Below are 68,954 nucleotides of genomic sequence, written 5' to 3'. Positions count from 1 at the left end.
CCCCAGCACCCACGTCCCGTTACACGAGTGGTCAGCATCTGGAGTCCTCAACGGGAAGAATATGAGGCTCATGTTGATGGCTTCTTCTTCCTCACTTTAGGATCCACGTGGGGTCATTTTTAGATGTTCGCTAACTTTTTTACACCTTCCGTTTCCTCCACTGGTCAGCAGCTCCATGTTAAATCTGAATTTACTACATACCATGCCATTTACGTATGTTAGATACTATTTCTTTGCTCTCCTTGTTACCCCTAAACCCAGTTTTGTTTAGCTCTAGCTCTTCATGTACTTCACTGACCATCGGTGAGTTGTTTATAGCCGTGGGGTCTCCACTGCTAACCCTGGACCCCAGGTCTCACCATCCCATGTCTGTGCTCCTCCACGCTGCATCCCGCATCTCCACTTTTCACATCTCTATGTTCATACCAGGCCTATATTTCTCTACCCCACATCATTATATTAGTCAAAAAAAATCGCATTCTGTGTGGAATAACTGCTTGCTACTGTTATCTGTATAAAACTAGGGCTGTACCACACAAACAGAAGTAAAATAAATTAGCCATAGCTACCTGCTCAATCAGAAAAACCACTGTTACAGCTAAACCAGGTAAAACAAAGCTGTGGGAGGTCAAGAAAAGTTCAGACAGAGCAGGTCCACCAAGCCTCAGTCCTGAGGCCTTGCAAACTCAGCGTAAGGCTTGTGGCCTCGTGCAATGGCAGCACCATATTACAGGGCTGCAGGTACGAGGGGTTGCATTGGGGAGCCCCATCTTCCCACCTCCAAACACCCTGAGGGAACAGCACTGGCACCCTGGGGAGGGGACAGATGTGTCCCTCTGACAGCTCACTGGAGAAGTTGAGGTCAGGATGGAGGATTCTTGTTTTCCCCCCCAGCCTGGGGGATAAATGCCTGGTGTCTCAGGCAAGGGACCACAGCCCCGCTCGGGATCTCCGATGCTTTCACTGCTGCATCCAAGCTGCTGCCGAGGACTGGGGATGGAGGACAGGCTGCCGGCTCGCTCTTCCCCGTCTGCTTCGTTATGTCCAAAATTACACACACAATAAATGCCCGATTGGACACTTGCTGACAGAAAGGCATCTGGAGCAGGGGTCAGCACGGCTCTATGAGGAATATTCCCCACATCCCAGGGGCTGCGCTTCCAGGTGAATTCATGTTAAGTCACACATGAATTCCCGTAATTAATCACTGCCGTTCCCGGCTGCGCACATGCTGGTGCGAGCGATAGCAGGCAGGGTGGAGACGCAGGGGAGGCAGAGAGCTGAGCCCACATCCAGACACCATCCAGGTGAGGATGAGGCCAAGCTGGGTACCACATGTGCTGGAGCAGCAGCAGTGGGGATGCTGGAGATGTTGGGGATACTCCCCAACAGCCCCCGGCTGCAGCGCGAGTGAGCCACCTCAGGGTTTTGCCAACCAAATTAGCTTATTTTGACCAGAAACAACACAACCTGTCTGGTTAAGTCCCCATTGAGGCGTGCGGTAAATTCACCTAGCCCCAAAACGTGATCTGATCCCAGGATGGACGGAGCTTGGCTCCTGTACAGCTTCTCTGGTGGCTTGTAAGGACCGAGCGGCATCAGCACAGGCACGCAAGCCCCCGTCATCCCTCCCTCCTCCACCAGCCCCATCTCCGTATCACCCATGGGAATCTGATTATCAGCCAGATCTCTGCCGCCGTCAGATGTGATCAAAACCACAATTCAATTAAATTTGATTGGATTGAAAACCGAGGTTTTCGAGGAGACAGGCACGTACGCCCAGAGCTGGATGCCTTTCCCTGGAAAAGCGGGCTGAGATCTGCAGGACGGTCACCCCTAGGTGAAGGAAAAGCTGGGATGTGGCTCCAGCCCCAGGATGAATTCCATCCCTTGCGGCCAGGAGCCTTTGCCAGTTCACACATCCACCTTCTAGAGGATCCTGGATAGAGTAAGGTGAGCCCCGCCTCCCAGAGATGCTTTTAATTCTTTCTCATCTTTTGAAATCAAATAAAAATCTGAAGGAGAAACTTTGTCATCTGAGCAACGGAAGGGGGAAAAAAAAAAAACCAACCATGCCTGGAGATGAAAGGGAATTCTAGATGGGTATTTCATCTCTTGCTCTTGTAACGAACGTGAAAACAAAAAAAGAAAGAAACAAACAAAAAATCCCAGACACGGTTAATGAGCTTTGCATTTAAATGTGGCACCAATGTCACCGCGCAGACTGCTCCCTCAAGGTCCCGCGTACCTGCTCACACCAGGCGATGGGCACGGGACAGCTCGTCGGAGCAAATATTGGATGAGATTAAATTTCACTAGTGTTTGCTAAATAAAACATGCATTTTGAGAAATCAAGAAAAAGTTTGTTAAATATTTTAGTGCATCTGGTCTCCTCTTCCCCACCCATATACGGACTTACAAAATGCTTTGCATATTTATTTTAGCATGCACTAGATTTATTTAAAAATAGCATCACCAGCACTGGAAACAGCCCACTTGCTTTTCATCTAGATCTTTGCATTGAATCAATGAATCCAAAATTAAACAAGGTTGGGTGAACTAAATCTATACAAGGACCTATTTGCGGATCAATACAGAAATGGATGCCTGGGATCTCTTTACTGTATGAAATATGAGGACTTATGAGAGAGAAATTGCTTTTGTTATTATATTAAAAAAAATCAGATTTAATCTCCCCACATAAGCAAATTATTTATCAGTGAGATGCTTTGTCCTAAATAATTCATGCTGGTTGTATAGTACCCAGAAGAGAGAAGACTCCCGTCTTCCATTCCTAATGAGAGGGGAAAATACTTCAAATGTTTTTCTTGGATTCAGTTTCATCAGCACAAGGAGATGAAACTCTACTTGGCTTCTAGAGGGTGTCCTCCGCCACCACCACGGGGGACCTGACTCCCCCAAAACACAGAGACAAACCACAACACACTGCATATGGAGGGAGAAGAGCTTCAGACACATCTGGAGGCCAAACTCAGATCACCAGTAAGAGTCCCCTGGCTTTGGCCTCAGGGTTCAAGGGATGACGATGGTGACCAAGTAGCCAGAACCCATTGGACAGAGGGAAGAAGGGTGTCCTGAAGATGCCACCTCAAACATGGCCATAATATAAATCCAGCCTCCACCTTCCGTGGTTGGATGTGTTCCTCCAAAACGGGGTGGAGGTGAAGCCATCCTGGGCTGCACAGTGCACTGGCTCCCCCAGCAAAGTGGAGCTGGAAGAAGATCAAAAGTCAACCCAGGCCACCCCATATGAAGTACGTGGAAGACACGAGCCACAAAAGTCAGTGGAAATATCTCCCTGCCCAAAACAGGAACAGAATCAGGGCTGAAAAGCATGGATTCAGGGGAAAAAAAGATGATTGGTGTTTAGCCCATCTTGGGCACAAAATCTGGGGCTGGCTTTGGGAACTGCCTTGTACAGCCATGTGCTCAGCAAGGTCCCTTTTCTCCTGTGTGCTGCAAGAATTGATCCATCGAGGGCTGTACCTGCTCCACTCTGAATAAATCTGCATATCAGCTGCTTCCTTGAATGAAAAATGCATGCACCAGTAAATTGGAGGTGAAATAATACATCTGTTGTCGGCACTTTTTTTTTCTTTTTTTTTTCCCCCCTCCTCTTCCATGAGTTTCATTAAGAAGAGACGTATCATCTCTGATAAAGTTAACACCACCGGTTCACTAATTGTTCCCGACACTTCCCTGTTGCTTTGATGATGGATCGCTGCAGAAACACCAGCCCCAGGCAGGCAGGGAGGGATAAAGTCACCTCTTCAGACTATTTCTGGAAGAAAACATAACGAAGCTGTGGAGCCCATGCCAGGGAACGGCCCTGAGCCGTGGCGGGGCTGGGGACGCAGGGGTGGCAGGGGTGTCCCAGGAGCCCTGCGAGGTGCCAGGGCTGGATTTGGATCCTGCAGTGCTGCAGCCAGCTCCCGATGTGCTTCCTCTGAACGTGCGAGTGCACACATGAAAGGAGGGATGAGAAATAGCTGACCCTGGCCAGACACATCATGGGTCCCAGGGGCGAACCGAGCTCAAGGGACAATCCCAGCCCCAGCTTCCCCAGTCACCTTCATCCACCTGCATCTTTCAGCCCTTCTGCAGACCAGGAGCTGGGCAAACCCAAAGTGACTGGGTTTGGGTCCGGTGCCCTCTCCCCAGCGTGCTGGCTCTCAGGCCATTTGCATCCCCACAGGAAGGGACTCCATGGTGCGAAGGATGCCGAGGGACCAGGCGCTTGGTTCCCACTCACACCTTGGAGAATTTCAGCCCTCCCGTGGGGCAAGGCAAGGGTGGTCGCAGCAGCCAGCTCCACTCAGCATCACCTCGGGATGCCTGGAGAAGCCGGGTGGGGTGGTGACGATGCCAGTGCCCCCCACCTCTGCGTGAATCCCGTCCCGTCCCCATCCTGCGTCCCCCGCACCAAGTGGCCAGCAATCAGGTTACAGCTTGCAACACACCCAAGCACACAGCAAAGAGGCAACAGCTGCTTTCCGCTGGCCCAGATCGAGGATTTTAATTAAGGAGAAGATTTGGGGGAATAAAGGCGAAGATCCCTCCCAAAGCTGTAATTAAAGAAACTCAGGGCAAGGCGGGAGGGCGAGAAAGGCCACATCCTGCTGCCGATGGGGCTCAGCTCGGGAAGGCAGTGCAAGGGGAGCGGAGACCCCCACCGTGGCCCCGTGGTGCTGGTGCAGCCCCCTCCCCGAGGGGAGGTATCCCCCCCCACACGCAGGTCACGGAGGCTGCTCTGCACCCACAAAAACAACCTTGCAATCTTCACTGAGGTCCCCCGGACCTCCAGCAAGATTCACCAAACATGGAGTGAGCAGGCGCTCCAGCTTAGTTAAAAATACATCAAACCCAAATTCCTGTCAATTCGGCTCTGAGCTACGGCAAAGATTTGCCAGGCTGGTGAAGCAGGAGGGTCCTTCAGAGCCCTTCTGAGCTATTTGGAGAGGTGCCGCGGTCCAGGACAGCCTGCTCCACAGGCCAGCCACCTTCCCGAAAAGCGGCACAGCTCGCTATTTGGTGTGCGCCGGTGCTCTGGGAAAAACACCGTTTCAATACGGTGCTACTGAAAGCAGCATCGCCAGCCAGGACGGGTGACCAAGGGCACCAGACCTCCCACCCCGTCTCCAGTGGGATTGGGGTGGGGAGGGTCCAAGAGCTGCGCCGGTTCCTGGTGTCTCTCCATCAGCTGCCGAGCCGGGCACAGCCCGTGCCACAACCTGTTCAGAGTTGGTGCTGGAAAGCGGTGATTTTCGCACTTTATTTAGCTCTTGGTGTGTCCCATCAGCCGTGGAGAAGCAGCTCAACCCTGTGGGCAACATCTGCTCCCCAAAACCCCCTTGTCCTGGGAGGAGAGGCTGCGTGGCCCCCTCCAACGCTCCAAAATCCTCCAGGCTTCAAGCAAGAAGGCACAAAGCCAGCCCCAGACAGGGCAGCAGCGTCTGTCCCGGCCCCATCCGCTGCTCGGGGCACAGTCTCCAGCCCCAGAGCTGCACATGGGTGAGACTTTGGAGATGGCTCTGCTAACTCAGGCAACCCCAAACCTGCTCAGGAGGCTCCTTGCTCCCATCGCAACATGGGACCGCAGGGACAGTCCCCCCTGGCCACCAGAGAGGAGAAAAAGCCAATGGGGGTTCACAAGCCCTGGTGCTGCACTGAACTGCATGGCTGTTCGGTGCAAACCAGCCCCTTTCCCAGCCCCATGACTGCTCCCTGACGGTGCCTTGAAAACCCTTTTCCTCTAGTCCCTTGTAACCCAAGCTTCTGCTTCGCTTCTTTAATAGACGGGAAAGGGAAGAGTGCAGCCAACCTGCCGGGCCAGCCTGCAGTGAGCCAGGAACTTGCCAAAATGCATCTCTGGCACCAGAAGCCGGCTGCCCACAGAGGTGGGGGCTCAGCACACGGCAGCGAGCAGGGAAGGGAGCTGCGGTGGGACTCTGATAGCGGGAAGACCCCATGAACCATCTTTCCAAACAAGAAGAGCCAACCTTTCATTTGTGGTGATGGCCACAGGAGCCAGGCGGGGACCCCTGTCCCAGGACCCAGAAGCGCTGCAGAAACCAGGGTCGCATCTTCAGATGTGCGAGTAGACGTGACTGTGCCCAGGGCTGCGGGTCCCCCGTCACGTTAGGGACGAGGAAATGAGGTTTTTGAGGAAAAATGTGTCGCAACGGTCCCTTGTAAGGGAGAAGAGCCACAGCATAAGTCTCAAAAAAACCCCAACAACCCTAAAAAAAACCAATGGGGTGGGAAGACAACCTGGAGGTACCGCTCCCTGAGAAGCTCTGCTGCCACCCCGACACCTCGCACTGGCAGAGCCCTGGGAGCCACCAGCACCTCTGCGTCCTCCTGACGTATCCCAGGCTCCCAAAATCGCACCCAACGACGTTGCCCATCGCTCCAGCCTGGCTTTACCAGGTCGTTCTCAGTCCCCGGAGCTGTGCAGCATCAGCCGGTATCAATTCAGATGAGGCAGCGCCGGATTCACATGGCAGCTGCCGTGTATTTACATGGGAATTACGAGCCTTGCAAGGGGGGTAAGCAAAGAGCATCCCTGGAGCTCCCGTTCCCGGGGCTGGGGGCAGCTGCACATGAGCCAAACGCCTCCTGCCACCAGCAAGGGCTCACCGGGCACGGTTTCCATCGCACGGTCCCATCCTGGGGTACCCTCAAGCTCATTCAACAGCTTCTCGTTGCCGACACTGAACAGGACCTGTTGCAGGCGGTGATATTCTGCAGGGCCTTTGGAGAGGGTCGAGACGACCTAGGAAATAATTAATTGCCTCACCGAGCCAGAGCGGCAATGCTCGGAGAAGCCACGCACACAATGCACGCTTCGTGGCATTTGGGGCGGCTTCAGACCCAAGCTGGAGCTTTTGTCTGAAGCCTTGGATTTTATTTATGAAATCTCAGCTTCCATAAGAAGAAAAGAGCACATCACTCTAGAAGAGACATAAGCGGCCCTGAGCAGGGAATGACACCAAGAAAAACAGAGCTGATATCAAGGTAACTGCTTTGGTTCATCAAGGTTCCTGTCTCCTCCTCTCCAAGCTGCTCCAAGATGTAAATCAAGTGCAAAAGCCACCCTGGCTCGCCAGGCTTCTCCGCAGCCCTCTGCCCACGTGCCTGCAGCACTCGCTGCTGCTCCCGGCGTCTGGAAATAAACAGCCTGTTCCAGCACCGCTTGGTATTTTGAGAAAGGTTAACGCAGCATGTGAAGGGCCAGAGCCACCGCTCACGGGGGCTGGAAAGCCTCCAGGCAAACCTGCCAGAGGACCGGGGCTCCCTGAGTAGGAGGCGACCTCCTCGCCCCCCCTCGAAGTGTTCGCTTCAACCCTTGATATTTTCAGGCTTTGCACTGCTAAGGCTTCCTTCTCCCACCCCCACGTTTCCCCAGCAGCATTCCCACTTCTGAAAAACCAACAGGAATTTCAAGCCGAGAGGGAAGACGGGAGGTCCACGTCCCCTGGGCAAGCCAGTTGTCCCCCTGCTTTGGGGCTCCTGCTGAAGGCAGCAGAAAATCACCCCAGTTTTCCAGCACCCCATCGATGGGGAGTTGCCCTTGGCCCTGGTGCAAGGCACAGGGGAATGCGGCAGCAAAGCAGCTACACGTGGACCGGTCCCGTGGCTCGCTCCATAAATACGCACACGCTGGGGCTGGATTTGCAAACCAGGCTGCTAGGACAGCCAGAAAATGCTTGGAGATGCTTTGTCCGAGCCAGGGGTGAAAACAGAGCAAAGCTTAGAAACTCATATCCAGGGCTGACCAATTATCAGGGGAAAGAGGGAAGGCACCAAAGCACCTGGGTAGGCATGGTAGAACCAGAGCTTGAGCTCTCCTCACCCCAAAACAAGCCACCTACCCTCTGCTGGGAGAGAAGAGCTGGGAGACATCCACAGCCGCTCACCACGAGCAGCAAAGACCTTCTCCACCCAAATGCACCTCACTGAACCCCTTCCCTCTCTGATGGGCTGCACAAGGTCCTCCAGGTGCCAGCTGAAATGATTTTAAAGCCCCTGGCTGGGCCTGGAAAAGCTGATCCATATTCCCGAGGTCTCATTGGTATTCGGCAGCTTCAGCTCATTAGCACTTAGGTGCTACAAGAGCGGGAGCATTGGAAGTTTCTGGGCGAGACAGCTATTAGGGGAGGATTGAAGACATCTCCTACAAACCGATGGCCTGCGTGAACTCGCTAATTTATGCTATCAATCTGGAAGGTGCCCACAGGCCACCTGAACCAAAAAAAAAAAAACCAAAAAACCCCAAACGCAACCAAAAAAAAAAAAAAATCCGCCCTAGATACAGTCTCAGCCACCTTCAGAAAAAGAAGAAAAAATTAAGTGAAATAAATAACCCGCAGCCCCAGAAAACTGTCTGCATCATCACACCCCCTGCTAATGCTATTAGCCAGCCCTCCTCCACGAACGGCTCCTCAGGAACAGCGCGAGCTCCGGCTCAGCGGCTCCTGGAGACCCCCGGCCCAGCAAAGGACCAGTGCGGCCAGTATGAACACCCACGCTGTACTGGGCGAGCGCATTTGGGGGTCTGCCCTCTGAGACAGCCCGTGCTCCCAATGCCCGCTGCTCAGCGAAGAGCGGGGAAGGCTGCGGGCGCTTAAATTCGGGAGGGCTGAGCTGCCGCAGCCCCGAGGGTCCCCGTGTCCCCTCCCGCTGTTGGATGGGCTGAGTTTTCCGCTCTCTGCAGCGAGGGCTGTGTCCTCCTCGCCCGGATTTGGGCACTGCCTCTTTACACCTCATGATAGCCCCGCGGGGAAGTCACCAGGCAGAAACAACCTCTTTTTGCCTATATTTGAGACAATATGGGGGGGGGGGGGGGAACCAACCACCATTTCTCCTAACAAGGGAACTCAAAGTGATGAATTTTCCACTTCTCCCAAAGTTCTTTCCTCGGAGGCACTGATGCGTTTTTAATGGGTCTCGATGTAGTTATTAAGCTGGTAATTGAACCAGCGAGCCCTCCCGCGGGTGGGTTTTCCAGAGGTCCCTGCTCACCCGCAGCATCGTGGCAGCCCCCGGTCCCAGCTCCAGGCCGAGCATCACCACCGAGCTCCCGGTGTTTGAGGGACCCGGTGTCCCCGGCCTGATCCTGCCTGGCAGGGGCTGACAGGGGAAATATTTGGGGCGGGAGCCATTGCCCTTCTCCCCGTCCTGTTGCACGGGGCGGGGGGTGAAATAAACCCCCCCCCCCGCTAAACCTGCAGCTTCGCTGCTCGTGGGGTCGATGTCCAAGCGGTGGTGGAACCCCTGGCCCTAATCCTGGACACGCACCCCCGAGGGATGGCTGGAGGGTGCTGGGGGGGCACAGCAGGTTGGGGGTGCTTGGGGGGGGGCACAGCAGGTTAGGGGGTGCTGGGGGGGGCACAGCAGGTGCAGGGGGTGTTTAGGGGGGGGCACGGTAGGTTGTGGGGAGCTGGTGGGGTGCTCGGGGGGGGCACAGCAGGTTGGGGAGGTGCTGGGGGGGGGACAGCAGGTTGGGGGGGTGTTTGGGGGAGCACAAAAGGTTGGGGAGGTGCTCAGTGGGGACACAGCAGGTTGGGGGGTGTTTGGGGGTGGCACAGGGAGGGGTCATAGCAGGTTGGGGGTGCTGGGGGGCACAGCAGTTGGGGGGGTGTTTGGGGGGGCCACAGCAGGTGCAAGGGGTGTTTGGGGGGACACAGCAGGCTGGGGGGGGTGCGCAGGGAGGGGGGCACAGCAGGCTGGGGGTGCTGGGGTGGGACAGCAGTTTGGGGGGGGGTCTTGGCGGGGGCACAGCAGGTTGGGGGTGCTGGGGGGTACAGCAGGTTGTGGGGGTGCACAGGGAGGGGCACAGCAGGTTAGGGGGATGCTGGGGGGGGGCACAGCAGCTTGCTGGGGTGTTCGAGGGGGTGTGCAAGGAGGGGGCACAGCAGGTTGGGGGGTGGGCACAGCAGGTTGGGGTGTGCCGGGGGGGTGGGCACATCAGGTTGGGGGTGCCGAGGGGGGGCCACAGCAGGTTGGGGGGGTTCCAGGGGAGGGGGCACAGCAGGTTGGGGGGTGCCGGGGGAGGGGGCACAGCAGGTTGGGGGGTGCCGGGTGGGGGCCACAGCAGGTTGGGGGGTGCGGGGGGGGGGGCACAGCAGGTTGGGGGGTGCCGGGGGAGGGGGCACAGCAGGTTGGAGGGTGCGGGGGGGGCACATCAGGTTGGGGGGTGCTGGGGGAAGGGAGCACAGCAGGTTGGGGGGTGCGTGGGGGGCCACATCAGGTTGGGGGGCGCGGGGAGGGGCACAGCAGGTTGGGGGTGCCGGGTGGGGGGCAGAGCAGGTTGGGGGGTGCCGGGGGAGGGGGCACATCAGGTTGGAGGGTGCGGGGGGGGCACAGCAGGTTGGGGTGCTGTGGGCAGCCCCGAGCCCCCCCGCTCCCCCGCCGGTTGAGGCCCAGCCCGGGCGCTGCCTCCCCCTCGCGGCCGCGGGCAGCGCCTGCCGCCCCCCGGGCCCGGGTCCCCCCTGCCGCCCCCCGGGCCCGCAAGCGGCACCCACCCTCCGGCCCGGCCCGGGGGGAGCAGAGCCCTGGGCGGCCCCTGGCAGCGCTCCCGGGGTGCTGCTCCGGGGGTCCCAGCGTTACCCCACGGCACAGCACAGCGGTGGCGGGACCCCCGCCCGGGCTGCCGCCCCCCCCCCCATCCCTGGCGTGCTCAGGAGCCTGACCTGATGCTCAAAGAGCGACAAAAAGAGGGGTCGAGAAGCGGGTTTGGGCGTGAATTTTATTGAAAACAATGCCTGGGTTTAATGGGTACAGACCGTTCTCAAAAAACACAAGGCCGGAGGGGCTGCGGGTGCGAGTCAAAACCCTCACCCACCTTAAAGCCAAGCTGGTTGCCCCCAGGGCTGCCACTGCCCCCCTGCCATGGCAGAGGGGACGCAGCAGGACTGGACATGAGGAGGGACAGGCGAGACCGGCGTGGAGGGAAGCAGAGCAGATCGCACGCAGAGGCGTTGCGTTGGCCTCTGCAGCAAAGCCTTGCTTCATCCACAGGGCCCCAAGGGCAGATGCTCCCTTTCCCCAAAATACAGAAATCGGGACTTTCTCCAGGAGAAATGCAGGAAAAAAAATACCCCACCCAAACATGCAAAAAAAAAAAAAAGAAAAAAAAAAAAAATCACCATTCCCCAAAGCACCAAAAAAGGGTGAGATAAAGGAATGGGAAAGGGGTCAAAACAAGGAGAGAAGGGGAAAAAAAACCAAAAGCTCAACATCAGAACAAAACACAATCCGAAGTAACCAACTATGAGGGGGTGCAAAAGAAAAATACAATTGTACATCTCAGCTGCAAAGCTGTCAAACCAAGCGGGTAAGGGCGCAGGTGATCCCAGAGAGCGTCGGGTGGTTTGCAGAGCGGGATCGAGGAGGGGGACGTGGAGCCCATCAATCACTTTCTTATTTTACACGAAGAGGTGGGGTGGGGAGGTCAGGGTCGAACTGAAGGGTTTGCCCAGCTCCGCCGGGGCTGGTTTTCTTGGGGTCTGTTGACTCGTGGGAGGGGAGCGGAGCAGTGATGGGGGGGGAAAAAAGTGCTGCTGCACGACGCCCCGGCGCAACTTTGCCCAGGAGCAGCTCCCAGGAATAGATGGTGTCAAGCAGCCCAGGAGCAGCCCCGTTCCCAGGCAGCGGGTCCCCAAGCACAGCTTCAAACCCCGGGGCTGCAGGAATGGGGAGCCATGAATTTAGGGGGACATCATTCTTCATTGGGTGGGGGACCCTGAACGCTGGAAACGCACCCTGAAATCCAGACCTCCAGGGCATGAATTTCAGGAAAAACATTTTTAAAAGATTCAGTTAAAAAATAGATGCATTTCTTTTTTCTTAATAAAAAAAAAAAAAAAGTCTTAGGCCAGGGTGTTTTCTAGTGATCCCTTCCCCACCACCCCAAATTTAGCCAGAAAAATGCTAGCCATTTCACCAAATCGGCTGGCCACATAGACATTCAAACATTCATCAATTTAAAAATATATAATATATATAGCGCGCACACACATACACACACACACAAATATATATTAGAAAAGAAAAAAAAAATCCCTCTGAAAACTCCATCTATTAAAAAAAACCAACAAAATCCACAGCCGTTGCGTTTATCCTGTGATCATATACAGTAGAAGACAGAAATCCCTTTTGCTCCCGTAGCTCCTTGCAGAGTGCTCAAGCCGGGAGAGTGAGGAAACACATCAGGTTTTCACAGTGGATTTGTTAGCGGAGAAGGAACTGCTCCTCCCTCCTCCCACACAGACGGGCTTTACTTTATAGCAAGTTAGATTAAAACTAGGAAACATGTTACAAAGTCCATTATATATAGACATAAAATGTACAACTGTCAGCAGCCCCCGTGCAAGTCGCTGGGGTTTCGATCTCGGCTGACACCTCGGCGGGCGGCTGGAGGGTTCGAAGGCGGTTTGGGACACGAAAGGTGCAAGTATGGCCTCCGAAACGAGCAGGTGTCACAGTGCGAGGTCTTACATGAGCTCCAGGTTGGAAGGGAGATGGAGCAACATCTTCTCCAGAAGCCAGGGAAGGCGGAGAGGCAGGGGCTGCGATGTCCGGAGCGGGGATTCGTCCTCCCAGCCCAGGGCTGGAGGGGAGAGGGGCAGTGCCCAGGGACCTGCTTGTCTCTCCATCGCCTTGTGCCCGTGTGGGGAAGGGAGCACCGTGTGCTGGATGAAATCCAGCGGGCAGGCGTGGGAAGAGCGTGGGTCGCAGCTTGCGTCAAGGTGGGTTCATCAAAAAAAAAATGCTTTTTTTTTTTTTTCCCCCCAAGGGAGCAGCATATCAACTGAGGAAGGAGGATGCCCGGTCTGGTGGTGCCTCAAAGGGTCATCAAGATGTCGAGCCAGGCATTAAAACAGCCTCTGGTGGGAACAGTGGTGTGCCCAGGGAGCCCTGCAGCCCCCTAAAAAGCTGTGTACGCTCCTGGGGGCAGAGCCCCAGGCACAAAGGGAAGGCGAGCGAGACCAGACCGGGGAAGGGGCTTTGGGCGGGCAGGGGAGAAGGAGTGGGGCAAGCGCAGCAGCATTTTTTTCTCTCTGCCTTCCCCAGGCAGCAAGAAACACAACCCCCCTGCGCTGTGCAGCTGCTGGGGAAGGGAGATGCCCTCTGGCCCCCTCTGCCCCAGCCCCGCTCAGTGCCACGGGCACGGTCCTCTCCCTGGGAGGGATACGCTGGAGTCAGCAGGGAACTCCCAAGCCTTCGGTCTCCATGGCTTAGTTGGAAAGGTGTTGGCTTCAAAAGGCTCATCCTGGGGGATTTCATTTACAGGGCAGAGAGAAAAGAGATTGCGAGGCTGGATGGGGCCAGAGGTGCCCGTGGGTTGGGGAAGTGCGATTTGTGCAAACCACCATTAACTCGAATCCTCATTCGCTCTTCTGTGGGGAAGCCAGGATGGAGGGGACTGCACGAAGCCGTGGGGTTTGAGTTAGGAGTCTTCCCCGAGGATCTCTGTCACGAAGGAGGCCATGTCAGTCTCTTTGGTGTCGTGCAAGGTAAAGAAAGGGTGTTCCTGCCAAGAAGACCAAAGACAACATCAGCTGACGCCCAAGGACACACAAGCCCACCAGCAGTCCCTGGGGGATGTCACGCAGCTGGTGAGGTGCCGGGGCAGAGGTGGACACCAGCCTCCTCCCCAGGCTCCCATGGACGCCATCCTTTAGCTTAAAGATTAACTAACACTTTCAGGTTCGGCGTTTCTAGGTTCAACCCCAGCAGGACAGCCCACCTCGGCAGCTGTACTACCATCATTTTAGGTCTAACCTCGTCAAGAGCAAATAGGACAGAGGGAGAAAACACCTAGAAACCCTGACCTTAACACCCATCAACACACCCTTCCACCTTAGACACACTACACCCATCTGTGCCTGAAAAGTCACCCACACGTCCTGTTGTCCTGTTTTCCTAGGACCTGCTGGACCACTCATTTGACTTTTGAAATGCGTTGCGATAAAGACCAGCAGAAACAGCTCCACACTTACCATAAGTTCTAAATAGTTCATTCGCTCAGCGGGGTTCTTCCTTAAGCTAGAAGACAAAAAATGGGAAAGGCTGTAGGATCTTTTTTGGGGTTTTTTTTCTGTATGTGGTCTATCACAAGAGATCTCCCCTTCCCAACCAACGTGACATCCTTCTCATGGGCAGCACCCATTCCTCTCCCTCCTTGGCCAAGCAGGTTTGAACCACCAGAAAAGCAGCCAGGCAGGTAACTGGGAAAGACCAACTCATGGCGTTTTGCCACAAAAAGCACAAGCCAAGCAGCTCGCTGCAGTCTGCCCCGCGCAGCCTCGCTTGTCCACACAGAGCAGAAGAAATGGGAAGGAGAGGAGATGGTTTCCCACCATCTATAAGGTGGGCAGATCATCTCAAGGCTCGTTCGAGCCTTGCCTCGGTGGGCTCACCCCTGCCTGGCAGCTCCAAGCAGCACACAGGGAGCAGAGGGACACCCCGAGGGGAGCAGCTACTGTACACAGTACCCACAAAACCACAAATCAGCTTTCACCCAGACGCTGCCAGGGGTTTGTTCTCGTTTCATTGCCGCTTTGCCAGAAACCACCAAAATTTCAGCAGCAACAACGGCAAAAGAGGAAGAGAAACTCTGTGCCTTCCAACCAGCCTGGGTGAGTCAGGCCGAGAGCAATACCAGTTCGGGCAGTGCTTCCTGCTGCAGCTGAGCACCAGCATCGGTACAGCGAGGTGGGGAGAAAAGAGCTCCGAAAGGACGACAAACCCAGCCCCACGCTTTGCTCCACCCCCATGGATCAGGGCTCCTCTTCAGCCAGGCTGGGAGAAGCCACCAGTCCCTGCCAGAGACTCACCACTGTGCTGTGAAGTCCACAAACTCCTTGGAGAAGCGATCGGGGGGCAGCTGGGGCGAAGGCTCCTCCACCACTTGCTTGAGCTGTTGGAAGGGGGTCCCCCAGGACTCGTACGGGAAGCGAAGAATGGCCAGCTCGATCTGAGGATGGAGATGGGCTGACTGAGACACCAGGATGAGCACAACCACATGCAGCCTATCCACCTCAGCCTCTGCAGCCAGCTCGGATTCAAAATGAAAAACCTCTTTCCTTACAAACCATTTTCAATTTGGGTCATACCACTTTTTTTCTTTTTTTTTTTTTTTTAAATACAAAGACCCAGAGGCCAAAAATACTTCCTCTTGAGGCTGGTTCAGCATATTAAGGCATTTACAGGAAGCCACCAAAGATATGTAAAATGGGATTATTTGAACAGATAATAATAACAGCACGCCATTTCTGCGCCTTTGCTCTCTGTAAGCCAGCCTCTGGGCTTCAGACTAGTACTGTATGAGCTAGACACAAAAAAAAAATCCACAAACCCAAGAAAAACTAAGTTTAGAACATCACTTAGGAAGATCTGTGCCAAACCACCTCCATTACCAGGTACTTCCTACAAGTCACCTCTGCTCTGTCACCCATTCAAGCAGGAAAAAGCCGGTCACAGCTCTGGGGCAGTTGCCTCATGCCAAGGGTCAGCTCCCATCTCGAGACAGGCAGCAGAACCTCCAGACCTGTCTGGCAGGGTGGGATGGGATGGGATGGGATGGGAGGAATGAGAAGCCTCAAAGGACACAGGGCAGAGCCAGGGACCCCTGCCTGCCTCTGGCTCAGGCCTGGGGAGCTCAGCTCCTGCTGCTGGAAAACTGAATGAAGCCACCAGCCCAGAAATGCCTGGATTAGCCCTGCAACTCAATGGCCCTAAAACTGGCCGGTCTGAAATCAATCAAACCCCTCCAGAAATAAAAAAAAAAAAAAAAACCCCAAAAAAACCCAACCAAACAGGAAGCTGCCCCAGGAGGAAGACATTGGAGGGAGTCAGACAGGTTGGGGCTCCGTTCAGCTGCAGGCTGGCAGGCTTTCAGCAAAGTCCCCTCTCCCATCCAGCTTTGGAAAGGTTGAGAGATTTCGTCATTCACGCAATCTCCCATCCCACAGCTTCCTGCACCTCAGGAGGAAAGCCGGAGCTGATTACATTTCCAGCTTGCCAGCCCAGCTCTGCTCTGCACTGGCATGGGGACACCAAGGAGAGGGGCTCAGGTTTGGCACTGCGGACAAAACTAGCTGGGGAAGAGGGAATGATTGCCAAGAGGTCTGTGCAGCGCACACAAACGCAGGGATGCAGAGACTAAAACAAGTCACAGCTAACAGGGTGCAAAAAAAAAAAAAAGAAAAAGAGTTCCTGAAAATAATATACCCACAGAGAGACATTCTCCTGGAAAGCAGGAGACACTTTCCCAGCCGGCATCCCTTTCGAGCCAACAGCTGGGATTTCCTTTGTCCTCTGGCGCCAGAAGATTTCAGCTGCTTTCTGCAAGATCCGTTTCTTGCAGGAGGTAGATAAACCATCCTGAGCAGCTGCAATTTTGGAACTGAAAGTATTTCCCCTTCCTGTTGGCTGCTCTGAGCTACCCTGCAGGCAGGACTCGCTGCAAACCCTGCACAGCACCCCTCGCTGCAGCAAGGCAGGCTAATGCACCCCGATCCTCCTGCAAGGCTTTGCTAACACAGGACGGGGGTGCACGCAGGAAGGCTGTGACCCAGCTGCAGCAAACCCTGCTCCACTGCCTGCCTCTCCAGCCAGCACATGGGGAGCTGCAGAGCAACTAAAAGCCAGGCTCTTGGATGCCCAACTAAGCCCACTGTCATCCAGATATTGCCCCCTGGGAGTCTGCCATCCACACCAACATAGTTGAGAGCTAACTGGAGCTATTTGGAGCTGGCATTGTACACAAGTAGCTCTGTGAAACCCAGCAGAGTGGTACAAGGGAACCTCGTGGGGACAACAGGCCTTTATGTATCCCCCAGGATCCAGCAGGAACATGCAAGAAAGGAGAGGAGGAAAGAGAAGGGGCAGAAGATGGCTTATCTCTTTGCAAGCTTGCCAGCCGTCTCGGCAAAAGCCGCAGCGGTGGCAGCAATGCCGGCTGCACGCCCCAGCTCACGCCCTGGGGTGAAGTACCCTGGTGTGCACAGGGCAGCAGCACCACCCTGTGCCCTGGGTAATTCATCTCATGCCCTGAGGTATCACACTCAGAATTTAGCCCCGTCTGGTGGGCATCCACCCAAGGGTGAAGCCACCAGATACCACCGCTCACAGCAGGGTTAGAGCCCTGCCAGTACAGACCCCATCCCAACCCCAGGGCTGCAGGGTGCCGGTCCAAGCCCTTGGTGTTACCATTGTGATCCCCAGACTCCAGACGTCCGACTTCACGTTGTAGCCCTTCTGGTTCAGCTCAGGGTTTATTCTTTCCGGCTGTAACAGCAAAATGGAAGATGTTACAACTCTATCTTGTTTCCCCAGTGCAAACCCCTCAGAGCAAATCTCTGGCTCAAAACTCAGGTTGGGTGCATTCCCCTGGCTCATGTCTCCACGGAGGCAGGGTCTGAGGTTAAATCTAGCACCGACTGCTCCACACAACCCATAAACTCTCCCCTCCAGCTCCTGAGTGAGACTTGTACTATCCCTGCAGCACGATCCTTGCCCCAGGAGCACAAACTACCCACACAGATGCCACAGATGGCAGAGGGAAATTCATACTGACATCAGAGGATGAAATTAAATGATCCTGCCAAGAAAAGCCTCAGCATTTTCTAGCCAATGAGGAACAGCCCTTCCAACCACCACCAGCCACTCTTTTACCCTTCTGCAAATGGAAGGTGGCAGAGGAAGAGTCTGCCTTGTGGGAGTGGGATTAACACACACAGCAGGGCTTACTGGGAGAGTAATCCCGTCCTTGGAGGACTCTGCTGAGTCAGGAAGCCCAGAGCACTGTGAAGTGGTTTCTATCTCAGGACAGAGGTGAACCAAGACTGATTTCTAAGAAGCAGCAGTCTCTTCGAGTAAAGGCTGAAGGCAGCTGAAGGCTGCCGGCTCTGGCCCCACACGAGCACACTTACAGCCATGTACGGTTTGCAGCCGGCATCCATGGTCTTCGCAACCGAGTCCACCAAGTAGCCGCTGATCCCAAAATCGCACATTTTCACATGTCCCTCCTTGTTGATCAGCACATTGGAAGGTTTCACGTCTAAGAGAGAACATGAGAGGGCAGACTGGGCCTTTGCAGAGGTATCACAGCCTGAGACAAGACTCCCCACTGACCTGGGAGGGGACCAGGCAGGCCCTAACACAAGGGAAGGGAGACAAAACCTCACCAGTCTTTTATTGAAATGGAAGTTGTTCACAGCTAGAACTATAACCATGCACCTCCAGGCAGAAGAGGCCTCCTCTCTAAGGAGGCAGGTCAAAAGGTTGAAATAAAATGTTGAGGAGTTAATGCCCAGCTCCTTAGGAGAGATTCATGTGCCTAACACAGCCTTACAAGCTCAACTCTACCAAGTTCTTAGGACAGCTTGTCTCACGCCCATCATGATCTGTCCACAACTACACAAGGAACTATACCAGGATGAAGAACAGGACCTGAGTATTACAATTCCCATCTGTGATTGCAAGGTCTCCTTCAGCCCTCACCTTGCTAGAACTACCCAGCCAGGAAGGCTAGGGGATTTTGTCCCCAAGAGCTGCCTTCCATACATCTCTGTACTCAAAGAGAGCTAGAGATGCCCATAAAAATACAGGTAGTGAGGAATTCAGTTACTACATTCAACCTTTCATCTCAAAAGAAGGATGAGAACAACATCACACAAGCAGATGCATGAAGGACACATCTCAGGAATAGGCCTGGGACACCTAGATCTGTCCACAGTGGTCCCAAGTAGCATTAGACCCCACTGTAGGCATCCCAGAGGCACACACCACACATCTCCTGGGAAGGAGTCCTCACATAACTTATTTCGAGTCTAGATCTCCAGCCACATCACGCTAACCCCATCCAGCACCTACCTCTATGGATTACGGACAGTTTACTGTGCAGGTGCTCCAGAGCTCGTACAATCTGGGAACAAACACAGCAAAAGAGTTAATCAAACACAGCACCAGCCTTCCACTGCAAACACACCACCCATTTCCACATGCCATGGGCTTGAACAGAGACCTTCAACTGCCTCAGGGGACACACAAAACCATGTAAGAACCAAAGAGGCACTCACAGACACGGCCATTTTCCCCAAAATGTCTTCAGGGATTGTTTTCTTCTTCTCCAGTACTTTCTTGTAGAATTTATCTAGGGAGGTGTCCATGAGCTCCATGCAGATCCACACATCGCCCTGTGGACAGAGAGAAAGCAGTTGAGAGGGAATTCCCTGGAAATCCCTGGGAGCTGAAGGGAGAGGTGGGGATAGATGGACAAACAGACACTGCCCCTTCCATACAGGGCAAGCCAAGGTCCCTGCTGTGCAGCCGCTGTTGGCCATATGATGAGCACACAGGCTCCGCACTGGATAGCGATGGCCACAGACGTCCGGGTACCACCAAAACTACCTCCAATGGCTCCCTTTGAGGGTCTACCCTAAAGCCGGTTAGGACCATGCACAATGTGCTTGAACTCTTGCTACGGAAGCGAGGAATGGGACCTGCTCAACACTGCCTGATGGAGGCAAGCCTTTGACTAAGTCATGGAAGTGTCTCAAACAGCCCAGCTGGGCTGAAGAAAGCAGAGGTGGTTTGGGACGATCGCAGGGGCTCCAGGTGCCACGCAGCCCACCAGCCATCCACCGGCTCAGTACCTCACGGAAGAGGGCTCCGTAGAAGGTGACGGTGTAGAAGCAGTCAACTGTCCTCATGGAGATGTCCAAGTCCATCAATAACCTCTTCTGCTCCTGAGTGTTCACAGTCGCTCGAATTCTCTGAGACAAATATGAAAGAAGAGGGGTTTGATGTAGGTGGGATAACACCATTATCCCTCGGGCCAGCTCAGAGGACCTGCGATTCTGAGGCCAGGGCAAGTGTTTTGGGCTTATTTTGCAGTCAGTAGCACCCCAAGAGATACCCAGATTCCCTCTTCCAGACAGCACCTTAACGAATGACAAACCCTTGGCAAGCCCTTCAGCAGATACAGGATCAGGCCAGCAGCCTGGACAGGTACTCTGACATCCAAACCTTGCACTACCTAACTGCAGGCACCAAGCCCGGCTTTCAGAGCCTGCTGACCAACCCCACAGGGTCCAGCTGGTATCAGCACAGACCCTCCAACAGCCAAGCCACACCGAGGATACCAGAGGCTGCCAAACTGAGACAAGTCTGTCCCCATTTTGCTGCGACTGGTGGAGTTCAGCAGAGTCTCTCCGCTCCCCTGGAGCTGCACATCCCAACCTCCATCTCCCTCAGCAAGCAGCTGTCCTCACCTTCACGGCCATGATGGTGCCGCTCTGCGCGTGCCGGACTTTCTCCACCACGCCGTAGGCCCCACGGCCCAGCTCCGAAATTGCCACCAGGTCATCAGCTTCCACCTCGAAGTTCTTAAAGAAGAAAGACAAAAATCAGACACAGGCACGCTTATCACCCAGGACATCAGCAGACATCCAACACTTGCAGCTCGTTCAAGCAAAGCGCTTCCTAACGATGGTACCTACAGGACCCCACCAGCTCCTGTATGTACCAGAGGCATCACACTTAAGAGAAGATGGGTATATTTTTTGCTCTGTTGAACCACAGCCCAAACCCTCTCACCCCGTACTCACCGGGGCTCATTTAATTCCCCCTCTGCAGCCAGAGATCAGGACTTTCATCCTTTAAGCCAGGGCACACTGCCACTGGAAAGGGCACCAAAGGTTGGTGCCTCTCTGCACACTCGGGATTACCCACACAAGGGTATTTCTGCAGTTGCTGAACTACTTGCAGGATTTTAACAGCTCCCGTGCCAACACGGGCAGCAGTCAGGAGCCTCTGCCACAGCTCCAAATCCCCGTGCGCAGCCAGGAATCCCCCACCTCGCTCCACGTCCCACGAGATCATTGGTCACAAACGCACCTACGTGTCTAGTAACACCTCTGTCTGTGCAAAGCCTCTCTTAGATGGGATGGTGCATGCAGCAACCCAGCACCTCAATTCCTAATTATCAGGGAGTTCAAATGGGTTTCACCTGCTTTCGATACTTTCTCCCACCACCAGAAAGCAGCCAGCAAGGTAAAACGTCAGTTAGCACCACTGAAGGAGCTCAGGCAAGTGCAAACTATGTAAGTCTCGTTTCAAGCTGGAAAAAACCCATTGCCAGTGCTCAGACAAGCGAATGCCCCAAGGAGCAGGGAGCCAGCGAGCTCCTGCGCAACCCACAAACAAGTTTCCCTAAAGACGTGTTACCCTGTAATTGCCTGCTCTGCTGGGCAGGGCACAAACTGTTTGAGTGAGACATGGGCTATTTTTAGACGCTGCGTTCATCGCTCCTAATAAGTCACAGGCCTTCTTTTAGCCAGGCTTTATCCAGCCTCCAGTTTTCCTCCGGTCTCAGGGAACAAAAATATAATACCAGGATGCCAAATTGCCCCAGTAGCCATAAAGGCAGCAAGGGTGGGAAACATCCACAGCACAGCGCCGGATACCGTGCCTGCGAGCTACGCCCAGAGTGGAGAGGAAACAGCCTTTGGCATTAAGGAGCCAAGCTGGGAGATGTGGTTGCCGGGCTCTTGGCCAGCAAGCTCCCCTCAGCACTGGCCACAGCACAGCCAGCAGCAACCAGGTCCGTCAGACCTTCCCACCAGCCCTGGCTCCGTTTATTTGAGCCAGATGTGCCTGGCAGGGGGCCGAGGCAGGGAGCAGGAGAGTTCTGTGCTTGAGCTCAGCACTGAGCTATGCACTGCCCAGCACAGGAAGGTGCCGGCCCTTTCCTGGGCAGGACGGTGGATCCAGAAATGAGAGCAGGGCTAATGGGGACACATCCAACCCCTCCACCCTGCCGCCCCGGGCAGCTGGCAGAGCAGCAGTGCAGGCTTGCAGCTCCTGCAGAGGCCTCCAGGAAGGATCTGGTGGTGCTTTTCAGGACACGTGTTCTGCAGTTGTTCCAGGTTATTGTTCTTTTTTTTTTTTCCTGGCATTTACCCTAAGGCTTCCCCAGAAGCTGGCGGTTCCCAGCACACTCCAGGAACCAGCATTGCCCTGCCCAGCAACAGAGGCGATGCACTGACAGAGCCGGCACTCCCCTCCCCAGCATCACCTACCCCATGCCCTGGGGCGTTTGAGCTGGTAGAGGGGACGCAGGGCATCACCTGCACGGATCCGATGGACCCGAGGTCATCATCCACGCCTACGGCCCAAAGCTGGCCTTCTGCCCAAGCCCTTTTCCTCCATCCCACATTGCATCACTCCAAAAATACCTGGACCAGACCCCTCCTGCAAACACCAGTGCACACAGAGCGGAGAAGGAAGCGAGTCTAGAGAGCCTTCCCCAAGCTACAACGCTCTTCTGTTGCACACACCATGCCCAGGCTGTTACAAAGAGCATCTCTCCCCAGGCTATTAATACACACCACACAATGGCCAGAAAAATGACACAAGCAGCAGGGTTGTGACCTGGACCCAGCCAAAGCTTCCTCTCCTCTCCTATCTGTCCCCTAACCCTAAAACCTCACACCAAGACTGAGGGGCCCAGAACCCCTCAGCCGAGCCACCTCCCAGCCCGGAAGGTAAGCAGCTAGATATAGGGCTGATCCAATGCATGGTATTTTTAGCTCATTTGCAAACAGCCTTCTGCAGCCCCAGGAGAGCCCGTAACAAGAGAATGAAATAAAAGAGAGACAGTGGCTATTTCTAGCAGTGTTTTTCATCAGGTCATCAGGAAAGGCTTTGGAGAGCCAGAGAGAAGCTTTGCGCCCAGCTTCTCCTGGGCTACAGGCAGCAACACAGCCCTGTGGGTCAGCAGGACAAAGGGGACTTTGTTTGGGGAAGCCAGAGAGCGCAGAGAGGCCACGCTGATTCATGGTGGATGGGCTGGGCACGTGCATTCAGACCGAGGTGGCCGGTGGGGCTGGCAAGGGACCGCTGTGATCTCCCACTCCAGACAAAACTGCACCCCCAGCCTCTGACACCCACCTGCCTTGCGGGACTGCCCACAGGCAGGAGAGACCAGCCAGCGAACGCACGGGCTCAGAGACGAGCCATCTTGCAGGCAGGGTGACATGTTCAGCTCCCCAACAGTCACTCTCTAAATACACACAGACACCCCATTGCTCCACAGGGGAAAGGTCCTGCTGTGGGATGTCTCATCCCTGCAAAGATGCATCCCATAAGGCTGCACCAGGACAGCACTAACCTCCTCGTGGGGTGCTCTGAAATCTCAAGATCTGATTTGACAGGTTGTCAACCATGATCCGTAAAACTCCTCATACAAGGGGCAAACAAAATTGGAAGCAAGGAAAAAATAAACCACATCGACACGTACTTTATCTCCGATGGTAATGAACGCTCTGGAGTCCAAGTTCCTCGGAGGCCTGCAAGAAAAGAAAGAGAGTCAGGAGAAAGTCCAGCTTTGTTCATTCTCTTGGCCAGAGCCAGGTTTCACGCTCCTTCGAGCACTTTCAGCCACTGCTTTCCACTGTGCCTTGTTGTCGCAGGTTCAAATCAGCCCCCTCCAAACACTCACAAATGCTTTAATCATACCAGTAACACCTCAGCCCACACCCACGAGGCACTTGCTGCATGCAGCCAGCAAGAACCCCAGAGAGTCAGCTAGGTGAGACATGCATCAAACCAACAGGCTATGAAACCATCCCTGCTCAGGAGCCCGAGGAACCGAGACCGAAGGGATGAGACATTTCTGTGGCAGAGCAGCTCAGCTGTCATGTTTTGACAGGCAGGTGTTGTAACAGGACAGCCACGTAGCCCGAAACGCACGCCAAGGGAACAACAGGTAATTCCTTACCCGTGAGTCATTTGTGTACACTCGCAGGCCTGTTTCAGGCAGCGTGGCAGGCAGAGCAGGCAGCACTTCAGTGTCACACTTTGCACAACAACGAGCAGGTGAAAGTCTTCCTTTATGGCTTTTTTTCCCTTCATCACTGCCCACTTCCCATTATGGGCAGCATGGTACTTTTAGAGCAGACATGAGCGTTTTGTCCCTCATGCCTCGCTTCTCCGCTCCCCCCATCCCATGGGACCTTCTAAGAGTGGAGATTGCCCAACTGGTTTAGCCTCCCAATTCCCATCACAGCAATACGGCAACCTCGGGCTTCCAGGAAGTACTTCAGGCTCACAGCAAAAGCCTTGCACTGCACAAATATTTGCACTGCAGCTTGAAAAGCACAGAGAAAAGGAGTTGCGGATAGCTTGCACCAGCTTTTACATGAGTGCTCTGGGCACGCAAGTGCCCCCACAAACTCCAGCGTGATGCCTTCTCCAGGGGAAATTCAGACACCGATAGGAGCAGAGACAGATGCATCCATGGGGGAAGGAGGTGGCTGTTGGGTGCAGGACTCGGCATGTGCATGCTGGGCTGTGCAGCATTAATGAGGGAGTTCCCCTGGCTCCCCCTCGAGCAGATCTGCCCGATCTACATGGGGTTTTCGGTAGCGATATTTCCCCCTCGGGGATTTCACTGCTCTCCTGGAGCTGGGAGGGTCTCTAGAAAGGGTTTCTGGAGCAAACAAGGCTCAGTGGTGGAGACGCAGCCCAAGGTGTTTTGAAAGAGCACCACGGAAGAGGAATTTTAGCCATCTGCTCTTTGTCAAACCAAGCGCCACTACCCTGGGCTCTCCCTCAGAGCATAACAAGCATCAGCCACACGAAGCAAACAGGGCAGAAATTCCAGTGCCCCGAGACACTGCTGGGCACCGGCCCCCAGCACCAAGCAGCGCAACAACATAAGATGTCTGTGTCCTCCTTGCACCAAGGCAAGGAGCTGCAAACAACTCAAACTAGCCCTGACACACAGGTCAGGGGAAGGATGCCCTGCCACGCAGAGCATCCCCCAGCCCTCACCCCCCTGCTCCTGCCGTGATCCACCTGCCGCCACCTCTTCTCTTCCTCTGCACTAAAAACTTTCCCCTCTTCTTCCCTCGGGCAGATTTGCTCTCTCCACGTCTTTGCCCTTTGGCATCAGCACAGCCACGGCAGAAAAACCGAGGAGAGTATCCCAGCAGCTTCCTAGCCTTTGCCTTTCAGCCATTTCAAATCAAACAGGCACCTCCCAGAGACACACACGCCATGCATGCATCTGCACACACATGTGCGTACGTAATTCCTTCTCATCACCCGCAAGCCAGAGCTTAAGAGAAAAAAAATTAACTATGCTGATTTTGTGAAGTCTTCATGGGCCGCTCCCCTTGAGACGGCACCGAATCCAGCTCCGGAGAACCGCCAGCTGGCTTTAAGCAACAGACACACTTACGTTGTGTTGGCAACAGGCTGTTTGAAGGAGACACATGTTATCCTCAGTTCCCGTTTCTTCTTGCTTTTCACTGGAAAAGAAGATGCACCTGTGAGCAAATGGTGTTTTTACTTTTCTTCCTTCAAGCATCCTCTTGCCTGCAGCCAGGCAGGGGAGGCAGGGCCTGGATCCCCTACGCCGTGCAGCTATGGCAAGATGACAAGAAGGTCACAGCGCTCACAACCATTTGCCCAAAATCTCAGGCAAGAGCCAGAAGCACATGTAGGTCTCAATGTCCCTGTCGAGCGCTTGCCTGTGGAAATACCTGGGGGTGCACTGACAGAGACCATTTTCCAAGTCTCACAGCCAAGCGCTGCCTTGCAGCACTCCTCAGACACCCGAAAAATGCTCTTTACCCTTCGTGGCTGTTAACAGTCCCCTCTCTTTGGGGATTTTAATTGCTGATGTTCAGGACATGGGTTAAAGCTGTGATCTCCACCAGGCACTTACCCGGTTTGTGCGGCTCCAAGGATCCTTTGGAATCTGAAAGAGAGAAGGGAGACACCAGCTCAGCCTTCGTGCTCCAGACCCACCGTGTACCAACCCTGCACCCCTCACGGTCCCATGCAGGGCCCTGGGAGAGCCCTCCCGGCTGCGCTGCAGGCAGAGCGATGCAGACGGGCTGCCGGAGCCCAGCCCAGCAAAGCCTGGCCCGATCCCCATTTCTCCAGCCACAAGAGGTCCCCACGCCATTAGTGATGCACAGGGCACCCAAAAACACTCCCTGTCCAGCTCCTCGTTGCCCCACATCCCCCCGGTCCCCACCCAGGCTTTCCTGGGAAGAGCCAGACCTGTTCTGGGTCAGATCTGGCATGGAGGGTGACAGCCGTCAGACCTCAAGCAAAATCAAGGAGGTAGTCCCAGCAGGAGAGGGGACACCCCACATGCAACGAAGGGAAACCAGGGCAAAACCAGACAGGAGCTGACTACAAGAGCCAGCAGTGAACCGGCCACAAACCCAGGCTTGCAGAGGCTGAGACCCTGCCAGACAAGGAGTGACTGGCGAGAGGATGCCCTCTTCTCGCTCCTCCCCAGCTCCAAACAGCACTGAGATGACATAACCCACTGCTGCGGAGGGAAACGGGGTTCAGGCAGGTCCAGGGCAGGCCGAAACACTTGCAGATAAAACTCCAGGGCCAATAGATAACCAGCACGGGGGGCCAGCAGGCAGCAGTGAGCAGAGGAGAGCTGCGCAGGGCTGAGAATCAGCTGCCTGCGGTGCTGCAGGCCCCAGGCTGCTCACCGAAGCCCCAGCTGGGAAAATAAACAGACCATGAGGGGCTGGGATGGGGGCTGAAGTGATACAGCTGAGAGCATCGAACTCCTGATCCCCCCAAGAGAGACAAGGGGGCAGCTGCGCTTTGCAGCTAAAGGTGCTTTTGGCTGCACAGGCCTGGAAGAGGCATTAAAAAGCACAAACAGCAAGGTGTGCTCCAGGCACCAGGCTGCGAGCAGACGGTTCAGCGTGGCCTTGGACAGCCCTTCAAAACAGCTCCTACCTGCCTGGCTCCCGGGAACAGGCGTGCGAACAAAGTCCAGCACTCCGAAGGCTGCCGGGGAAGGGAGGGGAGAGGCAAGGAGCTGGGATTTCAGCAGGAGATGCAGCACCACGCAAGAGCTCCCGCGCCAGCGGCAATGAGACAGAAGGACGATACACATCCAGCAATATTCCCAGCACAGAGAGCCCCTGTCCCCATCCCTGTCCCCTGCCACCTCCAGATGCCTCAGCTAAGACAGGTGCTTGAAACCCACTTCTCCAGTCCTGTCCTTCCCTAAATGCAAACCTCACTCAGGCTGCAGGTAAAAGCTGGTCTGCAAGATACTGCAAAGGTCCCAACTGCAGGACCAGCAGCGTCCCTCCCTGCTGAGGAAATCTGCACGGATCAGTCCATATCTGCCACCTTTCCCGCATCAGAGCTGGCCCGTAAGGTCCGGGACCAGCACAGTTCCCATGAGCTACAGGAGCGATGTGATGAAACCACTCCACCCCAAACCAATCCCATTCGGCTGCAAACCTGACCATGTCATGGCAATCACAGCTTTGAATTCATGAGCCTGCAAAGTTTCCCTTCCCCATCGCCCACCCAGCAGGGCTGGAAGGGCGACTATCAATAGCCCAGCATGCCCACTCACGACACTTTATAAGTTGAACAACAACGGGAGCAAATGCAAAACAGAGCCAAAGGAAAGATGCCGTCCGCAGGTTTAGAAATGCCTCCCCTTCCCACACCCAGCCGCTCGCGATTCAGTGTGGGGGGGCCGAACGCAGAACCTAAGAATTATGGGTCCCCAGAGCCCTTCTGCACCCAGGCAAGTTGGGGAGCTCACCGTGGGCACCCATCCCATCCCGGGGGATGGATTTAGCTCGCTGCTGACTGGGAGCCTTGCACTAAGCATTTCTGCCCCGTGACCTGCTCCGAAACACAGACAGCGGTTTGCACACAGTCCCCCCAGGCAGTTACCAGCCAGACCTCTACCCCAAGCCCTGAAATGCCCCCCATTCCAGCTGGTATTTTGCTTAATCTGTTTGCTCTCCCTCTCCCCAATTGCCATAGTAATCCCACAGCCGGCACAAAGCGCCTTCTGTGCCGCCGGCTCCCCTGGCAGCGCCGGCCGCAGCACGGTGACTCACGCGGCAGGAGCAGGGTCCACACGCTCCCCGAGCCAGGCGTCCCGCAGGCTGCGGCGTCAGCCCTTCCTTAGCCCTGGCTGCAAGCGCCAGGCCAGAGGGAGCTGGGAGCACCCAGCCCGGGGTCGGGAATCAATGGGGCGCGTTGTTCAGTGCAGCCCAAGCTCGCAGGCAGGAGGATTTGGAAACGCGGGTTAGAGGAGCAGTGAGGGATGGGGACATTCCCATTACAGACCCCCTGCACCACACAGGAGTCATTTGACATCTCTGTGCATTGGTCACCCCCTGTGAACTCTGCTATAACGGGGGTCCTGCACATCAGCCCGCTTCCCTGTACCCCCAAACCACTGCCCTTCACTTCCCAGCATCGTACTGCCAGGGTCAGTGACAATCCCCTTCCCACTTTGTCACACCTAGCCCCAAAAACACATTTCCTAGCTCCAACCTGAAAAAGCACTGATTAAACCGGAGGTATCCTGCCACCCCTCCCAGGCTCTGGCTGGGCCACCTACGCTGGTGAAAAACCCAGCTCAGCCCATGCCTGCAGGAATAAAATCAGCTGTGGTGCTGCCCTGCAGCCGGGGGAGCCGAGATTGGATTCGCCTGTTACGGCTCTCCCAAAATTTGCCACGAGCTTTCCAGCACCCTGCAGGCTGGTCTGAACTCTTGCTTCTTGCTACAAGCTTCTCCCGCTGCTTGCGGCAGCAGCGTCGGTCCGGCTCAGCAGAGGTTGAGTGGGCAGGCACCACTTCCCCTTGAGCAGAGCCCGGAAAAAAATAAAAGAAAAAAAAAAAGAAAAGAAAAAAAAGAGACCAGCAGTCCTGCCCTGAAGCTCTGCACAGCGTGCTCGGGGCAGGCAGAGCCCCGACACGGGATGTGGGAGCACGGCAGAGCCTCCCCACGATTGCACAGCCCAGCGATCGCTCCCCAAGTGCCCGGAGGCTGCTGGGCTGCCTGCTGCAAGCCCCAGAGCTGGATGCATCACCCTCCGGGACGGGACCTCCTTCCTGAGCCTCTGCAGCCCCCCAGAGAAAGCCCACGCACTGTTTCAGGGTGAATGAGGGTGGAGGAAGAAAAAGAAAATGGGAGGAACAAAAAGGCAGTGGGATGGGCACGACAAGACCTTGCAATTCAAGCCCTTCTGTCCCAAACGCATCCCAGAGCAGCATTTGCTTTTAGCCCCCGCAGGCAGCGGCTGTCAGCTCCTTCTCACCAGCAAGGCCTTGGTACTGTCTCTCCCACGTTTGGGATCCCAGTAGGAATTGCTATAACGTGAAAAACGGTTTATGTCACCTGAAAATCCTGGAAACACGCTAGTTTCCCAGGGCCCTGGGCCCTTGCAAGAGGGGTGGCTGCAAGTACAGAGCAACACAGCCCCCCTCTAGAGATCCCTCCACGTGGGCAAAAGGGCAGCAGCGGGACAAGGCGACGTGGGGACATGTCCCAGTTACCCCTGCAAGCCCCAGGGCTCTGCTGCCAGCCCTGAGCACGTGGGACGGCTGGGCGCTGCCGGTGCGGTGCTCCGGGCAGCGGAAGGGGCTGCCGGCCGCGGGGGCACGCGGCACAGCGCCTTGCACCCAGGCAGGGGAAAATTAGCTGACAGAAGTTCCTGGTGGGGACGAGATTGTAACCCACGTGATGCTGCAGGCACGTAACTGCATCCTTTATGCTAAGAAAGGAACCATTTCCTCCTAAAGAAAAAAAAAAAGCCTAACAATTTTTTTTCTCATGCTATAACCTCCACCAGCTAAGAACTGACACAGACATTTCCTGGAACTGCTCAATTCAACATCTCAATCCCTGTCTTCGCCACCGACTTCAGTCCTATTAAGTTGCACCTCTCCCCAGGAGGTTTATCCTTCCCACTCCGCTGGCATGGGCGGAGAGAAACAAACAGGACAATCTAAAGAACTGTAAATAAAACTATTTGCCTGAGCCGACCTTTGAAATTAAACCTCTCCACTGCCTCCCCCGGGCTCTGGTTCCAGCCCCAGGTGAAGCCCTGGGGACGGCTGCAGCACTGGAGGCTGCTTCCAGAGCCGCGCCGCTTTGTTAGTGCTGGGGAAAATGTTTTGGATGCATCCTGGTTCTCCTCGATCCGAGGAGGAGGAGAGTCAAATGCCATGGATGGGGCAAAAGGCTGCTTTTGTGGATCCCAGCCCTGCTGCAAAGGAAGAGCTGGAACAAAAAAGCATCAAGGAAAAAAAAAAAATATTAGAGGCAGGGTGCAAAGCAGAGAGGGGAATTTGATTGCTTTGGTCATGAGAGCCAGCTCCTCATAGCACACTTTGTGCTATTTTCCACTGCTGAGAGTGGAAAAAGCTATCTGTGGAAGTGGAAAAAGGGCTCTCAACCTGCTGAAACCTGTCACTCATCGGCCCGCCAAGGTCCCGCTGCAGAGAGGGGCTCACTGCGGGTCATCGCTGCCCCGCGCTCGCCACTTCTGCAAAAAAAGCGAGCGAGGAGGAGGAAAAAAACATGCTTCACAAAAAGCCCCTTGCAGCCCTAAAACAACCTGCCAGCCTGCGCTGAATCAGAGCTCCTGACTGCCGTGGGCGCCCGCCTTTCCAACTCAACAGGCTTTTTAGCAGGGGACGACCACGCAAGAGCTGCTGGAAAACCCTGCATCCCAGGAATGCAACCAAAACCGGAGCCAGGAGCTAGCTTTACCCTCCAAATATTTTCCTTTAGCCATGCTAGATTTTTTTTTTTTTTTTTCCCTTTTACAATTAAGATGCCAGTGTTTCAACCCCACACAAAGCATGCAAGTTTCCAGTGCTTTAAAAATAGATCCCCAGCTGCAAACACCGACCCCCCACCCAAGCAAGGAGACAGAAGTAAAACCACATGGATTGACCCAAAAAAGTTACACGGCCCCTTTTAGCACCAGAATCAGCCCTTCACTCTCCCCCACCACGTGTTTTGGAAATTGCAACATCTACCTTGCTTCTTGTCCATGGTTTCCCAGAAATGAAGAACAGCGCCGGCACGCCTGGCAGAAGAGAAGGATGGGGGCGGGCTGGAGGAGGGAGGTGAAAAAAAAAAAAAAAATCCCGCAGGATCCAGCACACGGCACTTCTTGCAAGCACCGATAATTATTTTCGGGGGGAATGCATGGCCCGAAGCGCTCGCCGGCTTCACGCGGCTCTCCTCGCCCAACGACCCCGGCTCCCGGGGGTCCGCGAGGTTGGGAGCAGCAGCGAAGGCGAGCGACGGGAGACGGGGAAGGTAGCGCCGCGTTCCCTCATCGGCAGCTGCCGAGGTTGGCCGGTCTCAGCTCCGATTACCCTTGAAAGCTCAACAGTTGTAAAAACTGCAGCAGCGAAATAGCAGATGACGTCAACAGGAAACTGGGGGGGAGCCAGCTCCGGGAGCCATTGAAGCACTGGATTGCTACAGTGCATCCCGGTGGGACGCGTCTTCTTCCGACAAATTAAACCATTCAAACCCGGCCTGCAAGGCAGAGAGGCAGAGCCCGCTCCTGCCTCCTCCAGCCCCCTTCCCCAGGCATCCCACCGGAGCGACCCTTGCTCGAGGACAGCCCAGCATCAGCCGCTCATTGGAGCCGAGGGAAGCCCACGCTTGCTGCTTCGGGCACCGAGGGGGTGCCGGCATAGAAAGAGGTCGCATTTCTTCATGCTGCAGGTGACACGCTAATTGCTTTGCCACTAACAACTATTACCACAACAAATAGCAGAAATATTGTTCCATGACAATACCGGCACAGAGCTTAGCAGCTATTCCAGGGTGACAACCGAGATGGCATCTCTGGCGGCAAAATATAAATTGCTGCATGGATTTGGCTGCTAAATAGCAAGGGAAAATAGATGAAGGCTTGGAGGAAAAAAAAAAAAATCATTCATTTCTCTGCAAACGCATGCAAGAAAAGCCGTGGCAAAGTATCACTGCTCTTCCCCTTTCCCTCAAAACCAGCCCGGCAGAAGCCAGCGCTGACACTCCTGATCAAAGCCAGACTCGGCTTTGACGGGCTGCAGTTTTGTTTTCGACTTCCCTGTCAGCCTGGAGGGAAGATACCATACCAGCTTCTTTACCTTAAACTAATTATAGAAAATATGCCTCCGGTTCGCTCCTGAGCTATTCCCTAACTTGTAGGCTGTGCCAGGCCATCCACATTTGCAGGCAGAAAAGTCAGAGGCCAAGGTAAATGCACATACCAACATAATGAGTGACTCCAATTTTAAATAGTGTTTATATAAGCCCCAGAAGGACTGCGGAAGATATTTTCTCCGGCACATTTCCACTCCCAGGGTATAGTTTCAGGCACAGATCATCAGCACATAAAGGATGCTGACGCAGGAGCTGCTATCGCAGATGGCACCGAGAGCCACTGGCACCCGTCCCCAGCACTCCCGGGGAGAACGATGCTGCGCCGTCCTCCCGTCGTTAACTCGCTGGCTTGACAGCCAATTCCCCGACCCAGGCATAAGAGGCTCCAAGGATTTTTACAGACACCCAGGAAGTCAGTGCTGCTCTGGAGGAGAAAGTCCCTAACCCAGCGGGTGGGATGGAAAACACGATTTCCTTTGAATTAGTCCTGTTGGGTTTTAGCGCCCAAGGAGCAAGGATGGTGTAAAGCAGAGCTTCCCAACATCTCAAAAAAAAAAAAAAAAAAAAAAAAAGAAAGAAGGGGAAAAAAAAAAACACCCCAAAACCAAAAAAACCAAACCCAAACGCAAGCATCCTTTCAAGTCTCACCATTGGCACCTCTTTCAAAAGTTTGCTGACATGGTAGGAATTGCCCGGCCTTGCAAGACGCACGCCATTTGACATTAATCATCCGGCCTTTTATACGCTACAGGTAATCCCGGAGGAACAAAAGGCATCGGGTGTTTCACTGCTGTTAACGAAGCCTCCCCACGCCCCTGGGCTGGGACGTCACCCCGTAACCGGGGATGGAAGCCAGGGGAGCAAATCCTGCGCCGGGGAGAAGTCAAGGTACTTGCTGCAGGTCCAGGCACGCCGGGGCCGAGCCGGGGTCCGGTGGGATGGCAGCCACGCTCCCATCGCTCCCAGCAGCCTCCTGCCAGTGGGCTGGCTCGAGTAAGTGGAAGAGCACACCCTTAAAAATAGCAACGAGCTCAAACAGCACCCTGCCGATGCCGCCGGGCCCCTCGCAGCACCCTGCCCATGATGCCGGGCCCCTCGCAGCACCCTGCCCATGCCGCCGGGCCCCTCGCAGCACCCTGCCCATGATGCCGGGCCCCTCGCAGCACCCTGCCCATGCCGCCGGGCCCCTCGCAGCACCCTGCCCATGATGCCGGGCCCCTCGCAGCACCCTGCCCATGCCGCCGGGCCCCTCTCCCCACGCTTCCCCTGCAGAGAGGCAGCGTCTCCCAAGGCCGGTTTGCTTAAGGCCGGGTCACCATGGCAGCCGGGGACCAGGGAAGAGCAGTTTTGCCGCGAGCGGCAAAAAAAGAAATCGTAGAATCGTTTCGGTTGGAAAAGACCTTTAAGATCATCCAGTCCAACCATTAACCCAACACCACCAAGTCCACACTAAACCAGTCAAGGGTAGACTAGACTAAACCATGTCCCAAAGTGCCACCTCTGCCCGTTTTTTGAACACTTCCAGGGATGGGGACTCCCCCACCTCTCTGGGCAGCCTGTTCCAATGCTTGACCACTCTTTCCATGAAGAAATTTTTCCTAATATCCAATCTAACCCTCCCCTGATGCAGCTTGAGCCCATTTCCCCTCATCCTATCGCTGGTGACTTGGGAGCAGAGCCCAGCACCCCCTCCCTGCCCCCTCCTGTCAGGAGCTGCAGAGCGATGAGGTCTCCCCTCAGCCTCCTCTTCTCCAGGCTGAACACCCCCAGCTCCCTCAGCCGCTCCCCACCAGCCCTGTGCTCCAGACCCTGCACCAGCTTCGTTGCCCTTCTCTGGACACGCTCCAGCACCCCAATGTCCTTCTTGTGCTGAGGGGCCGAAAACTGGACACAGTATTCCAGGTGCAGCCATATGTGGCCTAAATACCCCATTTCGGGTTGGCAAGGAGCTTTTTATAGGTGTGTGTTTGGGGTTGAGCAAAAAAATTAATGGTTTCACCTGCCCTGAAAGAAGAGTCACTGCCTAACCTGGAGAAGGGGTGATTTTCACGGGATACTCCTTTCCCTCTGATCAGAAAAAAGTCCACGCACCAGCTGGCCGCGCTGTCCCAGCGCCGTGTTGCCCGCTGCACCTCGCTGTCCGACCGGGAATTGCAGCAGTTTCCCCGGCCAAGGCTGCAACGCAGCCGCTGCCCCAAGCCCGGGATGCGCTTGCCTTTCCGTGTACAAGCTGCACGTCCCACGGGAAAGCCCCACGTGCCCGAGCAGTGCACGGGACCTGCAGCCTGGAAACTCTGCGGCAGCTCTATTTTTAAACAAAGCCTTTGAACCGAATCCAATCGGAAAGGTAACAGGGTCATCTTTCTCATCCCCTCGGACGGTGCTTGGGGACAATCACCGATACGGCGCAGGGCTCGCCTCCCCCGGCAGAATGGGATGTCACACCGACGGTGCCACCGGGGCTGGGTGAGGGGGACACCGATGCAAGGGAGAAGGGTGTGACCCCCTGGTACCCAGCGAGGGATTTGGGGACGGGCACGTTAGCCAAAGCTGCTGACATTTGCCCGGCCACCTCTGGGGCTCGGAGCCACACCCGGCCTCCGTGCACCGGCCAGATAACGCCGCCACGAGCCGCGCCGGCTCTGCCGGCAGCTCCGGGAGGATGTCACCACCCAGTTACATTCCAGCTGTATTTTTAGGTTACCTGCATAACCCCGAGGGCTGGAAAAAACGTTTGATTTTGTGTTTTGTTCCCAGGTGGCAGCTCGCTATCCTGCAGCTCCGTGATGATGGAGCACACAGGCTCCCCTCTGAGAAGCCCACACGAGCAGAGACCAGACTGCCTTTAGGAAGCTTAAAAGCACCAGCCAGCTGGCACATGCACTATGCCGTTGTAGGACACGCTACATACGTGCCAAGAGCCGCGCTGCTTTGCACCAGAGCTGGTGCAAAACCCCAGCGTGGAGGTGGTTACGGTCACAGGGGCACCTCTCTGGAGCAGGCACCGAGCCGGGGTGCGGGCAAAGCATCCTCCGCAGGGCTGGAGACCGTCTCCTTCGCATCCATCGCTCCGACTGGGTTTTCTCCCCCAAAAAAGCAGCGGCAGAGGCGACACATCCTCAAAGCTCAGCTTCAGCGCAACGCCAACATGGACCCACCGAGGGTAGGCCAGGGGGGCGGTGGGGAAACGCTTGGGATGGGTAATTAACCCAACCCACAGCTCGTCAGGAACCACGGAGCTGGGCGGCACACGGGTCCGGCCAGCCTGCAGCATGCACGGCCAGCGTGAAACCCGTGGCTACAAGCCATCTCGTGGGACCGGCACGGGCTGCACCGACTCGGCTGCAGACGCTGGCGTGCCGCCACAAGACAAAAGGCTGGAAGAAATCCCAGCCCCAACGCCTTAATTGTTAGGAGAAGGCAAAGGAGACGGTGCTTAGAGAGAGGCAAAGAGCATGCTAAGATTAAAAAAAAAAAAAACAAACCAAAAACCAAAACAGAGAAAAAGGAAGAGGCAGAGCCACTGTCACCTGTGCCCATCTGCCTGCCAGCGGGTACCCAGCCGCCCCCAGCGCAATGCTCCTCCCTTTGATTTCTCAGCCCATAGGCAAAGCCATGAAAAAAAATAAAACCTGTTTGGAATTGATTTGACCAGCTGGTGACAGTTTCCTGATGGGAGAAAAAACTCAAACCATTTTTGGAATAGATCAGCTTGACAGGAGGCACACAGTTAGCTTTTTTTCTTTCTGGGAAAAGGAAAAGAATCATTTGACTTTTTAATTGTCAGCTGTAATTCAACTCCAGAGTCAATAGACACTCTTTTTCTATCCAGACTGGTGCAATTCAAATACTTCCAGGTGTCCCCAAAGCTCTGTAAACTTGGCAAGAGAGCAAAGTATTCCCTCTCTGCTTGTAATGCAATTCTTTAAAAAAAAAAAAAATTAGCTTTCTACCATCCTCCCTCCAATTTATTTTGGGCAGGGACAGAGTGATTTCATCTCTGCAAATGATGTAAGACAGAGCAGGCACCTGCTCTGAAAATGGATTTATGGAGGGGAAAAGGGAAAAAAAAAAAAAAGAAAAAAAAGAAAAAGCCACCCAAGGAATGCCTCGATATCCGCAGCTGCCTGCTCCAGGAGAGGGGCAGAACAAGAGACCAACCCAGGTGCTTCCCTGGCCCAGAGACTTCAGGCAGGATTTTCTCAAGACCAGCACCTGTGCTGGAGAGCAGGGCAGGCAGCTGCCGCGATGGTTCGCAGTGACGTTACCCTCTGGGACCTGGAGGGTGACATCCTGCAGCCTGGTGTTTCTTGCTTTCCAGTGACTCGGGACCGAGCCTGCAGAGTTCACATGCTTTGGGGCTGCTTTCTCACCGCAGATGTTGCAAACTCAGCTGGGGGGGATCCAGGAGTCAGAACAGGTCTGTCCATCATCGCCAGCCACGGCACGGCACAGGCAGGACCGACCCCGCGCTCCGCCTGCCCGAACCAACGCGCACATTTACGCCCAACAGACCCAACAAGCTCATCTGCTATTTTTACCACGTTTTTCCCCAATTACATCCATGCCAAGGCACTCTCCCCAGCTGAGACAGGAACCCAGGGAGCACCCAGGCACGGCTCAGGAGCTTCTCCACCATCCCAGGATGCCCCACGGATGCTGCAGTGGCTCGGGCAGACAAAGCCTGCGCATCTTCAGAGGAAAACCTCCAATCTCCAGCGGTGACCTGGCACCACGTCTCCAGGCTGGAGAAGCAGGGAAAACCTTGGATTATTTCTTTTGGAGCTGGGTGCCAATCCAGCAGCTTACGGAAAGCAGCAGGCAAGCGCTGCGGTACACCCCCCTATGTCTCCTGCTGTCCCACACCAATTCTTTGCTCTTTTTGGTGCATCTTTGGTGCCATCCATTTTCCCTGCCTCTCTCACGCTCTCCCCTCCCTGCTCCGGGGAACTGAGCAGAAGACACAAATGCAAAGGGTTCATCCCACCAGAGAGCTGGTGCAAAGCAGACACAGCTAGATAGAGCCCCCAGTTTCTCCACTGAGTTTCTCCGATTGAAAAATCCACCTCATCACGAGGTGAAGGGGGTGGCAGGAGTCCTCCCCGGCTCAGATCAGACAAAGAAAAACCGCAGACTGAGAGCAGCCAGAGAATTGAGACTGTCCAATTCCCCTCAGGCCACCGCTCATCCTTATCTCCGTGTAAAGCCTTTTACCACACACAAACCTCAGCGCCCAGCCGAAAAGCTTCACTCTCAACCACTAACAACGCTCTCAAGTCAAGAAAGGCAGCAGGCAACCCATTTGGTCCCCGTGACCCACATGAAGAGGGGCCGGGAGAAGGGGCTGGTGCAGCAAGTGGAGAGCTGGGTCCTGAAACCCCCAGGAGAGCTCAGCCGCAGCGAGCCGGACCCGCAGCCTCTTTCCCTGGCATTAACCGCGCCATCCCCCTGACCTGCACCGCACACCTCTTGCTCTCCCATCGCTGTTCCTCTGCCCCAGAGGACAGATGTATGTCCACATTTCCAGAACACGTCCCACATCCAGCCGGTCCATGAAATCAGCTCCTGCCGCTCATCGGTTCAGGAAGTTAAAGGAAGATATATCTATATATCTATCTTAGAGAGAGAGATCTACATATAAAGAGAAGCATCGCATACTTGCTAAGTTCCACATTTTGCAGAAGTCACCTGCAAACATTTCTCCTTTGTTCCTCCAAACTCCCTGCTGCAAAGCTTAAAAATCCGCCCCCCCCCCAATTAAAGACTGGACCATCAGCACACCGAAAACCACCGCCAGCCCCGCTGCCCAGCACAGCCCTCCACCACCCCCTCCCGCGGGCTCTTATCTGAGGCTGCAACAGCTCTGCATGGGGAAAACACCTATTTTGCGGCGGATTTGCCCAGTACCCACAGGGCAGCTTTGATTCGTGCCCGGGAAAGGCAGGGGCTCCACGGGCGACGTTTCGCCGCTGTGATCCCACGTGGCAGCCGGCAGGAAGGGCACAGCCTCGCTCCGCTGCTTCCCTCCGGGTGGGCTTTATTCCCCACCACCACCCCTTTTTTTCACTCCTCGCCTCCCTCGCCCAAATCCACCTATTACACTGCAATTTTTCCGATGTTCAGGGGGAAGTGAGCGTTGCAGGCTTTTCCTAGTAAAGCCGGATTAAAGAGCCGTCACTCCGTCCCAGGAAGCGAGAAGTCTCCGCAGACGGGCTGGTCCCAGTGCATCCGGCTCACGAGCTCGCAGGCTGTGACTCAGTGCAGTTCAGCCTGCAGCTTCTCATGGGGCATGCTTAGGGCTTCCAAGAACCATTTCCATTTAAATAAGAAATATCAAATTTTTTTTAAATCCCCTTTATCCCCAAAGAGCGAGCCTCACACCTGCGTTTTGGGGAAAAGAGCAGTGCTCTGCAGGGCGGCACGCGAAACGGCGAGGAGAGGAGCTGGAAGGAGACGTGCGAAATGTCAAACCTGTTCAAGATAAAGGGAAACGCACGCTGGCTCCCTTCCCTGCAACGGTTACGCACGGTTTCCCTCATTGAGCTGCGACTGTAAAACCCCACGGGGAAATCCACAGTTACTGAACGAGAAATTCTTTGTGGATCCAAAATTAAGGGTAAACTCTTGCAGCAACCTGGAATATACACAGAAAAGGAAACCACACGTACAGGAGAGCAGCTGGAGGAAAAGCTGAGTCGTTTTCTAGCACCTTAGCAAAGCACACGCGAGGCTGATAAGAGTTTCAATTAATATTCACCCCCAATTTCTGCCTGGTGATTTCTAGAGGCACCTCCTCCAGCCTCCGCTTTACTCTCACCACCCAGACATCCTTCAACAAACTAGGCAGGGGCAGGCGTAATTAATACCTGCAACAAGTTTCTCTTGGGCAAGAGAGCAGTCTCTGAGAGCACAAGAGGCAGCCTGGCCACAGCACAGCCCCGCGGGTATCCTGGGCTCGGAGGAGAACCCCAGCCCTGCCCCGTGCCAGCCGTGCTCCGGCACCCGGTGCTCACCACTGATGCTCGAGGCGAGCGATGCTCACAGCCAAGCGATCGCAGGGATCAACCAAAAACCTGGAGGAAACGGGCTGCAGATGCTAATGAAGAGTTAACACAGGGGGCTGTAGAAGCAGCAGATCTAAAACACCCACCACCACCACCACCTTTTTTGGCAGCCTTAAGGCAGCGTGCGGCTGCTTCCAGCCTTAAGGAAAATGGGTGCTGCCAAAGAGAGACAGCCAGAGCGCAGAACGGAGCCTGGTACAGGTCCGTGCCGGTCCCCTGGCAGCATCGCCACCCACCTCCCACCCTGCCAGCACCCACACCCTCCTTTCTGCACCCTCACATCTTTTGGGTCCTCTGACCACCGAGCTCTCACCAACCAGGACAGTGGTTGGCAGGGAGCATGGCGAGCAAGCCGGGTCCGGATTCAGCACAGGGTGGATGATTTTAGTTGTGGGGGACCAGGGAAACCTTGAAAGCCAGCTGAGCACACGCGCACATGCGCAAAAATGCCTTGCGCTGCCCTGCCCTGTGCCGGCAGGGATTTTCTGGGTGCAAGCACGGGATTTTACAAACAGGCACGTGGGGCTGAGCCTGCCACCTCCCCCCACAAGCACCTTTTAAAGGTGCTTGGAAGATGACAAAGAAGAGCCAAGCAACGCATCAGCACCAGATCATTTCATCTTTGGCTGAGATGCAACTTGGCAGCACGTCAGGAGAGAAACCAAGCGGTCCGCAGCGGCAGGGGATTTTTAACTATGCAGAGCAGCTTTCTTAAAAAGCCTTGGTGGTGAGCACATCTGGCTCGCAGAAAAAGAGCCACGTCATTTTTAGTGACGAGCTGCAAAGACATCCTTCAGGACAACACACCCCCCTGCGCCGTGGGGCACACGTTCAGGACTGACTCAGAGGGACCATCCTCGCCGGTCCTCGGGGCTGCACGTTCTGCCGCTCCAGCATCTCCCTCTCAAGGTTCAACTTCGTCACTCCGACGCCGAGTAAACCAAGATCTCCATCCCACAGCAAAAAATACCTCCACCACGCAGCGTGCCTGCCCTTCACCACCTTTAATAGGGAAGGGTCTCCTGCAGGGAGAGATGCACGCAGCCGGAGAGGACATCTGCTCCAGCTGCTTTGAGATGGATGGCAAATGCCCTCCAGCAACCAGGTCAGGATGCTGCCATCTCAAAGGGCTGCCACTAACACCAGTAAAAATGGCCAGGGCTGCCCAGCACCAGAGCCACCGTAGGGAACTCCCCCAGCGCAGACAGGCTGCTTCGCCAGCCGTCCCTGTGAGATTTGGGCTAGGAGGGAATTTATATACATGCACCACAAAGCAGTATCTAACTGGCCTGCAAGCCCAGACAAGCTGACACTCCCTAGATAACCTCGTCATCCTCCCCTAAACCACCCCCGGCCCATATAACCAGCCCTGCATGTTTATGATCTGTCAGACACATGACTGTCACCTGCCAAGCCCTGCAGACGAGCTTCTTCCCCTCCTGTCCCCCTGCCCTGCACCGCGGGTCATTGCATCGCCAGTCCCACCGGCACCCGGCACCGGCAGACCCCATCCCAGCTGTAGGGGTTTGTGCATTCCTTATTGGAAATCTCCGAGACGAGAATGAAATACAATCGTTAAAAGCTGCTTTTAAGTCTCCTAAGAGACAGGACAGGCACCATCAAGGCAGGAGATGAGACAAGCAAGGCACAAATGCCCCGCAGCAAGGGACACTTGCTGCCCAACCGGCAGCTCCCGGGGAGGAGAGGGTCCAAGCACCACCGGCATCCTCAGAGAGGTTCATCGGATACGAGCAGTCAGGCCGATGCCAGTGCCAAACCACAGCTAAGGTTAGCAGCCTCTGATGGGAAATTACTTGTATCGAGCACTCTGGAGGTTTCTTCCTTTCCAAAACTAGATTTTTCTTTGGTAGTGGTGGCGTAGGGGGGAGGAAGGGTGGATGCTCTACAAACAACTTCTGTAAGTTTTGTCTCCTTCTCATCCTGCCTCCTCTTCCACTCAAGTTATGTTTTTAATGGAAAATTCTCTTTTTTTTTTTTTTTTAAAAAAAAAAGGCATTTCACTTGAAATGATGAAATTAAGGCTTAGAGCATGGGACAGACCTAGATCCGCAGCGACCTCCCAGAGCGCAGTGCAGGCAGGAGGACGGAGGCTGCGGCAGCCCGGTGGGTGCCGGACCCTTCCCAGCCCCTCCTGCACCCTGCCAGCTCCCCGAGGAGGAGGTAACAGCCAGGCCATCACCTTCCCGCTTCTCCTTCCCTCGCTTCCCAGCGAGCGGGGCTATAAAGCCATCGCTCCCAGGGACAGGAGGGAGCCGGGGCAGGGCAGAGACATCCCGCTGCACCACACCCCAGCGCACCGAACAGCTCCCCGAGGTCACGACACTCACAGTTCGGAGAAACCGAACTCCAGCGCTGGATGTCTTCAAAAACAAGATCGGGTGTCTTTTTACACAATCTGGCTTAATTCGCCCAAAAGCTGTTGGACCGGCTGCAGTAATTCCTGGAAGCAACGCCCTGACCTCCAGCCAAGCACGATGCTCGCCATCCTCCCTTCTGACCTTAAAGCCCATGATTCAAGTGATTCCCCATTTCCCCCTGTGCTGGATCCAGCGGCGCACAAGGGCAATCATGCCACACAGAAAAGCCCACCAGCCTCCGGGGCTTGAAAGGGACGTGCTCTTGCAAAGTGCTGTCCATCTTCTCTTGCAAAAGCTCGACAGAGTAGACAGTGCACAAAGGAGCCCTGTGGTATTATGCCCGTGGATTAATTAAACCATGTGGACAACACAGCGTAGGATTAGAGGGGGGAAAGAATGCTGGAGAGGGTCCACCTCCCCGCCACTGCAGGTCCAGAACCTCGCCCAGCATTAGGCAGCGATTCCCTCCCTCCCTCCCCTACCCGCTGGGACCACGAGACCCCCCAAATCCTGCCCTTCCCCTTAGCCAACCCACAACCCACTGCGTCCCTCGCACGCAGCAACTCTGCTCCAGCCTTTTGCTGGACAAAGAAGCAGCTGCAAGAGAAAGGTGCAGGCAGGGAGCCCCGTCCCAGCTCCAGAGAAGGGAGCAGAGACTCGGAACCACTGCAAACCGAGGGCAGCTGGGGCCACAAGACGCTACCGTGATATCTGAGATAGGTACAGTAGTGCCCAGTAATTATGGTATTCCCTGGGGCGACGAAAATTTAGACTCACAGCGCTGCCACGAGATCAGTGCAGCATCATCCCCACACAGATAAGAGGCTGTGGGGAGATGGGGTATCTCCCAGGCTGAAAAAAGAACAGAAACTTCCAGTTTCTACCATAAAAAAATCCTCTCTGCCCCGCTCAAAATCCCTGGCTAACACTCGACCTGCACTACAGAGTTTTGTCAGCAGAAGAGGTGGCAGGTAGGTCTAGCTCTATATGTACCCACAAGCAGTCCTGAGTCACGCCAGTAAAACCCCAAACTTTTTGTTGGTAGAGTAAAATCATCTCCCTGGCCGACGCAAGTTCCTCTCCCAGCTCCTTCCCCAGCCTAACAGCCTGCCCGGGCAGTGCCTTATTAACACCAGTGAAAACCATCTTCCGTCCAAAAACCCACAGAGCCCCACGTCCGCGGCGGTGGCTTCTCGGGTCACAAAATCATGGGGACCAGAAACCTGCACCCATTCCCAGGCACCCAAAGGGAAGCCCTGCAAAGCACATCGGAGTTTCCTCCAGCAACGACCACCTTTGCAAAACAACGGGGGCAAAGCAAAAACTCCAGCTCAGCCCTGGATTGCAGCCCAGAGCTGGAAAATAAAAGCAGCAGCCTTCAGGGAGAAGCATTATCCACTGAAAAAAAGCAGGGGAGCATCCCTCCAGGGAGGGAAACGGATCGCTGAAGCATAGCTAAGTATTTAGCACGTCCAACATGATATTTTCCAGGTGCCCACCGTTGTGCTAGCAGAAAGCAGCATGAGGAGGAGGGCAGGAGCAAAGCGCTGTGCTCTGTGACTATTAATCGCGTGCAAGCTGCGTGATGCTTCAACTAGAATTCAAATAAAAACCTGGCTCCGTGGGTTCAGAGCTCCCAGCCCTGCCATCCCCCGGCCCACGCACACCCATGGGACACCAGGCTGGTGGCTGCTCTGCCCGGAGGCGACGAGAGCCCGAAGCCGAAGCCCTGCTTCTGCAGGTCACGGCCCCAAATGTATTTTCAGCAGAACTGCCTTTTTTGGGGGCTGGCAGCAGGAAAAGTGTGAACGGCAAATGAGACAGTACAGGATTCACAGCCGACTGAATTGAATTAACTGTGGCGTGCTCCGGCGGAGGGCACGGCCAGGGCGCGGGAGGGACCCGTCCCCACCACTTATTTACCTACCCAGAATAGATGTGCCACCAGAACAAGTGCCACTTCATCCCCGGGTTCCGGCATTTCTCACCGCTGATTTTTCTAAGCCTCGGTGTCGAAGGAGAACCGCCTCCCCAGAAACACAGCCGGGCTCCAGCCGGATCCTGCCCCCTCTCCCCAACAGCACCTATCTTCCTGCAGGAAGATCTCTCCCCTAAAGAGAAGGACTCGCTTTTGAATTACTCGAGCATCGGCGCTGGGTGAGCCCAGGGGAGGCCAAGCAGCATTTCTCCCTCCAGACCCCATCCATGCATCCTCACTCCCCGCAGCTGCACGGCTGCTTTCTCCAGCAAACTCCCCATTTTCAGGAGACGCGCACCGCCCCGCCAGCACGCTCCTGCCTGCCCCTCCAGGACGGGCTTCCCGGGCACCGGCAGCCACCCGAGTCGCAGCCCACAGCCATGGCGATGGGCGCACAGGTCTTCACGCGGAAAATGCCTCGAGCCCCACGGGAAAGGCAGCAGCCTGGATTTGTACGCCGAGAGTCAAACACAGACCCTGCACCCTCCGCCACGTTTCTGCACGCACCCAAAGGCTGCAAACTCCTCGAGGCTTCCTCCCCTTCTGCTTTAACCTCTCGGACACAACACCCCTCCCCTCACAGCATCCATTTCACCGAAAAACACGTAGACTTTGCTAGAAAATCATGCCCAGAACCAGCCACGTGTTGCAATCTGCGGCTAGAGGCTGCATCCCTTGCCAAGCTCTGCAAGGACGACACAGGGGCAGCTCCGGAGCTTTGCACGCGATTCCTTCCCTCAGTGGCACCCATTTGATGAAACGCAGCTCGAGGGAGCTTTGGTGACCTGAGACAACAGGGAGCTTTTACATATTTTAGTAAACATCAGACTTTGACAGTGCAAGATAACGCAGAAACCAAGTGATGTCTTCCCACACACCTGATCCTGCGAGATAATTTGGATCAAGCAGATACGAGCAATGGGAAGAGGAAGAAAGCCGAAATCCTTCCTAAGCTTTGCATAATCCCCAGAAGGTGTTTATCTCGCAAGCTATGTTTAGCGCAGAGCGAGGCAAAGCTCTCGCCCAGCACCATTCCTATCGCGCGTGTCACGGCCAGCCACGCGCATCCCCAAAAACTCCCAAGGCAGGAGACAACCCCGTGACTAAGCCGAAATGACGGCAGGTGAGTTATGGTACTCATCTATCATGGAAATAGCAAACCTGATAGCTTCAATGCAGCACCCTCCGTTTACTACCACGGTCAACTCAAGCCTGAGAAGAGAAAGCAACCAGCAAAATGAAACCCGAGACTGCTCGCTGAATTTCCCGAAGGAAAATTAGGGAAATTTAGCTTAAATTCAGGCCGCCCGAAAGAAGAGACAGAAGGAGCTGCCGCGGGTGCTGCCAGCAGCGCCCGCAGTCCCAGCAGCGGGTGCACGCACTCGGACCTACGAGCATCCCTATGCGGCAGCCGGCAAAGCCGCTCGGAGGGCTGGCGCTGCCGAGGCAGATGCAAAATGGAGGAGAGGCACGGCGGACGGCTAGCAGGATGAGGGGAGAGGGCTTTGCAGAGGCAGGTGTGTTATACACGCTCAGGATCAATCCCCGTGCCGAATGCTGCCCTGACAGAGGCAAAAGAGCTCGCGTTAGATGGGGCCTCGGAGTTGCTGGGGCCGGCAGAGACCGGGCGCGCTCGGCACGCGCGCGACACCTCCAGCGAAGGATATTAGGAGTAATTGTATGAATGAACCGGTTCGTCGCAACCAACAACCCCGTGCAACCAGAAACCTGCAGACACAGAAGGGTTCCAAACTTCCTCCGAGGAAAGCACCGCGCTCCCGGGCGCTCCCGCAGGCGCTGCCTTTTGCCGTCAGCCAGACTGCTTCCCCCGAAATCCTCCCGGGTCTGGCTCAGGCCTCATCTCCCGCGGGGCACCAGCGGTGCCTTGGCCAGGCTCACCTCTTCCCTCCATCCACACATCCACGCGCCGCCCGTGAGCGGAGAGAGAGGCCTGGGCTCCGGCGTCCTGGCGAGAGCCTTTTTAAGAAGCCCGGTTGCTCCCTTTCAACGCGGGACAGCGGCCGGGGGCATGTGCTCCTACCTGTGAGTCAGCAGCTCCGCTCAGCAGCACCGTAAATCACTGCTGATTCACACCCTGCTTACACAGCAGACAGGAAACTCAGGTCCACATTCCCTCCGGTTAAGACACGGATCATTTAGAAGAAGGGGAGGGGGGAAAAAGTCACGCCGAGGTGCGTTCATCTGCTCACATGGTTCCTGACTTCAAGTTTCCACTGCATCACTCCCGCGCAAGGAATACCCCTCAAATTTTATTCCGGTGATAAGAGCCAGGCAGCAAGCGTACTCTGCGTGCTCCCTCCTCCGTCCCGTCTGCGCCCACGGCGCTGATGCAACCGGCTCCCGGAGCACCGCGACACCGGCGGAGCCATCTCCCCATCTCCCCATCATCAATCCCGGCACGCTGGCGGTGTCATCCCAGGCCGATGCCTGCCAGCCGGCGCTCACCTTGGGACGGCGACCAGGCCACCTGAGTGGCGGCGATGCTCTATAAATAACCCCCGTGACACACGGGCACGTTTGCCAGCCGCGTACGGCGGGCACAGCGGGGAACTCCGCCGCGGCGGCCCCGGCACACGCCGGCACCGAGCCCGACGGCGGCCGCGCTTCAGCCACCGGAGCGCACCGTGCCCCTCGCCCGTGCCCGTGCCCGGCCCGCCTCGCCCGGCGCGCCGCTCCGAGCCGCCCACCCCGCCCAGCGGGTGGCTCCTCCGAGGGGGCCAGGCTCCGGCGGCGGAGAAACGTGCGTGGCTTGGTCGTTCTCCACGCCAAGGGCGGCTTCGCGCCCCTCTCGCCCCGCAGGCTCGGCGGGACCCTTGCTCGCCTTCCCCTCCACGCAGCACACACGCCCCGGGCTCTGCAGGGGGACGCGGTGGCCCGGTCCCGGTCCCGGTCCCAGCCCCGGTCCCAGCCCCAGCCCCGGTACCAGCCCCCCGGTCCCGGTCCCAGCCCCGGTACCAGCCCCCCGGTCCCGGTCCCCCGGTCCCGGGCTGCAGGCGTGGAGCGGCGCTGCCCTCAGCCGGGCCCAGGCAGCGGGAGGCACTCTGGCCCCACGCAGAGGAAGCCCCGGCCGGCGGCAGCGGGGAGCCCACGCCCGGCGGGTTGGGCAACGGCCCCGGCCCCGCGGGTTACGCCAGAGCCGGCGGCTCGGCTCAGCCCGGCCGCAGCCCCGCTCCCCCCGGGAACGGCCGGCCCGGAGCACCCCCCCCAGGCCCGTTCTCCCCGCTCCCGGCCCCGGTCCTACCTCTGGGCAGGGACATGGCTGGCGGCGGCCCCGCGGCGCCCGGGCAGAGCGCGGCCCCGGCGGAGTCCGGCCCAGCGCGGCGGCCGGCGGGGAAGAGCGGCGGGGCGGGGCGACGGCCGTCAGGCTCCGCCCCCCGCGCGGCGCCATTGGTCAGCAGCAGGGAGGAGGCGTGGTTAAAGCATCCGCGGGAAGAGCTTCGCGGTTCTCGGGCACGGCTGTGAGGGTGAAGGGAGTCGGGCGGGCGCAAGAGCGGTGCTGTCCCCGCCACCGGCGCGACCCCGGCAGCGTTTGGGGCGCGGAGCTCTGCCGGCAGCGGGGCCGTGGGGGGCCCCGTCCTGCGCCACGCCTCGCCCCACGCCCCGGGCATGGGGACACGGAGCGTTGGAGGCAAGGGTGGTGCTGGGCTGGGGGTCCGGTGCTGCGCTGCTGGGACCGGCCAAGGCCATCGCATCTTCCGTGGGTCCCTGCTGCTGCACACCGTGGGTCGCAGAATCGTAGAATCGTTTCGGTTGGAAAAGACCTTTACGATCATCCAGTCCAACCATTAACCTAACACTACCCACTGGGTCTGGCTGAAAAATCCATGGGGATTTGTTCCTCTCCGCATCACTGAGGAATCAATCCCTCCTAGCCCAGCGACGTGCCATGGCACATCCCGGGGGCGAGGATGCTCCCCCAAAAACCCCAGCTGGGCTGCAGAACATAGCGGATGAACGGGACGTGAGCGATGCAGCTGAAGAAGCCAAAAGGAGATTACGAGTGCCGTTTTCTGGCTGCAATTCCTAGCGCGATCCATACAGATACAAAGGAGGGGTTGGAGAGGTGGCAACTGCAGGCAGCCCTGGTGAAATCACAGCCGGTCTGTCACAGCCTGTTCTCAGCTTCGCGTTTTTGCGGAGCGTTTTGGATCCCTTTGAGGGCTGGAAAACCTGCCTCAAACCCAGACGGCTCAAGGGAACGGCTGCAGGAGGGAAGGAGCTGGGCAGACTCGGGTCTGCGTCTGTGCGAGGACAAGCGCCTCAAACAGACCTGGAATCCAGCAGCCGTGGCGTAAGATCCGGCAGCTGCAAATTGAAGCTAGAAAAGTTCAAATGGGAAATAAATTACAGGTTTTTAATAGGGAGAGCAATTACCTTCCCCAGAGACTTAGTAGATTCACCACCTTTCAAGTCTTTCAACACAGGCAAGGAGTCTTTCTAAAAAAACCCCGCTCCAGTTCAACCGCAGGGTTATTAGCGCTGATGCAAGAGCTGCAGATGTCACTGCCTGGGCTGGGCAAGCAGGAGGTGGGAGCAGAGTGGACCTTTCTGGCGTTTAACCCTACAAATTTCTGAATCAACAACAGGGTTTGAACTCCAGCCCGGCTGATCTGAATGGGTTTGGGCTGGGCCAGCGCTCAGGTGCGAGATTCGGGGGGGTGCTGCTGCAGGGCAGAGCATCCTTAGCGCCTTTGCAAACGTGCAGCTGGACGTGGACCTGCGAGGACCGGTGGGACCGGCTTCGACACCTGCCCTCGGCGCTGGTGGCACCGGGGGTGTCATTGCAAGCGCAGGGCACGACCCTGCTGTCCCCGAGCACATTGCATGCTACGCCATTCCTCCGCCTGTATCCCCAGGCAGGGCTGGAGACCGCTGCCGGCCCCAGCTGCAATTACAGGGGTGGATGAAACAGCCGCCCAGCTTTTATTCACCCTTCTTGAATTGCCAGGCACTTCACAAGCAGGGGTTTGTCGCCTGCTCCGGGGCCTTCCAGTGCAGGAGCACTGCAGAAGCACGAATGGAAATTTGGGTACGCTTGGCATCAAAATCCAACGGGGGTGGGAAGGCGTGGGGCTGGGAAGGGAGCCCACGGACCTCCACGGGCTGTGAGGAAGGGGCCGGAGGCAGCATATGGTCACCTTCTCTTCAGTGGCAGGGCATGGGGACTTCTTGGGAGCCCCTCTCCTTTTCTTCCACAACTTCTCAGTGCCAGCCAGCATGGCTCCTTTTGCCTGCACTTCCTCCATCTGCTGAGCCGCTGTTGTTGGACCCGGCAGACTCTTTGCCGGAGAAGTGTATCTGAAAGATCAGAGGCAGCTGTAATTGCTGGCCCGAGGCAGAGAGAATCATCACAGGCAAAGACAGAGCGAAGCATCCTGGCCGAGTCCAAGCGCTCCCTGAAATTTTGACAAGGGTGCTGGATTTTTGGCCCCCCTGGAAGACCGCTCTGCATTTCTAGGGTGCTGTAGGTAAACCTGTGGGTTTGCAGGCTCTGGAAGGAAAGCCCGATGGAGGGAGAGGAGGGAGGGAGGGAGGGAGGGAGGTGCGGGTGCATCCCGGGGCCAGACCTCACCGGACACGCTGAGACCTTTGCTGCTGGTGCTCGACGTTTGACTCTTTGGTGCTGGCCCCTCGCTGCAGGGCTGCGCCAGGCTCGGTTTGGAAATCCACCCACGGCAGGATGGGGCGTCCCCGATGTCCCCGGCACAGTGATTGCGGGGATTGCCGAGAGAGCCAGCGTGGAGCTCCCTGCCTTTGTCTGTGCAAAACCTGCCCCTCCTTTCCCCTCTCTCCTAAGGCTTCCCAGGAAAGCGAGGGACTTTCCCCCAAGCATTGCTGTGCTGAAGGGCATCAGCGCTGCCTCACAGCTCCAAGCCGGGTGCAGGATCGGGCCCCTCTCTCCACCTGCCCCAGGCTCCCCCTTGCCCTTGGGCTTGTGCCACTCATTTTCCTCCCTACAGAATCGCAGCTGTACTTGGCTGGGCTGTTTGCAGCGTGTTTGCCTTCCCCTGCGTTCCCCTGCTCCGGCTGTTTTGCTGCCTTTATCTTTCCGCACCGCCATACGGCGTGGGAGCGCCGGCAGAGACAAGGCTGCCAGGGAGGGGATGAGGAGAAAGACAGCGTCTCAACACCGACATTTTCTAGCCTTTCCTGAAGGAGGAGGGTAACGAAGCCCTCTCCCTTAGCAGACACCTATTTCTGTGGGCTGGCGGGTGCTGCCGGCGCTTGTGCTGGATGGGAGCAGAAGAGTGTGACCCCAGCGTGCGCAGCACCAGCACCCGGCACGATGGAGCAGCACAAACCAAGCAAATTGAGTGGCCCGATGAATTAATCAGCTGATGGACTCTAACTCCGGGAGCAGGAGCCAAAGGGATGAGTAAACAAAGGCCAAGCTACACAAGATGGTGTTTAGGTGTAGAGTAGCTGCCGGTGAACTATTACAAGTTCCAGATTAATTTTAGGTGTTGCTGCTTTTCCTGTTGCACAGGCAGCCACCAGCCGGCCCCGTTGCGCAGCCGGCGTGCAGAGGCCTCGGACAGGCTCAGCTCCTACCTCCGTGAGCTTTTGGTTCAAATATATCGAGGTGTTGCTGCTACAGCTCCACGGGCATGGAGACAAACCCCGCTGTTTCCTCCCCCAGTTTTGCACATGGTGGATGCACCGAGGTTATTGAGCAGACTCTGACGCACACGACGTGGTGCGTGGAAGCTCAAGTGCTCCTGGTTTTGAGGGTGCGCTTAGCACAAGCGTCCCACAGACTGTGATTATGGCATGTGTCCCCCCCCGGCACCCGTGGTGTCCCGTGGTAGCTGATGCACAAGGTTTCCTTTGCTTTTAGGACCAGCATCTTGAAGCCGGGTGCTGGCACAGCAGTGGGTCCACCCTGACAAGACTCCGGGTGCTTTCCGGGGTTTTCTGTGCTGCAGGGTGACGGGAGGTGGCATTGCCCTGCAGCGGGGCACTGCCAGACCCCCCTGCCCTGGGAAAGGGCCTGCTCCGAGGGGGCAGAGCATCGCACAGGGGCCATAACCCAGGGCTTTCACTGCACACCACTATGTCAGTGCAGGGCACCAGCACAGCACTGGTGCACCAGTCCCGCGTGCAGGTCCGGTACCAGTACAACAGCGCAGTAACAGCGCAGCACCGGGGCACAGAACCCAGGGCACCGGCAGGGCACCTGCTGCTGGGAGAGCGGGTGGCACGGTACCAGTGCCCCAGTGCTGGGCCCCAGCACAGACCCAGTAAGCCAGTACAGAGTGCCCAGTGCAGGACCAGTACGAGACCAGTACACCAGTGCAGGACCAGTGCAGAGCGCTAGGGCCGCACCGGCAGCGGGTGAGCCTGAGCCTGAGCTTGAGCCCGTGCCCGTGTCCGTGTCCGTGTCCGTGTCCGTGTCGCGCGGGGTGGCCGGGCCCCGCCGGTGGGGTGCTGCGGGGGTTGGCGGTGCGCTGCCCCTTTAAGAGCCGGACGTCTGTACCAAAACAAAACGGCGGCGCGGCCATTGGCTGGGGCGCGGGCACGTGGCGCACAGCTGGTTTCCTGCGGCCGCGCGCCGGTGGCAGCCCCGCGGCGCCCGCCGCCTCGCTCGGCCCGGCCCGGCTCGGCTCGGCCCGGCCCGGCTCGGCTCGGCTCGGCTCGGCTCGGCTCGGCCCCGATCGGCTCGGCCCGGCCCCGATCGGCTCGGCCCGCCCCGGCCCCGCTCCGTTCCCCCGGCGCCGCCCTCGGGATTCCGGGGCGGGACCCGGCGCTGCCGGGGCTCCGTGTCGCGTACGGCCCGGCCCGGCCCGGCCCGGCGCGGCCATGGCGCACTCGGCACCGCTCGGCCTCCTGGAGCAGGGCTGCCCCATCCAGGTGGAGCACGATCGGAAGCGGCGGCAGTTCACCGTGCGGCTGAACGGTAAGGGACGGGGGCCCGGGGCTCCCCGGGACCTCCGCTGCTCCCCTCTGCCCCCGGTTCCGCCTCCCTGGGACCCCCAGCACCTACAATCCCCCCATTTCCCCCCCTTTCCCCCTGTTTCCTTTCCCTTTTCCCTCCCTTTCCTCCCCCTTTGCCCCCATTTCCCTCCCTTTCCCCCCGTTTCCCCCCTATTCCCCCCCATTTCCATCCTCTCCCCGTGCCCCCAGCGCTGCTGTGTCCCACGGCACCTTCCCTTGTACACCCCACCTTGCCACCGTGTCCCCCCCGTGCCCCCCGATACTCTTCTGAGCCCCCCCGTACCTTCCCCAGTGCCCCTGGTTCCTGCTGGTGCCCCCCATCCTTCCCCCACCACCACCCCCCCCCCCAAAAAAAAAAGCTTGGTCCAGGAGATCTGGGGGTCTGTTGGCTCCCTTGGTTGGTTTTGGGGCATGGACCCCCATGCTGGCCTGGGCAGGGCTTGTGGGGGGCTAGCTCAGCCCCCCCCAGGAGTAGGTGCCTCTGGACAACGCGGAGGTGCCACGCCAGGTTTGTGGGGGGACATTCTTCAGCACGTGAGCTGCTCAGTGGCTTTTCTGATGGGATTCCTGCGGGGAAGCCCCTCGGGGGTGTGAGCGGCCCACAGGCACCCCGTGGGATCCTGCCCGCTTCACTCGGATCCACAGCACGGAGCCGGGCTGCCGTGAGCATCCATGGGACCGGGGCTGCAGAGATCTGGTGACGTGGTGACCCCCCAATAGATCTGTCACGTGTCAGGCAGAGCGAACAGAAAAGTGGGTGCCGCTGACATTCCTTTATGGCATGCCGATTCCCTTCCAGCTATCCTCTTAATGGTTAATCCCAAATATTCAACGATCCCAATGTCTCTTCCCTGTCTGTCATGCCGGGAACCACTCTGAGGAAAACAGGCTGTCTCGCTGCCCTACAGAAATTGCAGGGTAGTTGCCTTTTGGAAAAAAAAAAAAAAAAAAAAAAAAAAAAAAGAGTAGTTCAGAAATTACACAGACTGTAGGAGGCATTCTCAATAGAACAACAGGAATAGCCTGGATTTTATTTTAGACTCTTCTTCCCCCCGCCCCGTTTTCATTTCAACCACTAATTACAAAGTGCAGGATGGAGGCTCAGCAGTGGCGGAGCGAGGAAGGAGGAGACGTGTGTGCTGGGTGCGGAGAAAACAATTTCGCCAACTGCTTATTTCAAACAGAGAGAGATCAAACGAGGTCCCAGGTGACGGGTCCCCGCTGCCATCGCGAGAGCTGTAACGCAGCGTTGTCGCTGTCGGTGAAGTTCGCACGTGCACGAAAGAGAGGAGAGAGCTAAGGACCGAGAGTTATTAGGGAAATGTAGTCTTTTTATTGTGGTTTGCCGAATAAAACCTCTGCCGGGTGCCCCGTGGGCCGAGTAGCGTTTGGTGGCTGAGTGGGGATGAGTTGGGTCTGGAGAGGATGAACTTTGAGAGTGAGAACCAACTGCGGGACCTGTGGTGGGAGTTGTCTGTAAATCGGCACAAAACCTCCTGCTTCAGGAGGGGACCACCGCGGCTCGGGGAAGCCGCGGTCTTCCCCAAGGTTGTAGGTGGATTCCCATGATCAGGGTTGGGGTTTTTTCTGGGGGTTCAGGGAAACTGAACCCTTTTTTGGTGAGTTCAGCGCCAGCCACGTAAGGAAGCCGAGCTGAGCAGCGTCCTGGCGTGATGGTATTCCTGCCGCTGGGCTGACTAACATCCACGTGCGGCGGGTGATCCGTCTCTCCTTCTTCTCAGGCATTTGCTGATAACAGCCAAGCCCTGGAAGGTGGTCAGAAGATAAACACCGCGCCACGCACTCCCACAGAGCTGCTTATTTCCTGCACCGCTCTCTTCATCGCTCCCACTTCTGGCGCGATGAGCGTCAGGGATACTGAACACTCTGGCAGGTTTTCCCTGCTGCACGCAGGGGAATGACAAGAAAAGGGTCGGGCACGGATTTTAGCTTCAGTGTGACCCACGTGTCCCTCTCGGAGCACTTTTGTGCTGTGTTACTGCACTGTGGCAGAGATGAACAGCAGCCCGTGGGGCGAACCTGCAGCTCGCCGGTGGGCTCCAGGGTCAGCTTGTCTCTGGTGTCTCGGTCCTAATTTCAGCCTGATGTTGAGTGTGGGTGATGCTGTGGAAAAACACAGGTGCATTGGGCTTGTGGAGCAAGGAGCCAGGTTTTGCTCATCTCCAGTAATACCTGGTCTCTGGGCTGATGGCTTTGGTGATTTACGGTAGTGTGATGTTGGGTAGACAACTTTCTGTGGTGATATTCTTACGGAAATCCCTGTAGCAAGGGGCCTGAGACACTGTGAAAGCTGCGAACTAGTTGTGAAGGTGTTTGTTTTCGGCATCATCCTGTGTTCGCCTCTGCGGCCTCATGTAACCTCGTGTCGGGACTCCTTGTATGCAAGAAAGATGAATTGCATTTGGTGTTTTCTGGGTGGCTCTGTCTTTCCTTTCTCTGAGCCCTCATTGCTGCACATGGCTCCTAAAACTGGGATAGAAACAGCTGCTTCACTTTAACACATTCCCTTTTTCCTTGTATCCCGAATGCAGAAGCTTTGAGAGGCTGAAAGTAAAGCTGATTATAACCAGACCTCGCTGAGCTTCGTTATCCCTCTGAGAGGAGAGTAGAAAGAAGCCTGACTGGATTTGTAATCGGTTAAGAGGTGACTAACAGCACGAGCTAGCCAGAAACCTCCCAGTGCAGCGACTGTGTTGGAAAACATCAATTTGTCAAAGCTAAAAATGTCCATGGGAATCATATAGGCTGGTTTTGTCAGGAATAGTTGGGTTTTTTGGGGTTTGGTTTTGGTGGGCTTTTTTTTTTTGGATCTGCGATAAAATTTCTGGTCAAAACAAGAAACCCAAAGAGATCCCCACCCCAAAGTAGTCAGCCGGTCAGCCCAGCTGCTGGCACAGCTGCTTGGGGCAGGAGAGCAGCGCTTTCAGCAGCGGCCTCTTTGACTTCTCGACGCCCATCAAACACATCGGGCTGCAGTCGGGAGATGGGCTCACCGCACGCACCGAGCGGCTCCGGTTCCTTGGGGACGCGTGGGCTTCTTGCACACCCACGCTCCCATTCATTCGGTCTGTGGGTGCAGCAAGCCACGCTTCCCAAAACTCCCGCTCCTCCCCAGCTGGGCTTGGGCAGGAGGCAGCGCCTGGAAGCTCCTGCTTTGCCTGCTGCTGATCTGACTCTTGGGAGCTCCTTGTCAAGAGTCTGGGCTCAGGCATATCAGGAAAACCGGAGTGGGTCGTACCTTGGTGATTTCCTCCCTGTCGGGGCAGATGCCCTCTAGGAGGGGAAAGCTGCCACGTTTGCAGCGGGGACGAAGGGATCTGGCCACCGGCCACTGCATCAAGATGTCCTCGCTCTTCTCCCGTGCTGCAGTCACCTTGAGAGAGCTCTGAAACAGGAAACTGCTTCAAACCAGAGTGCCCCTCCGCCGCCGCTCCTGCGAGCGAGGCCCCTCGGCGGCGGTTGCGCCGTCCCCGCTCGGCGCTGCCTGTTGTGCTCTGTTGTATTTTCTCTCCGTAGTAACGCGCCAGCGGCTCCCTGGGGAGCAAGGCCAGCCCACGGCGTGCAGCGAGCCCCGGCCTGGGATGCACGTGCTCCTCGGGACGTCTTGTCCTCTCGGCTCGCCCCACACGCAGCTTTTGGCGGCCACCTCGGAAGAGCTGAGCTGCTGCCTGCCTCTGGGCTTTCCTGCGTCTGAGAGTGGGAAATGGGGCTGGCGTCTGCTCTCTCCCCACTTGCTCTTGGGGAATGGCTTTGCAGCAGTGCCCCAAGGAGGCTGGAGCTCAAGGGCTGCCTCCAAAGGCTGGTGAGTGCAGAAATTGGCCCGCAGGCAGCAGCCAGCCCTCGCCAGGCCCCTGCCCTGCTCCGGTCCTGGGCATACAACGGTGTGCGGTAGGCTGGGGCCAGCACAGAGGGGCAGGGAGGAGGTCTCAGGCTGGGGGGACGCATCCTGCTGTGCTGCCAGTGCTGCAGCATCCCCTCACCGGGCTGGTACCGTGCACGACGTGGGAGAGGGGACCGGCAAAGGATGGGCTGGAGCGGGGTGCCGGTGTCTTCCCAAATGCCTGCCGTGTCCCTTCCCCAGCTCAGGGCTGGGGCCGGGCTCGCTGCTCGTTCCTCCGAGGCTCACAAGCCACCCGGTCTGGGGACTCGTGTCTGGCGCAGGGCCCTCGTCTGCTGCCCAAAGCTGTCCGCCCTGCCTGGCTGGAAGCTCTGTGCCGCTGGTCCTGGTGGAAACCCTCCATGGAGAGCAAGTTTAGACCTGGTCTCTCCCACCTTCTGGAAAAGCTTCCCCTTCCCCGTGCACCCTATGATTTGAGGGAGGGAGGGAGGGCTGGGGACCAGCTGTGCTGCCATTGCTGCCATTTTCATCGCGCGCAGCCTCTTCTTGCTCCTCTTTCTTGCTGTGCTGATTTGCATTGACTCAGACTTCCTCGCTCGCGGTGGCCTCGAAGCTGAGGCACTGCATGGGGGAGTGTCCGCAAGTCAAACATCATGACCAGGCTCATGGGGCACTGCTTGGGCCGGCCGAGACCTGAGCCTGTTTTGCCAAGCTCGCTCTGTGCAGGCTGATAAAATCCCTGCCCCGAAGTCTGAGGGGGGCGAGACAGGCGGGAGGCCGGCTCGTGGCGTCCCTCTTGTGCCATGTTTTGGTGTGGTTTCTGCTCGCGTGCCCTCTCTTCAGGGGGGATTGAGACAAGCTGGGGCTGGGCTTCTCCTGCGAGGGGTCAACGCTGCTTCCAGCTCCCCCAGTTTTGCAATGTTCCCTTTGCCGGGGGCAGCCCCCCGTGCCCCAGGTACGTAGCAGCAAGGCTTCTTCCAGCATCGTTATTGCGGTAACGTGCCTCTGCTCCCCCATCCCCTCCCTCTGGCCCCGGGGAGACTTTTTGGTGGGAAAACAAGGGTTATGCCTGGAGCTGCTGATGGGGAGCCCAGGAACAGGCCTGGTTTGGGGGTACAGTCACCCTGCTTTTCCCAGAGGCTCTGGGCCATGGTGAGACGGTGTGGAGAGGATGTTCAGAGCAGCTGTTTTTGAAGGAAACCGGCTTTCCGCCAGCTGATCCTTCCCCTCCCTTCATGAGCTGTTGGCCACCTTCAGCCTCGCTCAGGAGAGGAAGAGGGATCTCGATCTCCAGGAAAGGCTGTTCCTGCAGGATCTGTGCCGTGAGCTGGCGTCACCACGGAGGCAGGGCTGCCGTGAGCGCACAGCCTGAGAGCAGACAGTGGAGAATCCGGGCGGGATGCTGTCTCACAAGACTGAAATCCTTTCGGATCCCGCCTTGTTTCTCCTTTGTTGATCAGGGCTTTTCCCTACCTCCAGCCCCTGTGGCGGGGCAGTCCCGTGCATCCAGCTGTGCCCAGCTTCTGGGTTTGGCTTGGCATGTTCTTGCCTGGAGGGGTTGCAGGGTGTATTTGCGGTGACCTTTAAGCATAACCGCTCACCTCTGGCTGTCCGCCTCCATCAGCTCCTCTTGCAGCCCGGGCGCTCAGTTTGTGGCTCTGCATCACCCACCATTCTGCAGCAGGGAGCTGGACACGAGGGACCAGGAGACGCTTGGCGTAGCCCAGCCCGGCCCCGGGGCTGCGCAGGAGTGGGGACGCAGCAGTGATCTCCTCCCAAGCCGTCGGTGTCACCTGCGGGGCCTGCGCCAAACCCTATGGCAGAAGTGTCCCTGATTTCATGTGCTGGGTGGCTCAGGGTCCCATCACTGAGGTGAGCACATACAGATGCATTTATGTACTTGGCTGAACCGGGATGTTTTTCTGAACTGGGACAAGTTTCCTACAGTGTTGGCAGCACTGGCTTTCTCTGCAGAGCCGGCTGTAAAATCCTTTGGGCTCTGTGTGTGTTCATCTGCACGCTAGCGGCACCCTGCAGCTCCCATCCTGGCTGGGGTTTTGTGGTGCTACTGTGATACAGCAAATATCGAGGGAAAGTCTGTCCAGGGCAGATCTAAGATTCTTCAAACGCTGCATCATCTTCTGCTTTAAAAGGCATTTTTGTGGGTGATACTTCTATACAGATCACAGGGATATATATAAAAATATAATGTATAAAAGTATATTTTTAAAAAAAACCCAACAATCTTTTGCTCTGTCATCCCTTAGAGAAAGATTTAATTTTGAACTTATCAAAGCTTCAGGCAGAGTCTATGGAAAGCTTTGGCCTGGGAGGAAAGCAGAGCGGAAGGTCTGGAGCACGCAAAAGCCACCGTTACAAGAGCGTTTTACAGCCTTCGGTGCTACCAGCTCTGCCAAGAGCACCTCTAGGAGAGCCGCCGCTGAATGTGTCGCTTCTGATGCGAGGGTGAGGGCACCCGGCTTTGCCCATGCCCTGACCTGGGTGGGCTTTCTCTCGAGTGAGACAGCTCTGTGCTGCTGCGGAAGAGCTCAGCTTGCAGCTGCTCTCTTGGCTTTAGTTTGAGTGCCTGGATCCACACAGGGAGATGCTGCGGTTCTCCCCTTTTTTTTCCCCGCAAAGATTTGCGGCTGTGAAATGGGGCTATAGGATCTCATCTGCACTGGTCTCGCTAACAGGGGAGAGGCAAGCAGCCCTTCAGCCCCTTCCCCACGCCGTTACCTCTGCCCGTCCCAGCGGTTCACCCCAAACCCTCTGTCCTGAGACAGAGCAGGGAGTCTGGGATCTGTAGGGAGACTAAAAGAGCTTGGCTTTGTGGTGAACTAGAGGCTGAGAGGGGCAGGACTGATGCCTATAAATTCTTGGGGGGATGGCAGGGAGGGAAATTATTTATGTCCACCCAAGAACAATGTTGGCACAAGAACGAGCGGGTAGAAACCAGCGGGAATAAACTCAGGCTGGAAACGCGAAGGTTTCCATCCAATGTAGGAGGATTGAGCCTCTGCCTAAAAGGAGCAGGAACAAAAACTTGAGCTGCTTCTTCTGAAACACAGAATTCAAATGGTCTCATTCCTAGTGCCTCTCAAAGACAGGGATCGGGGGAACTGGGCTGGAGTTGTCAGCTGAAATGCAGTAAAATAGAGCGTATTGAGCTTAGCTAAAGCATAGAGCAAACAGAGGTGAACCTTGCAGCCTTTCACCTTCCAATAGCCATTGGAGGGAAAGGAAAGGTTTCCATTACTTAATTGAGCTTGTCTTTTTGATTGGAAGCTTGCATTTCTGAAACTCACTTTTAAATACAGAAACCCTCTAGAAATGAAATATTTGCTTTTGCGTTGAAGACAGAAGCTCGCGTTCTGCAGATGAAGCTGGAGGGGTGTTCTTAGCTCCCCTCTGATTTACATGTGTGCTGAAACTTCTTTTTTTCCTGTAACCGAACCACTGTGAGAAAGGTCAGGTTGTCGCAACAGGAAGCCTCTGTGTGTGCGCGCATGTAAATGTGTGTGCACAACCCCCCTTGCACACCTGTGCGTGCTTTCCTGCATGTTTGTGGGATTCATCTCTCCCAGCCTCTTCCCCAAAATGTGTCTGTCCAAATGCTACAACACCAGGCCAAGAAGTTTTGTCCTGTTTTACGTGCCACGACAAAAAAGCCTCTGTGCTGTAGAGAGAAAGGAATTGGCCATTACCTGGGTCAGCTTTGTCCTGTTCTTCTGCCTCCTCTTTTTGCTCACTCCCCCATCAACATCCCACCCTTCCCCGCCGGCTGCTTTCCTACCCTAGACGTGTTGGCACGTCAGTCCTTGATTCAGGGCTGAGTAGAAAAGGTCCAGGGGCTTGGAAAAGCCAAGCAGATCCGCCTCTGCTCACACCTCGGGGGGGGGGGTGGGGACGGGACACCAACAGGGACATCCAAGTGTCACCGAAAGCAAAATCTCTGCTGAGACCTTCCACTGCGTGAGACCACCCAGCCCCACAGCCGTTCCCGTGGGTGCGAGGAGCCGTGCGAGGGCTGTTGTAGCAATCCCAAAGCTGCCTGTCCCCTGCTGCGGGCTCCATCCGACGGTGGGCTGGGAGCCCGGGGCTCCCTGGGTACATCCCAAACCTCACCCGTCTCTCGCATCCCCCAGGTTGCCACGACAAGGCGGTGCTGCTCTATGAATATGTGGGGAAGCGGATCGTGGATTTGCAGCACACGGAAGTACCGGATGCCTATCGAGGGAGAGGAATAGCCAAGCACCTCGCGAAGGTACGGCCCCAGCCACCCCTTCTCCCCTGGGTAGAAGCTGCCGCTGTCCCAGCTGCAGCTGGAGACCCTGGCTGAAGCAAGGCCCCGCTGTGTTGGCGTTGAACCTGTGCCCCACGGGAACCATCCCCGCTCCAATGGGAGATTGGGCTGGCTGGCAGGGCAGACGGAAATCCATGGTCAGATATTCCTATTTCTGGCGGTGAGAGGGGCTGGGTGAGTGCCAGCACGTCCAGCCGCTCGCCCAGGCTCGGCCCTTTCCTCCTCGCAGCGCACAGCCCTCGCACCCGCCTGGCAGGGGCTGATGCGGTGCCTCTCCTGGGGGCTGGACCCCCTCACCTCAAAGCTTCAGGGCCCTCCTGAGCCCTTTTCCTGCCTTGGGCCCTGCTTTTGAGGCCCGCAGCCATGCGGGGAAAGCTGAGGAGCCACGAGCACAGTGATGGGGGGGCTGCGGGGTGATGCTTTGGGGTTACAGCTGCTCCCTAGCCCTGTAAGCCAGGGCAAATGAATGACAAAGGTGGCCTTCACATGATCTTAGAATCATTTAGGTTGGGAAAGACCTTTAAGATCATCCAGGCCAACCATTAACCTAACACTACCAAGTCCGCCACTAAACCAATTAAGGGCAGAGTCATAATTTCATGTTTCCTGCCTTGGTGGCTGGATTATTTTTTAATGAAAGTAAAAACTAGGAATCAGTAAGGTTGGAAAGGATCTCTAAGATCATCACTCCAACCATCAACCCAACACCACCATGCCCACTAAACCATGTCCCAAAGTGCCACCTCTGCCCGTTTATTGAACACAAAAAACGTGTGGCGCTGGGTCACCCACAACGCAGCATCCACCAGGCTGGATGCGTTGAGGATTACCCGGGGGGGGTCCCTGCACACCTCTCCTTAAACTGGGGACCCTGTGGTGGCTACGGCAGGACGGCCATGCTCTCCCCGCAGCCCTCTCCCCCCAGCTGCCTCATGCAGGGAGTACGTGAGGGCAACTTGCCATTTCCCCCAGCTGCATGTGGGGTACGGGAGTCCGGACCCCCGGGACGTTTCAGAGGTGAGCGTAGGCTGGGGGTGCTGGTTGTAACCCATCTGTCCTCTCCGGTTGGTTGCAGGCAGCCCTGGACTTTGTGGTGGAGGAGGACCTGAAAGCTCACTTGACGTGCTGGTACATTCAGAAATACGTCAAGGAGAACCCGCTGCCGCAGTACCTCGAACACTTGCAGCCTTAAGGCAGGAGAGCTCTGACACCAGCACACCTGTCCCTGACTGTTCAACGCGGCCTTTGCTTCTCTGCGGTCTCAGGAAACTCCCTCTCCCACACTCACAACTCCCACTTTTTTTAAGCACGTCCATGTGGTGCATGAGTGTGGGTACGACCTCCTCCTCTCTGCCCACGTTTGAGCATGGCTACAGCCCCTGGGCCAGGCTAGCTCTGGGCACACGTGGTGCCCCCCGGTGCTCTTCTTCCCAAGCCAGGGGTTGGAAGAGGATGATTTTTCCACTAAACTCCATCACAAGACCAGGGGATGACTCGCTCTGCGCCTCATCCTCTCCCCTCCACTTGGCGACAGCCGTGAACTTGCTGGGGGATGTTGGTTAGGGGTGGTTGTGGGGTACCAGCCCCCCTTTCCTCCCGGCAGCTGGGGAGATGCTGTGGATTGAGCCTTGTGGGACAAAGGGAGGTGCTGGAGGAGGCTCAGCCCCGTGGCAGGTTCCTCCCCTGCAGCATGTGCTGGGCACCAAACCTTGCTCAAGCCCATGTGGAGTACAGACAAGATGGTGGGGGCCATGGAGGTGCCTCGGGGGCTTTGCTGCTCTGGCTGTGGAGACACTGGGACAGTGACGCCTTCGAGCCTAGAGACAGGAGCTGTATGAGGAGCGGGCTTCGGCCGTGGGGGCTGCAGCAGAGCATCCACAGCATGAGCGTGCAGAGGAAGAAAGGCAGCTGAGTCGTAGCTGCTGCTCCCTGGAGATGCCGGCTCCTGCCCAGCCGTCTGTACGTAGCCCCGGCGTGGCATCCCTGCAGGGTCATGGGCCGTCGTTCCTGTCTCTGCTCCCTGCTATCGGTGTTGTCCGTGCTGGTGTGGACGCAGCCCGCTCGTGAGAAGAGCACCAGCCCTGACGGCCAGCCCTGGCCTAAGCAATGAGGGGACATCCCGTGCTTTTGCAGGCACCAGGGTGGTTTCCTGCAGCTGAAGAGGAAGGCTCCCCCCATCTCCCTCTACTCCAGCTCTGTACCCCTGCCTGTGCCCCAGATCGTAAGGCCTGAGCCATCATCGCATCCTGAGAGCATCAGTAAGGCCTCCGGGACCTGGTCCTGGCCCATCTCCAGGGCTCGATGCTCGAGCCGCCTGCCTCTGCCTGGATGCTGATCACTTCTCCCTACGGCCTTTGGAAAGAAGCCCTGGCTCAGGGCATTACCCATCTTCTCACTGGCCTCCTTGCAACTCCAAGCCCAGGGTGCTGGCAGCATCGTGGGGTCCTCAGCCAGCAGCAGGAACGCCCTTGCGTCATGCTGTTACCTCCGCGGATGATGACCTCGTAGCGCAGCTCAGCATTGCCACAGTTGGATGTAGAGGTAACCCTGTGATGGCAGGGCAGTGCCCGGTGCCAGCTTGCTGCCTGTCCTGCCTTGCCCAGGCTTTTCCAGGGCCTGAGCTAGATCCTAGAGCATTACCCCCTGAGCTCTCGGGATTTCGTGGTGTCCCAGGGCTGGGCTGCAGCGGGGGAGACGGTGCTGCCGGCACACCAGCCCTGAGCAGCTGCTGGGGGCTGCAGCCAGGCAGAATGAGCTAAAGAGCTTTTCACCTGGAGGCTAAATCTAGATCTAGCTTATCTCTCAGCAGGGACTAAAGTTTACAATCTGTGCCACGGACCGAACGAAGCCCCAGCCAAGAGGCAGCTCAGCCCTCTCCCAGAGCCCAATGCAAAGTCCACGGAAGCAAAGGCAAAAGCTCCTACAACCTTCTCACCTGGTTGGCTTGGTCGGAGATGGAGACCCTGTGCCTGATCTCAGCCTGGGAGGCCCTGAGCTGTTCCTCCCGGCCACCGGCTCGAGGCGAAGCCCTACGACCTGCCTGTGCTCGCAGGCTGCCCACCGCCGACATAACGCAGCCTTCTGTCCACAGGCTTGAGTAAAACCTCCCAAACTCCATCCCTGCCCTGCCACACCACAGGGTGAGGCCCCTGCCCGTGTCCACCACCTGCCTGAGGAGGGACCTGTGCCTGGCGGCAGACCCAGCTCTGGCTCGTGCTGCTCGGGAAAGGCATCGGGCTCAGCCCTGCTGCTGCCTTGTGCTTCTGCCCTCTTGCTGCCTATTTCAGCCCGGCTGTGACCTTCAGGATTGCTTAGAGGGACTGGGAAAAGGTCACAGGTAATGAACTAAAGAAAAGGGGCTCAGGAAGAAATCTGGGCTGCTAAATGTTCGCTCTTGAACGTGCAAAACGCGCTTCAACATCTAGTTAGAGGAGCAAGGCTGGCTCTGTTACAGCCAAGTGATGACAGAACCGTCCCTGCTCTTGATCCCAAGGTGAAGCAGAATAGTCTCCTGCAAGCCAAGATAAGAGACTCGTATCTTTGTCACAGCGGGGCTGGGTGCTTGGAAGAGATGTGTGCCTGGTTGCCTCATGGGAGCAATAGCGTGAGCCCAGTGCTGCAAGCCTCTGCCCTGGTTTTGTGCTCGTTTCCACTGTGTGACAGTTCCCAGAAGTACCCCGTTGTGTCTGCCGCATGAGGGCGGCTGGCTGGAGGGCGTGCACCAGCAAGGTCCCAGCATCCAAGCCCAGCCCTGGAATCCTTTGTGCTGCTGTGGCAGGAATCTCGTGCTTACCAGCGCTGGATCACAAGTGGCAATCGCTGCCTTAAATCAGGCACCGCACACAGTTTTGCTGCTGCTTCTCTTCGAGGTGCTACAATCCCTCCGGTGTCTGACCTGATGGAGACGTGTGCCAGTGTCCGTGCCAACCGTTTCACTGCTGTACCCATCCTCTGCTCTGGCCTTCCCTTCCCTGTGGTCTTTGATGTCGGCAAATAGCAATACCCGCACGTCACCAGTCCACGGTGCTCCTGTCATCTGGCACTGCCGGCTGGGAGATGGCTCAGGGTCCCTCGGCGTTGGGCAGCCCTCCCTCCTGCCTCTCCGCCAGCCGCCCTTTCCCAACTCATCTTTGCAGGAAGGAGCTTTGCGTTCCGCACTGCCCCTTGGTGCTGACTAAGCCTGGAGGAGATGGGGATCCTGGACTCTCTCTGGCAACGGGAGTGTGGAAGTGGTTTGGTTGAGTATTGAGGTCCCCAAACCCATTTGAACTACAGACCTTGGTGGGCGGGGAAATGCAGATTGCTGTCAAACCTGCTTCCACATCACCCAACTTGAAGCACCCCATCCCTCGTCCCCTTTCCAGCCTCGTCTTCCTCTGTCCAAGGTTTCCATTCTGTTGAATTCAGTGGTTACAATGTGCCTTTCCTTCTCAGGACCTGTTACAAATGACCTTTCTGCTTTTGTTTATGTCTAACATTTATCTTTATCCCTCCCTCTGTCATACTATAAAACATGAACATATTGCATGGAATACAATACAATAAAAAGTGTGGCTTAACTGACCCGCACTGGTTCGCTGTGCCGCGCTCGGTGGGAGGCAGGAGGAGGTGCCTGCAGAACCAGGGGAGCTCGGGCATCCCCAGCTCTGTCACAGCTGGGCTGGGTCGCTTTGGCCGAGAGCAGGTTTCACAGGTTCTGTCAAACAACTCTGCTCTCCAGTCTGTGTCCGGGGTGTGATTTTTTTTTTTGCTGTCTTGTTGCTGTGTATTCATTTTCTACGTGAATATAAACAATCTTTTTCTCATCCCCAAAAAAACACATCTTCTAACAAATCTAACCCCAAATCTCTTAGTAACTACCATGCATCTGTCAGCGTCTTGGAGAAGGTGAGAGAAAAGGCGGAAGTTGGTAGATCTGCACGTTGCTGTACGCAGCAGCTACTCCTACTGCCTAACCTTCCCTTCCAAAAATGGAGAAAATGCTACTTCTCTTCCTCATGAGGGAGAGGATCTCATGCAAGAAGAACCCCATCCAGGTGGTGAGGATGACGGAGGGTCCATAAGACCCTCGCTAGGTTCAGGACAAATGAGTCTTGGTCCCAGGCCCAGTGTTGGCCACAGCTCCCTGTGACTTGCAGACGGCCACTCCTGCCTTTTCATCACCTAACCTGGGTGCTCCCTGCATCACCCTTCTCCCATCACAGAGCACCTCGGAGCCAGATCCTGGGTGAGCCCAGCGTGCTCCCATTGGAAATGAACAGGGAGGCACGGGCTGAAGCTATTGAATTTTATTTCAGGGCGTAGGGCTGGCTGACCTCATGATGACTGCGTAGAGCTTGGGGTGAGTGGGATCACAACTGGCTCCTCTCCTTTGCCGGCTGATCCGCCCCTGCTCCCGCTCAGCAGTCCTGCCTCGAGATTTCAGACCAAAGAGCCTTCGGAAGTTGCCCTGCAAATGCAGCTTCTGGTGAGCAGGCACTCAACATTTGTGTTCAGTCGTTCAAGATATTTGAAAACATGAAGGCATGAAACCATTTTAAATAGCCAGCCAGCGGAGTTGTTCCCTGCTGTGCTTGTCCAGAGCAAGGCGGGTGGGCAGGTGACTCGGAGGAACACAAGTTGGACTGGATGATCTTAAAGGTCACTTTTCCAACCTAAAAGATTCTATGATTCTAAGGTGCTTCCCTCCTGGGGCCAGCGCTCTTCAGCCTGGCGAGCACAGCACAACGTGTTTACATCGCTTCCTAAAGCCGGGTGCGAGTTATGGAGGCTGAGGCTGGAGTTTCAATAGCTGAAAATGCCAGGGCGGGGGGTGGTGGTGGGGAGAAGGGGCACAGCTTATTTACAGTTATGATTTGATCCAACACGACAAGTCACAAGTGGCCCCTGGGCTGCAATTCGAGCAGGCAGAAGCGTGGGGTTTTCTCCTCCCAAGAGACAGCACGGTAGGTTTGGGTTAGAGCACGAAGCCGGGCTGTTGCTGGTAACACGCTCTGTTTACATTCCACATTCCAGACAGTCCGATGCTCCGGCCTGCTCCAGCAATGCCACCGCTCGGCCGCGCACTCTGCCAGGCTGGACGCGCTTCCCAAACGCTTCTCGTTTGTGCAAAGGCACCATTTACCTCTACCGAAACAGCCCCAAATTATGGCTGAGAAAGCAGGGGTGCGGGAGGGCCCTGCAGTCTGGAAGCGCAGCCTCGCAATGCCCAGGAAGGTGGAAGAAGCCATGGGTTTGTTTTCTTTAGTTACATTACATCGCTTGGAAGTAATGTTGTCAAAAAGAGGCATTTTCTAGGAATGGGAGATACAAAGACAGCGCCGCTCTCTTCTGAGATGCACTGTCAGGCTGGAGGAGGGCTAGTTGTGCTGAGGACGGCTGGCAGCGCAGCGTACCTCGAGGCAGCAGAGCAGGGAGCCGCTGTTTGTTAAGGGAAAACAAATTCCTGAGAAAAAGGCTCCTCTCCTGCGAGGAGTCAGAACTGGACGCTAGGGAGGGCCCTGGAGATCAAGACAAGGATCAAGACAAGGATCCCCGAGAGACACCATCCAAGCACCCCCGCACAGGTCCCCTTGGGTGACCCTGCTGTGCTGGGGGGGGCCCCTGGGCAGGGGCTGAGGACAGGGCGGGTCCTGGGACACCCCCCAAAACCTCCAGCACTGCATCGACAGGAGCTGGGAAACCTGTGACGGTGGCAAACCTGCATTTTGTTTGCTAGCGAAGTGTTTGGCTATAAACTGTTACCAGAGAAGCAGCAGTGGTGGGTCTCCCCATTCCCTGCTCCTCTTTCAGAATTAATTAAAGGGGGTAAATTTGCCCCGAATTAATTAAAGGGGGTAAATTTGCCCCAACAAAGCCCAGCCTCTCTTCCCCAAGGAGGTGCTGCTCTGAGGAGCTCCTCCGTTCCTCCCCCGCCTGCCAACAGAAATCGTGTGTTTCTTTTTGAGCAGAAAAACAAGGCAACGCCCAGGCTCTGGAGGCCTGTCGGAGCTCAGCAAGAGCCGACCCCGCTCCCGCCGACGGCCACTTCCACGGCCCGCACCACGCCGCATCGCCGGCCGCACCCCCCTCCCGGCGGGGCCGCGGGGCAGGCCGGGACTCGCCGCGGGGCTCCTCCCATGGCCTGCCCGCTCCCGCGGAAGCAGCCGGGAGCAGGGGCCGAGCCAAGGGCGGCGGGACGGGGCTGCTCTGCCCGCCGCGGTGCGGCCGCGGGCGGCAGGGGAACCCACCCGGGCTCCCGGCCCGGTCTCCGGCCTGGTCCCCGCTCGGCCCCGCCACCTCCGCAGCCGCCCGGGGGACTACGCGTCCCAGGAGCCCCCGCGGCCGGGCGGCGGCGCGGGGCACTGTGGGACTTGTAGTCCGCACCGGGCTCGCCCCCCCGCCCGCTGAGTGGTTCCTGCGGCCCCCGCGAACTACATTTCCCGTCGGGCGGCGCGGCGGGCCCGGGGTCTGGTGGCGGAGACATTTGCGAGCCGAGTGTCTCCAAGATGGCGGCGTGGGGAAGGAGGCGCGCTGGCCCCGGCAGCACCAACAGCGGTGGCGGCCGGGAGAGGTGAGCTGGGGCGTGGGGTGTGGGGCTGCCGAGGCGCCTCGGGCGGGCGGGGAGCGGGAGGAGGGGGGCTGCAGCCGCCCGGGGCTCCCCGCGACCCCGGGGCAAGGGCGGGGGCCCTGCTGAGGGGAGAGTTGGGCAGGCGGGGCGGGTGGGGGACGCGGCCCCGCTGAGGTGCCGCTGGGGCGGAGGGGCTCGCCGGGGCCGGCGGTGTCCCGCTGTGGGCGGGCGCGGGGAGGGGGCCGGGGAAGGGAAGGGAAGAGAAGGGAAGGGAAGGGAAGGTCAGGTCAGCGCGGCCCGCGGGGTGGCGGTGGCCGCAGCCCTTCCCGCCGCGGGGATGCGGCGCTCGGGGCCGGGGTGGAGGAGGGCCAGCCCTGGGGAGGCTCCTTCCGCGGCTATTTTTAAAGACGGTGAGGGCAGCGGCGAGCCCTCTAGGGTGACCTCCTCCTGCCGATCGCGCTGCCCCGGTCGGCGGGGCCGGGGCGGGAGGTAGCGGCCCTGGGCGGGCGGCGGTTGCCTCCTGGGCCTGTGGCAGAGAGCTCTGTACCGCTCTCTCTTTGCCTTTGTCAGGACGGAGGAGCAGCTAGGACGTGCTGGAACTACCCACGGAGTAGCTGTAGAAGTTTGGGAATCATAACTGTAAAACAGGAAAAAGAGACAGAGGAAAATCTTGTCGAGCTGCTCTAAAATCTGTATGCACAGTTCTTTACCTACTTAAAACGTCTGGTTAAATCCTGTATTTCCTTATGTTGGCATTTTCCCTGTTTTGCCCTAGGGCTGACTGACATAACCAGCAGCTGCTGAAAGCTGCTGCATTTTTGTTGTGCGGAGTTTTCTTTTGTCCTGCCGCCTTACCTAGAGACTCGGATATCTCTCGTCATTTTTGCTGTGGCTTTTGCTTCATTTTGTTCCTTTGCTGTAATTCGACAATATTCTTTTTGATGGTGTTGAATCTACATAGCCAAGGAGAGCCACAAGTAGCCCTTAAAATTCTGGCGCTAATGTGAATTGCAGGAATGCTGTCTGTGTTTGGGGATTTTAAAAGTAATTGAACTGGAAGAGCCAATGGAATTACTGCATCAGTGTAGTTTATATAAACAACTAAGAATACCACAGAGCTCAGTGGCATGGTGGTAAAGCTGTCTGCGCCCAGTGCTGGCACCTGCCCCAGTGCTAGCACACAAGGTGTGGAGTTTTCATGTGGTAGGCCCGTCCTCCCAGCAGAAGTGAAGGAAAAAAAAAAATATGGAAAAGCACTTAATGACATCAATGAAAATTATTCTACCAGGGTGAAAACTGATGCAGACTTAAAAGTGAGTTGTTACCTTGTAACTTAATCTGTGAACTATACAGTAATCTCACTGTAGTTTGAGGTGCTTTTTTTTTTTTTTAAGCTATGATTACTCTTGATCTTATGATCAAAAATACTTATTCATAAACATGAGTTACTTCATGACCCTGCTGCTGTTATTTTCCCTTTGGCCATGAGAAGTATATAGCTAAGTATAAGAAAGCACAGAAACGATGCAGCAGAACAGCAGATACACCATTGACCAGCGTTTCACAATCCCTGTCAAAAGATGGTGGGTCTTTTAGGTGTCATCCTGTACGAACGTGACGGAAGATCATACTTCTGATAGGTGTGGGGTGATGTCAGCTAGGTGCTACTTCTTCCTTGCAATTGTAGAGCTGGAGATAGGCATGACTGGGCCTCTGCCTCTCTCCATCGGTGGCTAATGCTAAATCAGACCTACCGATCTTGTTTGCTGGCAACGCGAGTTGTGTAAAAGGCAGTGCTGACAGACCTGATGTCATCAAGTGATGACATAGGCTTTTTATACGGTGAATA

General features: G+C 56.5%; 3 protein-coding genes across 5 annotated transcripts in view; 2 read left to right on the top strand and 1 right to left on the bottom strand.

Annotated features, from left to right (window-relative positions):
• Positions 1 to 12,848: 12,848 nt before the first annotated feature.
• On the bottom strand, positions 12,849 to 46,726 carry MAP2K3 (mitogen-activated protein kinase kinase 3). 3 transcript variants are annotated; one of them, XM_075718381.1, is made up of 13 exons: positions 46,698 to 46,726; positions 25,769 to 25,801; positions 25,280 to 25,349; positions 23,336 to 23,384; positions 20,307 to 20,420; positions 19,689 to 19,808; positions 19,113 to 19,229; positions 18,907 to 18,958; positions 17,964 to 18,091; positions 17,242 to 17,319; positions 14,865 to 15,004; positions 14,028 to 14,073; positions 12,849 to 13,558 (listed from the first exon to the last, which is right to left on the bottom strand). In XM_075718381.1, the coding sequence occupies exons 1-13, from the start codon at positions 46,711 to 46,713 to the stop codon at positions 13,475 to 13,477; spliced, it is 1,047 nt and encodes a 348-aa protein (XP_075574496.1). In that variant the 5' UTR covers positions 46,714 to 46,726; the 3' UTR covers positions 12,849 to 13,474. The 3 variants fall into 3 exon arrangements, with proteins under 3 accessions (XP_075574496.1, XP_075574497.1, XP_075574499.1); XM_075718382.1 differs by lacking the exon at positions 46,698 to 46,726 and adding an exon at positions 30,890 to 30,905; XM_075718384.1 differs by lacking the exons at positions 25,280 to 25,349; positions 25,769 to 25,801; positions 46,698 to 46,726 and adding an exon at positions 23,816 to 23,835.
• Positions 46,727 to 51,256: 4,530 nt separating this feature from the next.
• NATD1 (N-acetyltransferase domain containing 1) lies at positions 51,257 to 64,098 on the top strand. Its single transcript, XM_075718471.1, has 3 exons — positions 51,257 to 51,353; positions 59,399 to 59,517; positions 60,632 to 64,098. Exons 1-3 carry the CDS (start codon positions 51,257 to 51,259, stop codon positions 60,746 to 60,748), a joined length of 333 nt encoding a protein of 110 aa, XP_075574586.1. The 3' UTR covers positions 60,749 to 64,098.
• Positions 64,099 to 67,043: 2,945 nt separating this feature from the next.
• Positions 67,044 to 68,954, top strand: part of TMEM11 (transmembrane protein 11) — an 8,866-nt gene continuing 6,955 nt past the window's right edge. Inside the window, exon 1 of the mRNA XM_075718822.1 lies at positions 67,044 to 67,108. Within this exon, the coding sequence (XP_075574937.1) occupies positions 67,044 to 67,108 (65 nt within the window). The remainder of the gene's footprint in view (positions 67,109 to 68,954) is intronic.

This window comes from Pelecanus crispus, chromosome 11 (assembly GCF_030463565.1).
Source record: "Pelecanus crispus isolate bPelCri1 chromosome 11, bPelCri1.pri, whole genome shotgun sequence".
Lineage (NCBI taxonomy): Eukaryota > Metazoa > Chordata > Aves > Pelecaniformes > Pelecanidae > Pelecanus > Pelecanus crispus.
Note: the sequence above shows the minus strand (reverse complement) of the source record. Positions and strands in the feature narration are given on the sequence as shown.

Bases quoted from the DNA above. Each gene is read 5' to 3' on its own strand.
- MAP2K3 (XM_075718381.1), bottom strand. The intron at 18,959-19,112 runs GTGAGTGCCTCT...GTTTGTTCCCAG, and splicing joins TGGGGAAAATGGCCGTGTCT to ATTGTACGAGCTCTGGAGCA. The intron at 13,559-14,027 runs GTAAGTGTGGAG...TCTTCTTGGCAG, and splicing joins TGAACTATTTAGAACTTATG to GAACACCCTTTCTTTACCTT.
- NATD1 (XM_075718471.1), top strand. From the start codon at position 51,257: ATGGCGCACTCGGCACCGCTCGGCCTCCTGGAGCAGGGCTGCCCCATC. The intron at 51,354-59,398 runs GTAAGGGACGGG...CGCATCCCCCAG, and splicing joins GTTCACCGTGCGGCTGAACG to GTTGCCACGACAAGGCGGTG. The intron at 59,518-60,631 runs GTACGGCCCCAG...GGTTGGTTGCAG, and splicing joins TAGCCAAGCACCTCGCGAAG to GCAGCCCTGGACTTTGTGGT.